The sequence below is a fragment of the Ostrea edulis genome, chromosome 5, assembly GCF_947568905.1.
Source record: "Ostrea edulis chromosome 5, xbOstEdul1.1, whole genome shotgun sequence".
NCBI lineage: Eukaryota > Metazoa > Mollusca > Bivalvia > Ostreida > Ostreidae > Ostrea > Ostrea edulis.
Genome location: NC_079168.1, coordinates 8,294,050 through 8,348,721, shown reverse-complemented (window position 1 = coordinate 8,348,721; position 54,672 = coordinate 8,294,050). Strand labels below are relative to the sequence as shown.

Sequence of the window (54,672 nt, the reverse complement as noted above, 5' to 3'; positions counted from 1 at the left end):
GCTAATTATAAGCAGCGTCAAGTCAAAAGTATCTCGCTAGTGAACTTACAGCAAGCTATATTAGTAATGCATATAAAATGTTGATTTTAAAATTATAAGTATGTTAATCTAAAGCAGTAAGTTGTGATGGGTAAAACTGCACATATAAAATAAAGTGTTTAATAACAAACAAACCGTAACACCTTTTGTTTCACTAGGCAGCAGTATTGGACCATGATTATTTGGAAAGACCCTTCACAGAGTATTGGGTTCAACGAGCTGTTGAGGTAGGCCTTTTGTTAATTGGCTCAAACTGCATTTCAACAAAATTAAATTTTATGACATTTGTGCAAATGTTGTACATGTGTTAAAATAAGATATTTGCAAGCTCACAGATTAATGTGTTTTACTAATAGTTAACTCTTTAAGAATGTAAATTGCAATTGAATTTTAAGCAATATAGCTGTGTTGCTTTTGGTAGAGAATATTTTTTACAATCAATGTAAATTGATTGCAAGGATTTTTTTTCCTCATGTTCATATGTATTACTAATACCATGCAATTTTATACTACAAAACACAGTACAAGATATATAGTTTTTGTTAATATACAAATTTTAAAGATTACAGCAGATAAAGTAGTTGCCATTGAGGAGCAGACACGTGGACAAGCCAGCTCAAATAATTGGCTCAAGGAGAGATCATGGTGGATCACAGCCTCAAAATTTTGAGATATCTGTTTAGCTACAGACAGGCGTAATAGGCAGAAACTCGGTGAATCTCTTTACCAGCCTTCTGCTGCTGTAGTTCGCAGTGAAGCTCTAGTCCATGGACGTACCTACGAGACACGTGCTATTAGGTATGTTTTAGTGTGAGCTAGTCAGACAATCACATGTACAGCAGAGACCTGGTTTGTAAATATCCACGCTCTATCTGCGGATAACTCCGTTTACCTGATCAGGATATAGGGCTCACGGCAGGTGTGACCGGTCAATAGGGGATGCTTACTCCTCCTAGGCACCTGATCCCACCTCTGGTGTGTCCAGGGGTCCGTGTTTGCCCAACTATCTATTTTGTATTGCTTGTAGGAGTTATGAGATTGATCACTGTTCGTTATCTTCACCTTGCATACATACCACATGTCAGTCGCTGCACCTGAAAAAGAGTATTAAAAAAACCCACAAAGCGACGCATTCAAGAATTCAAAAACGGAAAACGGAAATATTCATATCTAGTGATCAGTCATTCAAAAACTTACTTTGTTATACACCACTCTGATTCCACGCACAAGTACTCTGAAGTTGAAATAAAAAATATGCTAGAGTTCCTCGTTGACAATATCTTCGTGGTCTCTGGCGATCAGGTCTTCCAACAGTCTGTTAGAATTCCCATGGGCACGAATTGTGCTCCTTTGTTACCTGACCTGTTTCTATATTCATATGAAGCAGAATTTATTCAAAAAGAAAAAATCTCTCGCTGTGGCCTTCAATTCGACATTTAGATATATCGATGACGTTTTGTCTATTAACAATAATATCTTTCATTCATATGTCGATTTGATATATCCCTGTGAGCTCGAAATAAAGGACACCACAGAGTCGTCCATTTCTGCTTCATACTTAGATATTTTATTGAAAGTAGACATTAACGGCAAACTGACAACTCAACTGTATGACAAACGGGATTATTTCAGTTTCTCCATCGTCAACTCCCCATATTTATGTAGTAATATTCCATTATCACCTGCATATGGTGTTTATATATCTCAACTGATTCGATATGCAAGAGCTTGTTCTGCGTATAGTCAGTTTTTAAATCGAGGTAAGCTACTGACAAACAAGTTGATGGTACAGGAGTTTTAACAGTCTCGATTGAAGTCAGCATTTCGCAAATTCTATGGTCGTTATAACAATCTAGTTTGTCAATACAACCTCACATTGGGTCAAATGCTGTCTGACGTGTTTCATACCGACACAGCGGGGTGAAGGTGTCCTGAGTAAAATAACAAGTAATAACAGCATATTCATATAAAAGTAAATTTCTTTCAAGCGTCGCATATATTTAGTAAAAATCGTTTGTCAATACATTAACAAACATCGTATCACGTGGGGAAATCCTTTGCTTACCTATTACGTCGTCATACAGTGACGTAGAGCTATTTTTATCCGCTAGACTTTTAGTTGTTTATCACCTCGTTACAGGTGAAAGATGCACTCAAATCATTTGCAGCTTGGGCTTGATATGTCGACATTAATATGGTAAATGTAAAGAGTGATACGGATCGGTACAATATCCTCTCATATATAGCAATTTCCATAATCTCAACTCAAATGTTGGGCAATTTCCACATTCACATCCAAATCGTATCTAAACGAGGCAAATATTGTACCTTTCGTATCAAAATCCTAAATCTGCAACTAGTTACCTTTCTGAATATGCCTAGGTCGAAATAAAATATCGTCATCTTTCACCTGTAACGAGTCGATGTGTGCATGCGTTGGTTTTCTTTATTCCAAATGATTATACACATCGGGGGCGATATCAAGGTCACAAAGTGATGTAAAGATTACTTTACAGTCTTTGGTGCACATATTATATATAAATATATGAGACATATATTATCGAAGAAATTTGGGGGTGAGGAGATCATCTGACAAACAGATTAAAACACATACAGCTTGAACACTAGATAACGGCAATAAATAGCGAGAAAATATTATGACATTTTCCCCGCGATACAACTATAGACCTGTATGTTGTGACGTACTTTTATATTGTGACGTCATATAGTATGAAGTGCACCGAGGTACATTTTATGATGTTTGTTTTAACTTTACTCGGGACACCTTAACCCTGCTGCGGATTGTTAAGCCGTTCTTGGCACACTGATTTTGACTGCGGATAACTCCATTTACCTGATCAGAATATAGGGCTCACGGCGGGTGTGACCGGTCAACAGGGGATGCTTACTCCTCCTAGGCACCTGATCTCACCTCTGGTGTGTCCAGGGGTTCGTGTAGGCCCACCTATCTATTTTGTATTGCTTATAGGAGTTATGAGATTGATCACTGTTCGTTATCTTCACCTTGTATGTAGTTAATATTGCACATGTATATATGTTCAGTCCAAAGAATATTTCTACCTACGTAGCTATTAATAGCTACCTAGATATTTAAACCTGCTTAAAGTAGCGACTTCTACCTACTTTTACTTGTTTTTCAAAATATCAATAAATGATGATTGAGGCGCATCTTCTAAACAGGTCAGTCATTTTATGTATCATGTTGTGCATGTGCACGGCATTTGGGGTGTAAATTTGAATACTTTATGAGGGTGGAGAATGCAGAGGAAATGCATGAAAATTTGCCCCAAAAACCTTTAATGTCAAAATACAGATTTGTAAGACATTCTAGACTTTTTATCACGTAGCTTTGATCCTAAGCTCCTGGATGCAGTTATTGATGCAAATTTAAAAGGTTAGAAAGTAATCATTTTTTGTCCAATATTTTTATGGTATTCATCGTTAGTGTAACTGAATAAAGAAATTTGGTACACACTGTATTGCGCCGTTCCTGTGTTTGGCCACGAAATGCAAGTAAAGGAAAAAGTAGGTAAAAATAGCTACCTGGAGTAGGTTTAAATACCTATGTAGCTATAAGTAGCTACTTAGGTAGATATAGTCTTTGTACTGGACCTGGTATAAGGATGATCCATATTGTATCTTACAACAAGTCTAATATTATAGTGTACCACAAAACTTAGATCGAAATTCCTCAAATTCAGTGTTTAAATTTCATTTCAGATCTGACATGGAAAAGGTATTGAAAAACAAATTGTCTCTGGCTTCTTTCAACAAAGACTTAAAGAAAAACTATGCCTTTTTGAAACCTAAACAAATTGACTGTATTTATATTAATTGTGTAACCAAATCTGACATTGTTGCAATATTACAAACAGGGTATGGCAAATCTCTTATTTTTGAAATTCTTCAATATTTTTCGTACTATGCCTGTAACAAAAAAGCACTTGTGATTCTCATTGCTCCTCTAAATGTTATCATTTAACAAGAACTGTCCAAACCTGGACTGGCTGCTTGTCGGGTGGCTAGAAATGATCAGTCAGTGGCTTTTTCGACCAAGACCAAATACATAATTGGTCATCCTGAGGATGTAATGCATCATGGTGAGGAAATAAGTTCATTTGTCAAAACATTTGACACATCTTATGTTGTAATTGATGAGGCTCATTGTGTGTAAGATTGGGGAGAAGACTTTAGACCACATTTCAAAAGTATTTGTAATCTACGTTATCTCCCTAGCAGTATGCACATGCTTGCAATAACTGCAACAGCAAGCAGGAAATCTCAAAGAGAAATTTCAGTAAACTTAGGAATGAGGAATGCAGTGTTCTTAAATTCTATCCCTGTCTTCAATGACAATGTCATATCTTTGAAACAGAGAATTCCATCTGTTGGAGGAACCAACACTGCGCAGGAGGCTTGCAACTTTGTGTTTAAGTCTCTTTTACTCCAGCTTATTTCATGGAGGAGGATTTTCCATTGACAGTTGTATACTGCAAGTTACAGTGATGTGGTTATGGTGTGGAACTTGCACATAAACTTATGGGAGCTTCTCAGTTGTCAAAAGTAGTCCAATATCTTTGGCCCAATATCCTGCAAATCCGCATCGGAAGCAAGTGTCCGGCTTTTTATTGGACTCTGTCACGCTCGGCCTGGTTGATGTCTCCGAACAACATGCTAACTCGTGGATGGGTGGATGTGGTGTGCTCCGCCTGCTGCTTCTTGCTTTCTTTTCTTCTTTCATTCTTTTTTCCGCTCTGAACTCTGCTTTCATTATTCTTTTTTCGTCCTCTTCATCGGGCGCTAATTCGTGTTGAGTGTATTCTTGCACCTTGCGCCAACCTGCCTTGGAAGAGTCAGCTAACTTTATGAGTTTTTGTCGATTGTTTAATAGTTCTATACCTTCTGTAATAGAGCCAAATGCTGCTTATGCTTCCCCTTCTGTAATGCTGTTTCTTGCACTCGTCATTTTGTCTTCCCTTTTTTATCTTGAAAACAAAAGAACTCTCATTCGCTGTTAGTAGTTTGGAAAGCTGCTGCTCGTGTTGAACTTTTTGCTATTCTTCTCTTCGAAAGATTGAAATTTGGAGTCTATAATTTCAGACATTTGTCTAACCAATTCTTCAGGAGATAAAGCCATGCTGTCCGAAAATAAGGTGTGTCTGACACCGTGAAAGCCCTGACTTAGAATGACTATTGTTAACCTTCTCTACCTTGATATCTCAATAACTCTATCTGATTGGTCGTCCTATGACCACCCTGCGTATCATTACGCCAATACATTCGAACACGCTTCTATCATATAATGTTTCCCGCCATTCTGCGAAACGCGGGAAAACTTTATTATTGTACATGTACATATCGTATATTTATTATCTTGCACAGACCAAAAGTCGGTTGTGTTATTATTTTTTTCCATGTAATATTTCATAACGTTGTATCATGACGTCATAATGATCTTTGTAAAAGCGTCAATACGTCATAGTTAAAGACCCATCTCATGACCATACGGTCAGTGAAAATGTAGGCGGAGCCTAATCTAAACAGATGTTATTTTCCTGGAGTCGCCAGGGTCTACCAAGGTGTTAATTCTATATCCCATGGCACTCAAAGAAATACACAGAGACAGAACATGGTAGAAATCTACCTGTCCGTCCTTTTTTATAGTACTATATCCCATACAATATGGCCAGATGTATATGCACCATAATTCCAAATTCAACACGATTAGATGAATTAAAGATACATTTGATACGACAGCATTACCCAGAAAACCTTATTCATGTTGGAATCCAACAAGCACAAAAATACCGATTTCAGAACTTCGGAAAACCTGCCAATAGGATACCAAAAAGAACAACAATGTGCCTTTCGTCGTCACACACAATCCAAGGAATCACAATATCTTAAATACAGCTAAACGATTTTTTTCAAATTTTGGAACAATCCAACAACATTTTGCAGAATGTTGAGGTGGTAAATTTAAAGTGTTCCCGTTCTTTAAAATGTGGACTGAAAATGAAATAACTCGTAAAGCCAAAGAGGATCATTTTATTAAACTCTTTAATCCAAGCCTTAATAGAAAATAATTATTTCAACAATTGAACTACAATTTAGCATAATATTTTTACAAAAATTGTGGGAATTATAGACAATTACCAAACGCTTCCGGTTAACGTTATTGTGACGTCATAAAGGACTCGTTTAATTGACGTCATAACAAAGACGTTGCTAAACAATTTTTGATTATTTGAACTGCCTGATGAACCATGTAGACATGGAGAAAGCGCTAGCAGTAAATGATTGCTTTTTATGGAATGTGTCATTCTGATTATATATATATACATGATTACTAGAATTTACATTGACTAATGTTTTATCGGTAGTCACTACAATAAACACGTGATAGCGAGCGAAGAAAGCGACGCGAAAAGCTCGCTCCAATTATTACACATGAGTCACGTGATTTGCTCTTCCTCGGCAAACTTCCACCAGAGTTCGTTTGCTCACAAACCAAACTCTTCCACTTAGGCATTATGGGATAGCGATTTCTTAGGCCGCGTATACTGTGACGTCACTGTAGAATGACGAAAAAACATAACGTCAAACGTAAACAACTTTCAAAACAAGAACGTAAACATCAAGTTCACTACTTTACACAATAATTTGAACACAGTCTCCCTACTTTTTAATGATCTTTTGATCATTTTATGTTTAAAATAAAGTCCATAATTTTATATTAATGCTATTAATATCAATATCTTCAAACTTTTAACTGCGAACTACTTCTTTAGTGTTATTTGCCTGCGTGATAATCACGGACTCACAATATACAATTCTGTATATTGTGCTGCGTCACATAGGAGAGGTCTATTCGTAGGTGACGTAATGAGGCCTCGACGGGGAGTTTGCTTCCTCGGCTGAAAAAAGATGTTAAGCCGTTCTTGGCACACTGATTTTGACTGCGGATAACTCCGTTTACCTGATCAGGATAAAGGGCTCACGGCGGGTGTGACCGGTCAACAGGTGATGCTTACTCCTCCTAGGCACCTGATCCCACCTCTGGTGTGTCCAGGGGTCCGTGTGTTTGCCGAACTATTTATTTTGTATTGCTTCTGGTGCATCAAAATTGGTACCGTATAAGTTTTACATTATGACCCCTGGGTCGAGGCCTCTGCTGGTGGACCGTTAGTCCCCGAGGGTCTCTACAGCCCAGTAGCTAAGTACTTCGTTACTAGCTTGAAAATACGGATGTACCGGTATATTTAATTGCTGTTATAAAACTTAGAAATTCATTTCAAAATTAAGGATTATCTCCCTCATGCATAGCTCTTATCCTTGGACGAATTTGGCTGCACTTTTTTGGCAAGCTGTTTTTGGCTATATTTAGCTCCAAAACTTCATAGTTATTTCGGATTTCAAACATTTCGGTTGAGCATCACTGAAGAGACATTATTTGTCGAAATGCGCATCTGGTGCATCAAAATTGGTACCGTATAAGTTTTACATTATAGGAGTTATGAGATTGATCACTGTTCGATATCTTCACCTTTATAGGAGTTATGGGATTGATAACTGTTCGATGGATACAAAAACATAACCTATTCATTTATGATCTGAATGAAATTTTAAATGCATTTTTCTTTTAAAACATATTTTTATGAACAACCACAGAGACATATTTTGATGTTTTCATTTTGTTCTAATTTATTGAGTGTATAACATTAAACATGCACTAAAACTTTGTCATGAAAATATATCATATATTCCTTCAGTAAAAAATACTATAAAATACATTTTCCGTCAACAGATTTTTTTATATTTTGTATAGAATAGATTGGTTAACTATAAGTAAAATATTTTTTAAGTTTAATACTTCACTATGACTGTAAGGGCATTTTGAAAGCTTAGAAAATTTGCACATTTTTCAAAATGTGACAATATTTCATTTTAATGACCGTTTTGCACTTACATAGGATGGGTGTCAGCCATGTTGGATGTAATTGCAAGAAGTGCTTATCTGATTTATTAACTTTCAAAATTGAATATGTCAACAGTTATTTGAAATTTAATTTAATTTATCCCCAAACCTGTAAAATTTGAATTAAAATTTTGTTACAGAAGATCTATTATTAGAAACAGGTCTATCAGCTTGTACCAGTAGAATGATCTGGATAATTTTTTCTTCAGAAGTTTAATTCATTCATACTAGATATTACTGGCAAAGTTTGAATCCAAACATAGATATTTGCTACTTGACCATTTTATATGTTTTTCATTGAGACATCCTCTTAAATAGATTCGGAACAATTTTAGGTAGGACTATCAGATTTTGTAAATAGATTCTTTATGATAAGACCTTGAACATAATAGTGTTTGGAGTTTGACCTACTTTTAAAAAAATTCTCAGATGTATTCAAAATCTCCTGAACTATTCAAAATAGGGTTTTCATGTTGTTTATGTAGTTCTTTATGCCAATACCTTATCGTTTCGTGAAGCAGCGTTACCTGGAAATTTAATCTATTTTTGATAAAAATCTTACCTATATGATATTTCCTGAATAGATAGAGCCTTAACATTATGTATATAGATTTATAATGACAAGGTCTTCATATCATACCATGATCAATGACCCCGGTCTTAACAGTCCATTAACCATACATCACATTCTGTTAGAATGTAGTGATTTTACACCCATACGAAATAGACGTTTTAATACTGTGCAATCAACAAAAGAACTTTTTACTAATATCGATAATCATTATATCATACAATATTTACAAGAATGCGAGTTTTACGAGAAAAAAAGAAAACTTTTACAATACAACTGTTTATATTCACGAACTGATTTTTTCTACCTGTTTATGTATTTTTAATTTTTATTTCCGTCGGGTGTCAAAGATCACAACCCCCTTGGTACGACAAAGATGGGCTCCCTGATTTTCAAAAAAGAGTAGGCTGACTGGGGACCGTCAGGGAAACTCAAACACTCACAACCAAACATATTTCATTTAGTTAAACGCCGTAAAATGGCTGAACTATTCCCAAACCGGCGTAAAACCATAACCAATCAATCAATCAATCAATTAATCAATCTTATCCAGAACAGCGCGATCATGCCAGTGATATAGGAGTTGAGGCATCTCTGTGTTATGTGAATTCATTGTAAGTTATGTTGTGATCCTTTAGAGCTAACTTGGGGCAACAATATGGTGTTAAACTTTTTCATGGGAATAAAGATTGATAAAAAAATCTTTTAAAATCAGAACAGCTGAACAATGGCAGGGTCAACGTCACTCGCGTGAGGGGTGTGACCCATGAGCGTCTTGTATATCAGTTGTCTGTGCTAGTAAGTGATGATTTTCTGGTGACAGATACAAGTATTAATGTTAAAGTTGGGGAAATAACTTGTCTGTTTCGTAAATCCAGGCATATTTAAGTTGAAATGTCAATCGAATTCTGAAGCGCCATCGGTTCCCGCATTTACACGCTTTCCAACATGGAAACATGAAGGTTTGCAGAGAGAGGTGGATGTTGGCTAAAGAGAATAGTTACGACCCTGAAAGCTACATGTAGGCATAGGTCTATCAGCGGTACTTCACTTACAGCTTATGACTTATCATGAGTGATAATTCTCTTAGTGACGTAAAATATACCAACAACTAATGAAAACAAGCCAAACTTTTATTGATAAATGACATATTAGAATTGTCCCTGGTCACTCCACCATATCTAATTGCATATTGGACTTGAGGAAGTGCGATTTTAAACCTTAAAAGCCAGGTTTGATATATCCAGATAAACATAATATCGGCAAATTTAGAAAATATATCTTATTTCTCTAACTGGATGAATTAGTTATATCATGCAAGTTTACTTTGGCTGAATTTTCACTATATAAACGTAAATCGATATTTACAACACAATGTGCTCCATTATTAACTCACAGATGAGGCATACGTTATTCAAAAGCTTCTAGACAAGAAGATAAATAATTTGTGGGTTTTGTTTATTACCAATATTCATTTTTATTCATATGTCAATTCGATATATCCCACGAAACTCGAAATTAAAGACCATAGAGTACTCTATTTTTCTTTCATATTTGGATATCTTTTAGAACATAGCTGTGAAAGGGAAATCACAACTTTACGACAGACCAGATGACTTGAGGTTCTCCATTGTCAACGTCCCATATTTCTATAGCAATATTCCATTACTGAGTTTTAATTAGTTTTGCTATACTTCACGGGCAGGGACGGGTCACAATAGGGTATCAAGTTTTGCATGATATGCCTAAGAAAACTCTTTAAAACTCTTCTTCGCAAGAACCACTTGGCCAGAATTGTTGAATAAGAAAGCTTTTGACATAGAGTCGATTCAAGTTTGTTCAAATCATGCACCCTGGAGGTGGAGTGGTGCCAGGATAGGGGATCAAAGTTTTGCTTGCAAGTATATAAGAAGAATCATTAAAGATCTTATTCACAAGAACCAAAATGCTATGATTAGGCATATTGGTATATGCAAACATCCCCAGGTATTGGAGATTCAGTTTGTTCAGACTGCAGCCCCCGGAATTAGGGTGCGGCCACAGTAAACAATCAAAGTTTTACATGGGAATATATAGGAATATTCTCGTCGAGAACAGCATTGCGACGATTTGTCGTAATTAATATGCAATCATCCTTAGGCAGTTCAGGTTCTAGTTTATTCAAATCATGACCCCTGGGGTAGATTGTGCCACTTTCGGGATCAAAGTTTTGCATAGGAAATCATAGGGAAAACATCCTTCAAAATATCATCATCACAACAACAGGGTCATGATTAGTCATATTAATATGCAAGTATCAAAATCTGCAGGTAGTTCAAATTCAAGATTGTTCAATTCAGGGGACTTAGGAGATCAAAATTCTATTTGGGAATATTCAGAAAATGAATGACAAATTCTTTTCAACAGTAACAGGGCCACAATAAAGCATATCCAAATTCTAATTTTCCGAAGTTGTGTAAATTTAAGGTTTTTAAATCCCCTGTGACTAAAGTTGGGAGGGGAGGGGGTATTGTTTTAATTCTGAATGTCTGTCTGGAATTCTAGCCTTGTTCATACTTTTAAATAATGCGCGATAAAACTCTTAAATTTCATATGTGCATTCTTTGTGACATGACATTTTTATGGCAATGAAGTTTTTTACCTTGTGAATTGATGTTAGAGTTTGAAATACTTTTTAGAAAACATTATATATTCAGTATCTCTATAAATATTCAAAATAGAGTTTTCATATTTTGTATATCGATATGTTATTGCAAAATCTTACATTTCGTACTATGACATTGTGACCTTGACCTTCTTCAGAACAACAAGGTGATATGAGTAATATTGGTGTTGAAACATTCCCATGTTATGTGAATTCAAGTTTGGTTATATCGTGATGACCCTTTTGGGGGCTAATTTGGGGCCACAATATCGGCTCTTAATTCTATGGGAATAAATGTTTTGAAAAAAATCTTTGAAACAACATATCAAGAGGGCCAAGGTGACTTAGTTGAGCGATGTTGTCCATGGGCCTCCTGTTTCCCTTTGAAATCCTTAATAAGCTTTATCATTGAGATTAAGGAATATTGTAAAGGAGCACCATCAACGTTTTGATTTACATGTATAATATAATACAAAGTGTAATACAGTTTACTTTACACTCAAACTTTGTAGGAAATTCTGCCGAGAGAGACAGTTGTTAAAGATGTGGTGGAGGCGATTTGTATCAAAGAGAACAATATTGAAAGTGCTGAGCACGGGACATACCAACAATATCAACATTTCAAAGGACAGGCTTTGCTCTGGAATGCAGGGATGTTTTGTCAGTCATTGGAAATAAGTTAATTTAAGCTTTTATGGGTTATCCTAGGTTATTATATCATCATTTGTCATGTTATTCATACAGTTACTCATTCTTTAATTGCTATAACTGCATAGTGTTATTGATTATGCCTGGTTTCAATTTGTTATTTTAAATTTACAATCATGACATTCTGTGATATTGTATGCCTGAATGAAATGAAAATTTTTACTCAAACTTTATAGAAGTTTCTGCCGAAAGAGACAGTTTTTAAAGATGGTGGACGCAATTTGTATCAAAGAGAACACTATTGAGAGTGCTGTTGCCACACACGGGACATACCAACAATATCAACATTTCAAAGGACACGATTTGCTCAGAAATGTTTTGACAGTCTGGAAGACATTCTCCGAAGGAAGATTCCTTTCGCTGTGGATATTCTCACTCAAGCTTCTACTACCTTTGCAATATACACAAACTGGATAAAGATTTTGTACTAAGTGTCAACACAAATGTATTAACATTGCGCTTCATGATGGTCATATGATCACAGACATCCAGTATTAATGCTTATGTGGTAACTCTTTTCCCGATGTCCTGTTGCATTTTGTTTGCATGTATTGTTCTCTTGATACATTTGACATTTTTATGTAAAACTTATGGCTGTTATATTAATGTTGATTTGTCTACGATTGTTAAATTCGTAGACTATGTTCTGTGTTTTAGGTAAGTGTAGTCTTTGTATATTTGTAGTAATTTAATAACTAGATAAACTGTGTGAAAATGCATTTACTATTAATGTGTAGCATTGTTGTATATATTTATTGCTATGCTCAACATGCAGATTATACTGACTACCTCTCTATATTTACATAACCAATGTTAGCTTCACCTACTGTCATTTCCTCCTGAATGTTAATTATGCAGATGCAAATAATGTGAAAATAACTTGAGATAAATATAGTAAGGGTTTAGCGGCAAGAATCCCGAAAGAAATGAAAGTATAAAGTAATTATCAAAAATTAATTTCAATTTTGAAATACATATATGAAGGTATGAACTTCGCGCTATACGAAAGCATACTTTTCATGAGGCACTAAAGCTAAGGATTGTAAAGCTTTGCTTGCTCAAATGTCGTACAATTTTGTTTACATTGAAATTTGCAGATATCAAGTAAACAAGGAAATATTTTTTTAATGTACAGGAATTTGAAAAAAAGTTCATCACGAATTAGTTTGCATATCACTTGTTCAATAAATGCAAAACATAAACCTAATAAAACCCTCATCCATTAGCAGTAATCCAACTTCTGCTGTTTTGGTGCAATTCAGTTGATACAAGTCTTGCTTTTTACTTGATGGTGTTACATTTATATACTTTTAACATCTTCAGGTAAAACTTGCTTGTGGCTTCTATTTTTGCCCCCTTTAAAAAACAAAGGACATTGTCTTGGCCCTGTCTGTAATTAATATATAACGAACCTCTTGCTTGGTAGTTAATATCAAAGCTACTATGAAACCTTAAAGTTCAAATTGCAAATCCACAATTGTATTTGTGTTGATGTAAAAATGTAGGAAATTTAAATCATTTCATTTTGCATTCCTTACATCCGTCCTTCCGTTGTTCTACATGAACGATCGTCAAAACCGATGTTCACGCCATAGTATTAGAATTTAATCGATAAATTCTTCATCAAGTGATGATTTTTAAATTAGATTAAATAATGTAGTCATACACAGAAACATCGCCCGGATTCTAATATTTTCTCAAAGAAAGGAGCATTAAAAAGGAAATGGTAATGCTAGGGAGGTCAGGATGTACAGGTCACGAACAAATATAGTAACATGAAAATTTTGCACATTTTTGGTTTTAGAGGAGTATCGGCACCAAAAAAAAAAAAATAATGAAAAACCTACTAACCCCCCCCCCCCCCCCAAAAAAAAAAAAACAACCCGCACGTCATATTAACGTACAGTGTTCTATGATGAAATTGGATTAGAATTTCGTATCAGCGTGATTGCAGGATGTCTATATACCCAGATAATTGGAATACTGGAAAAGGGCTTATGATATCCCAACATCTTCAACTTCAGAGAGCTATATGAAACCATAGCAACCCATGGCTCTTTAAATTATGAAATTTAACTTCCTAACGAACAATGTTGGTAAAGAGCATTAAAAATCTAAAATTGGGCAATGTGTTTTGCTTATTTGGTCAAGCTCTTTGTTGCTAAAAAATCCCCAAAAAGTAACAAATAGACATTAGAATAACAACAAAAATGTCACGCACTGCATACATTTTCTATGATACTTGCGTTTGCGCAGGTTTTGTTGAGCTATATTTGATAAATGAATATCAATAAAAGCTCATTTGATTATTGGCTTCAGAGCTGATCAGCAGAGAGATGATGAGAATGCCTGGTAAATGCAACTTTGTCTTAATTCTTGCCCTTTTATTTCGCCATGTTATGACGAACAATATGTGCATAAAACCCAGCAATGATGAAATTGACAAGAAATTAGCAGTTTCCCAGTTCATGGTGTTATTTGAAATCGGTCTCAAAATGTGTTTCAAAGAATGTGAAGCCTACGCCATGTGTTTGTCGATCAACTTCAACCGAAAAATGTTGATGTGTGAGTTGAACAGTCAGAAGAAAAATGAGAGTTTGTTATTAGTGGATGATAGCGATTTTATCTATAAGGATTTACCGGGCATTGTAAGTATTTTATTTTTATAGAAATGTACGTATTTTAGTGAAAGGGATTAGCTGTCAACTAAGTAGGAAGAGGTTTTCAAATTATTTTTTTAACTAAGGAGGTAGAAATGTTTTTATTTATGTTTATTTTTTGAATTATGAAGCATGGATAAAATGTTGGAATACTTCTGAAAGGTGAAGATAACGAACAGTGATTAATTTCGTAACTCCTATAAGCAATACAAAATAGATAGTTGGGCAAACACGGACCCCTGGACACACCAGAGGTTGGATATGATCTGAAGAAAAATAATCTCAGAGTGGATTTCCTAATAAATTTTGTGGAGATGATGTAACATTTTTCATATTGAAATATTTGCTTCCTTACAAAAATTTTGCAGCTATTGTTTCCACAGAAACAAGGTAAACCTTTGTGTCAAAATGACAATCATAGTTTGCAGAATGTAAAACGTTTCTTAAAGTCTATATTATCAGAAGTGTTTGCATATGTAGGGGAGATATACATCAGGAATTGCGATTTTTACAAGGATTATGAATTCCTCATGTAAAACGTTAGTAATACTTGCATCATTTGCAATATTTACCAAAATTCTCCTTTATTCTACATGATTGTTTGTTGTGTGGAGAAATGATTTTAATGTATTTTAGTCATAACTGACAAACATTGATTTTATGCCACTTGAAATGTCTATACTACATCCGACAACATTTTGGCATATATATATATATATATATATATATATATATATATATATATATATTATATATATTTATCACGCCTCAGACAAAATTGTTGAAATCTAATTGGTCAGATCTTGGTCACATGACGCCGTGAAAAAAACCGTATCATGCGAGTAAAATCCGTATTGGGCGAGTAATTTTATTTATCGTCGGGTTCGACTTGCAGCCGTGTCAAAAGGAAAGACATTTGACTAAGTTGTATGATATAGACCCCCCCACATACACAGTTAGAGGTCTTCGACGTGATAAATTCGTTACACAGTTAGTTAGTGACCTGATACGGAAAAATACATGGTGTGAAAAGAAAACCCGTATCGGGCTACCATGTATTTTTCCGTATCAGGTCACTAACTAACTGTGTAACTAATAATATATATATATATATATATATATATATATATATATATATATATATATATATATATAATATTGAACAAAATTGTAGAAATGAATTTGAGGGTACTTTGTATTTTTTGTTTATTTTCAGTTTGACTACAGAGACAAAAAATGTGGAAACGGATCATGCAACCAGCACTCTAAATGTGTTCAGACGAGGTCCAACAATTCCGTGTGTATCGCAATAGGTAACACATACTTTCAAATGTAACGATCAGTGTAATGATTTTGAAAGCCAACTATTCTCTATTTAAAGTTTGTTTTCTTCTTTTATTGAAATACGTATTTCATAACGCAAACATATATCATAACTAGAGCAAAGCTCGTTGCAAAGCAACGAGAGGTCTTCCGTCGGAGCTGTGTGACATAAAAACCTTGAACTTGACCATATGCCCTTGGGTCAGGTCCTAATGCAGCCTCAGTTAACATGAAAATTTGTTGTAAGTATGAAATCTAAATGTTTCTTCATTATTTGATATGGCCAGGACAGGGTTTGTAGTCTCCCAACAGTGTTTAAATATACTTTTTTTCTATAACGTGGGAAATGATTCCACGATACCAGACTAAGTTCACAAAATCGAGTGGTGTTGATTGACAGGTGCTCATATGCATGTAGCACCGTGCATGCATGGATTTCGTGTTTCACAGTTTGTGATAATTAAGACCAGAGAAATTGTGATTGATATTGTAAATAAAACATAGAAAATTAATGACATTTGATACAGCAACCGTACATGAGTATGTGTGTGTTGGATCTAACTTTCGCCTTCTTTCCCTCTTGATATGTTATACGTAACATCACCCCGGGAAAAATTATTTGAAATACTTATCCAATGATTTTACAAAAGACGAATACAAGTTAAGTTTTTAGAAAGAAAATAATCAACTATGACAGGAAGATAAGTACTGTAACGATATAAGTAGTTTGGCTATGGTGGCGATTCTGACTTCTCGTATGTAATTATGAAATAGTTTGAGAATTTAATATATATAATTGAAATGAAGCTATAAAGGTGTACTATAAATTTTTATCGTAAGGTGTTTAATAAATTTATACTACTCAAGTACATGCGTGTATGATATCATTCAACGAATCAGTCTTTTGAGGCGCGCGTGTATGGGGGATTAAATTCTTTCAGCATTTAACTTTTCAGTCCCAATAATGAAGAAAATATTACTATTTAAAGTAGTTATGAAATTTATGGCTCAGGACATACAATAATGGTTTATAGCTGTTACCAATATTTTATCATACAACAAAATTATGATAGCATAATATTCAGACTGAAGAGAAGATGAATTATTTCTACACACAAATCAAATAAATTGCTCTCAAATCTTGAATATTTTATTAAACTTTAATATCTATCTGCGTAAATACATGTAGGTATATTATGTACACAGTGCACATAGAAGTCGCGAATGAATTTCACACCAGGGACACGTGCCGAAGTTACATAATTTTGACCAGGAGTTCTGAATCAATGTTTAATCAAAGTCATTGTTTTTAAACAATAAAACAACAAATCATTTGAAATGAGACTGGTCGGCCATGGGTTTCTGAATATTCTATACGCATGTTTAGATTTGGTTTAATCATGATTATAAACTATTGATTTCAAAACATGTTCAGAAATAATTCGTTATGTTTGTAAAATGTATCCATTTTCTTTTTCATCACGAAGAATTTGAGTAAAGCTTGTGTGTTCAGTGAAAGTAGTGTGAAATCACAGATCGCTAGTCCAGCAGCGATGAATCTCCGATATTAAACACACATTCAATTAGACATGATTGAGAAACGAACTGTATATTAAATTGCAGCTTTTAAAATTGATGCCTGACTCAATGTTCTAGAGTTTTGAATTTAAAACAAATCGAACGTAAGACCAGGGACGTATAAACAAGTATATACATCCCCGGAAAGACTGAATTATTCGAAAAATCCAATATGATCAAAAACATAACATTCTGTGTTATATTTAGGACGACCATGTTTACTTTGTGTACATGCCCTGGTTCACACGCGATGGTTCCTCGAGGCGGTTACGTAATTGTAAACAAAAACAAACCCCGCGGTGTATGTAAGATGCGTGTAGTTAATGACTGAGTTATTATATGCTTGAAGGTTTGTTTCTTCAATTAAATATATCGTTGTTTTAATAACAAACGTAGACGAGATAACCTTTTCCTCTTTTTTTTCTTTGGAACGATTGTTTATATTAAAGCTACTAAATAATAATAAAAAAAGAAAGTTGTCGATAGATGATTTTTAAAGGAACCATAGATCACGTTAAAACCTTATTTTAAAAGAATATTAGCATTTCATGAAGTCAGATTTATCAATTAAAGCAAGTTTATTTAAGTTATACGCATATTTTTCCCCCTTCACCTACCTAATGATACGGTTACCTGTTTGCGGGTCAAGCTTTTTACTCATATATAACACAATACTCGAGCAAAATATTATGTTTATGAGATCAATAAGATGTTAAAGAACAACTTTTCCAGCAAAAGCCATATCGAAATATTTACCGTTTTTGAGTTATAAAGCGAAAACTTTGAAGATCCCCAGATCCCTCATTGAAGGGGCCAGCCCCTTTTTAGGGATATCAAAAGAAAGCTCTTAACATTTTGCACAACGTTTGTTCTACACGTCTTAACAAAATATTTTTAGTTTAAAAGGTACAAAGGAAAATATGTGTAATTGTTTGCTCGTTTAGGCGTCCTAATTTTTGAACCCTGTCAACCACCATTTCGAACGCTGTAATAAAAAAAACACCAAAAAACGATGTGCACAACTACAATGCTCCTACTTTTCATTTTCAGTGCATTTTCTGCTCAAGCTTATACAGTCTCGGATCCTTTGTCTGGAAACCAAAGCCCCTAAAATTTAAAACAAAGGGGAATAACTCGTGAACAGAAAGGAATTTCTGAAATGTAGTACATGATTTTAAAATTGGTCTGTAAAGTTTATAAACCCTGAAAATTTGAGCAAAATCCATGCAGAAATGAGCGAGATATGAAGCTTCAAAGTTAGCGTCTAGGAAAAAGAGGGGAAAAAAAAGAATAATAAGAATAATCTTAACCAGCACAATCAGTAGAAGGTCTTCCGTTGTTACGGAAGACCTTAATAATCGTAATGCATTTCATAATGTATGTCATGAATCAGCAAAAAGGATAGATACATAATAATAATCATAAATGTTTTCATACATAAACTAAAGAAAAAAAATGTATCAGAAAAATCAAAATAGAGATTGATCATTATTTGTTATCCTCACCTTTCATACAATGGTTTTTGAAATTTGATACCGGTCGACAGGGGATGCTTACTCCTTCTAGGCACCTAATTCCACCTCTGGTGTGTCCAGGGGTCCGTGTTTGCCCAACTATCTATTTTGTATTGCTTATAGGAGTAAAAATTGCTTTTAACATTTTAGCTGATTTTACAAAAAAAAAAAAAAAAAATGTACATCTTGTTTTATATTAATGTTTTTTGAATAATTACAGTAAAATAATCTTTATGAATTTTGATTGCCCTTTTCAGCAGACTATATGCACGGCCATGTTATTTTTCTTTCTCAATTTATCTATAAAGTACATTGAAGTATGCATTTACCTATGTCCATCAAAAATATCTTTAATATATGAAAGGTAAAGATAACGAACAGAGATATATCTCATATCTTCTGTATAAAATTCGACTCTGTATTCAGTTTTCAAAAGTATGTTGAAAGAGTTTGTTGTACCAGTGGTTTTTTGGATCTATTTGAAGTTAATTTTTTGATTACTGTAATCAATTTCATGCATGAGTTTGATAATGAATTTCGCATCACTGGGTCATATAACTAGATTTCATGCCTTGTTTTCGAGGTTGCGCTGAGCCAGTTCCAGACTTGAAAAATGGACAGATTGCAGAAAAGTCTTTTTCACCGCCATCAGTCACATTCGAATGTAATCCTGGTCATAAAGGTGTAAGTACCAATACAATCACGTGTCCACCCGGTGGGAAGTGGTCATCATTGCCATACCGATGTGAACCAGGTACAGTCACAGTTATAATGGTAACAAAGCGTTCTCATTGAAACGTTTGATAATTTATGTAACTTGCCTTATTTCTAGCTCACCTGACAGATAATGTAGCCGATATAACATTTCCCAATTGCATCACTTGATATATGTCACAAACACATGTCCAAAAATATGATATATAGATCATATATCTTATGGCCGTAGTTTCAAAGATTAAGAGGCACTCCTTTTGCGTAGTCCCGTTTTTACGCGCCACCGGTCAAATTGACCGGTACGGTAAAGAAGGGATTAAGACAGTTTCATGATCCCGGAGCCTGGAAATTATCACCATAGTTTTAATTTCACAATGTTCATGATTTCTAATTGTACCCGCGAAATAAAACCCACAGTGAATGATATATCAAAAATATTTCAGTGCTTTTGTCGAAATTTCCTATAAAGTGAAATTAAAACCATGTATAGCAATTGTGCTTTTGTAAAACAATTGAAAACAACAAGCAAAAATACAATCGCGGAATTTTAGCACTGTGGAATTAAAGCAACTTACAGCTGTAGCAGGTCTGGCGTTCGTATAGTCTGTACTTCGCGTTGTGTTTGTTTTATTTTAATTTGATAGTGGCGACTTCGAAACGACCCAACTACACTGTGAATTTAAACTTGAAAATAAATTCAAATAGAAATGAAAATAAGATAAATAACACTTTACGAATTTATTACCAGTATGAATGTGACAATACACACTCCTAAAGCCTAGAATTTAGCCTAGAATATATCAAGAAATCTCCCAACCCAAAGGTAAAATAATAATTTAGTAAGTAAAAAGGTGCAAAGTAGACGAACAAAACGTAATTCCAATATAGGAAGAATGAAAGGAGAAGTGTAGCTTGCAAGGCCAGCTGCCTCGCTTTGACGAATAGTAAGCTGCATGACTTTATATAGCAAATTAAACAATAGAAACTGTCATTAAAGTTATTGGCTAAAAGATAAAGTGGGCGTGGTCAAATACAACGGGTGAATAATTTACATCGGGATCGAAATTCAGAAGTAAAAGTAAAAGTAAAACCCAAACTACCATACAGCATTATGTTTTATCTAACGGAAATAAAACCCATTATGTATGTTTTAGTGGACTGTGAAGCTATAGTTAATGATGATGCAAACATGACGAGTAGAGATGCAGTCTATAGGATATACCACGATCCTTTAACATCGAGGGACGTCTACTGCGACATGACGACGGACGGCGGAGGGTGGACGGTAATAACCCACTTAAAACATTAATAATGCACACGTAATTAATATGCCACCGTTTTCAGGTATTGAATTTTGTAAATATCCCTGCAAAAAAATCATTATAAATTCCAAGTCTTTCATGAAAGCTTCCTCCTCTGTCTATTTTTGTTGTTGAAGAAGATAGTATGCTTTTAAAATATTTATTACTGAGTTTATACGGTAACTGTCATTTTAAAGCTGTATGGTCCGATGCTCACTTGTACAATTACGCAGAGCCAAGGAAAACTATTTCATAAAACTGTTTAAGCCGAAACCAGTCTGTTAATATTTTTATTTCATGTTATTTAACATGTACATTTTACATAGAATGTTTCCTTTAATGTACAGGAATTCAGAGGCGCTTAAACTTATATACTGAACTATTTTAAATATGTCTGTATTTTTAAAAGTGCCTAACATTGACATTGTATAATGTTCTGACGTCACAATCATGACTGTATTATGTTTAACGTTGCCCACATAACATCACGAGGATGACGTCATAATGGAACTTGTTTACAGTGTTTAAAAATCTACTGACGAGCCCGCAGGGCGAAAGCGCTATAGATAAAAGTTTGAGTACTGGATTTTATTTTTTGACTTTATATATATATATAATTCCAATGTTATTTATTACAAGTGTTTTGATTGGACAAAAATAAAGCTGAACAAGAGTTTATACATCAATAAATCCGAAAACGTGATGTATTCATACACGCCTGAAAACAAATAACATAGTGTGGGGAAACTATTCAAATTTTTGCAATTGTTAATGAAGTGAATGAATTGGAATTATAAGAATCAAACATTCTTTTTGAAGAATTTATCGATGTGTAAACTCCGACCATTTTACTCACAAACTTAACATAAAAGTTCTTCGCACTTTTATTCAGTTTGTGAGTAAAACGTTCGGAGTTTACACATCGATAAATTCTTCAAAAAGAATGTTTAATCCTATAATATATATATATATATATATATATATATATATATATATATATATATATAATCCAAAATATAAGTAAATATCCACACATGTAATAGTATAATGAATAAAAATTAGAACACCGAAAATAACTCAACCGGCTTCATTTTCAAGAGTTATGACATTATTGCTCAGTTACACATTATAGATTTAACTATGACGTCAAACGTGACGGATTGTATTGACGCTGTAACAAAGATCATTATGACGTTATGATACAACGTTATGAAATATTACTTGAGAAGAAATATATTATAGGATTAAACATTCTTTTTGAAGAATTTATCGATGTGTAAACTCCGGACATTTTACTCACAAACTGAATAAAAGTGTGAAGCACTTTTATGTTAAGTTTGTGAGTAAAATGTCCGGAGTTTACACATCGATAAATTCTTCAAAAAGAATGTTTAATTCTTATAATTCCAATACATTCACTTTTTTAACAATTGCAAAACTTTGAATAGTTTCCCCGCACTATGTTATTTGTTTTCAGGCGTGTATGAATACTTCGTATTTTCGGATTTATTGATGTAAAACTCTTGTTCAGCTTTATTTTTGTCCAATCAAAACAATTGTAATAAATAACAATGGAATTATATATATATATATATAAATCCTCTTCACTCTTGTTTCAGAAGATAAAACAGTCGTCAAGATAACGTTTCCAATTAGCTCAAATATACATGTAGTCCCTAAAGTTATTACCAAAAACTTCCGATATTTGGTTATACATTTGATCTTCTAAATATTTTATTACTAAAGTTGCATATGCTTCTGAACCAAGAGTGAAGAGGATTTAGATAAATTCCATTCCTTCCTAAACACTATACACGATTCAATGCAATTTACAATGGAGAAAAGTCACAAGGAACTCCCATTTTTAGATTTACTGATTATAAAGAAAGGACCCAGTATAACCACAGATTTATATTGTAAACTCACGGACACACATCAATACCTGGAATTTAGATCGTGCCACCCCTGGCACACTAAACGCAAAATTCCTTTTAAGGTGGAATGATACACCTGGTGATTTTTCCTGTACCAATTCCTCATATATCTATAGAAACATCGGTGATAATCCCAGATCACAAGTATTTGTCGTTTATTTTTCGCAATTTTTTATTTATTTTTTAAAGAAAATTGAATTTCATCAATTTTCAATTGCATAACCCGAACTCTTCATTTTGTCTTTTGAGATATTCATGTTTACGGTGTTTGAATTAAAATACAACAAAACAGTATTTTTAGTCATCATATTTTTCATTACTTCAGGAAAAGGTTGTTTTTTTTTCAACATCAAAATTCAATTTCTTGAAAACTTGTGGTTAAATCTGTACCAACTTCTGTAAATAGAAAATACACATGTATACTAATGATATGAAAAGGTGAAATTGAAAAAAGTTTCTATACAGCCATATATATATAAAAAACTTTTTAAAAAATGTTGGTTTTGAAATTCCGGGTGAAAGAGTTATTTTTCCTAAAATAGCAAGATCCAAACAACCTGGTACCTTTTGTAAGCAAATTATACAATTTGCAAATATTTGCGTCCAAAAGCTGTAAATTCTTTCTCAGATAAGTGAGAAACGATACAGGAAGAAAATATACAGCGTCATTGTAAGAATAAACTTTTTTGTACAGAATTTTAGTGCACACCTGGATTAATTTATGCATGCATTTGCATATGAGTAAAGCAGTAAAATAAAATGCATGTGCTGTTAAGGAGTACAATAGTGTCACCATAACAGGCTACAACAGTAGGATAAATATTTTAAAAAGAATTTAAGGAAATAGAAAAATATAAGCAGACAACAAATATTTAAAACAAAATAAGCAAAGATTAAATGGAAACGTTTAGTGACTGCAGTATTCTATTTTAAAGTATTGCTATTTACCTGATTTAGATGTTATGCCATTAACTTGAATAAAAATGGTCAGGACCAATGAAACAGGATGTATTTACATTAAGCACCCTGATCTGTCATGGTATTCTCTCTTTCCTTTTAAAACATAAGCATAATTGAAATTCGTATACATGCATGTACAAAATATATCTTTCAAAATCAAAAAGACCATTTCATATGCAAGTACTTTCAATAATAAGGATAAGGTGACGGACATACATGTAGCATTGTAATTATGTAATCCTTTCCTTGCACGTGATACATGTATGTATATTTTAAAAATCCAAATAATTCACCAAACCATTCGTGTACTGAGTATTCTATATATACAATATAAGGTTTACAAATCTACTTGAAATACACGGCATTATAAAATCATGTGAACTTACCTTCGTTTCTTGAACGGTCGCGGTAGCTCAGTGGTAGCGCACTCACTTCGTAACTTAGACGTCGTGTGTTCGAGTCCAGCTGATGTCATGGCCTCGTCAAACATAAGATGTAAACTTTTGGTAATTCGATCTATTACTCCTTCACCAAATACTCGGCATTTAGAAGCGAGAGTCACGGGTCTTTAGGATATGACCTTAGAAGCGGAGGTCCCGTGTCACGGCAGACGTTGGCATGATAAATTCATTTCTTTACGTTTTACATTTCGTCATTTTTCGTTATTTTCCGTGAATACATTTCGCGGGTTTCTGAGCTTATGCACGAGCGCTTTTGCGCTTAGTTTATATACTGCTACTGGTCAGTGTTTGGGCAGTGCGAGGTTCGTTACAAGCAACAAAGGTCGCTTTTGTATTTCTGTGCCTTACCCTTCCCTCCCACCCACCCCATTTTCAGTTTTGAATTCATATGTTTTCATTAGTGATTTTTCAGCTTTGTCGATTTGATGTTTGTATATTAAAAGCGATCTTGTAACGAACACAACCAACTTAATCACTTTTTCTGTTTTGTTTTATAATCAAATAGTCAAGAAAATATTTATTTTCGGACGAGGGCACTGAGGGAGAAATTAAAGAAACTTAGCACTAAGCCTATGGTACTTGACGTTTTCACTGCGCTTCTAACGGTATCGCTTTGTTTATAAACAAGTTATTTTAGCGCTCGTATTTCCGTCAGATATCTCCCCTTCAATAAAGCGTTGAAAAGAACTCAACTAAATTTACCTTCATGAACAGAACAGTTCTGTTTGCGGGTTCCTAAGCTATTTGTTACACGAGTTAATCAGTTTTTTACCGGAAGACAATGGAGTTTCGCCATTATGACGATGACTTATTCCCCCTTAATTTAGGACGCAGAATCTATACCATTATCACCGACAAAACTCTACGTTCTAGACATTTAGAAGAATTACAAGGGTATCTACTACGGCAAAATTACCTGTTGAACCTAATCAAAGCTGGAATAGAAAACGCAACTAAAATTCCAATACAGGATCTCCGTAATCCAAGCCGAACCACCATTTCCAAAGACAACGGGAAAATTTCTTTTGTAGTTACACCTAATCCCAGTAACAGAAATATACTTTTTGATGCTAAACGTTTCTTTTCTATTTTGGAACAATCTGACAATATGAAGAAAATTATACAACCCAGAGAAACGACGACAGGCCCCCGATCTAAAAAAAAAAATATGTTAACCAAAGCCCGTTTTACAACCCGGGAGAATATTCCATCTGTTCAGAAATGCGGAGACACTAAATGCGGGGTCTGTACCTTTATCATGGAAGGAAACAAAATCCAGCATAAATCGGGAATGAAAATCCGGTCCAATTTCTCAATGAACTGCAAATCGGAAAATTTAATCTACTGTGCCATTTGCCCGAGTTGCAAAGAATTTTACATTGAACAGACCAGTACATTAAATGCGCGGGTTCACGTCCACAAGCAACAAATCAAAGATCAAAGTGTCCGTAATACGCCATGTTGTGAACATTTTTCCGAATGCAGAAATGGAAAATTATTTTGATTCCCTTTTTATAAATTTCTGAATAACAATGAAAATCTTCGTTTAGCAAAGGAAGATTACATGTATTTCATCAAACTTTTTAAACCTAAACTTAATCGTAAATAGTTTTAAATGCATTTATTCTATGTACATCAATATTATCATTTTGTTATATAATAAAGGATTTCTCATGCCTGATATGAACACAGGCACGCGCCCTTTATCACACACCCTATATCAGCACCCTTTATTTTATGCCTCGTTCACACGGATGCGCATTAAATTTGATGCGAAGTAAAATAATGCGCATTAAATTAATTCGAATTAAATAGCGTTCACACGGCGGTAATATTTAATGCGAAGTAAACTAATGCGCATTAAAATTTCCGTGTTAACGCGGTTCAGATTTAATTCGCATTAACTTACGTTTAATGCGAATTAAATTCTTCGTGTGAACGAGGCATTACCCTTTATTTCATCCCTCATCATACGTTTCTGGAACACCTCTGTAGTTTTCATTCGGAGTACTTCAGAATTTTTCCGCTTGGAAGCAGACGATATAATTTTGAAAACAAATGGAGAAAGGTAGAAAGAAAAAATATCTCCAATTCACCTCGCTAACAATTCCAACGTTCTCTCCGAGAACGTTGGAATTGTTAGCGAGGTGAATTGGAGAACTTGACTGAGGAATAAATATAGTTTGCCAAAACGTAACCATAATGTTTAGCAGATAGTAATATTAAACTATAAAGAATTAAAAAACGAATTTATTTAAATTGCTATCTTATGTCATACATGTATATACCGATACATGTATCGTAAATCATTCAAAAACAGTAATCGGTTTTTTTTTAACTGTTATCTGTTTATGAGACTTTAGAATTCACTATTTTCAAATATACAGTGAAAACAACGATACATGGCAAAATTTGTATCACACTCCATATCAACCCTCGACCAATAGGTGCCCTTGGGCCTACGGCCCTTAGAATGATATTGGAGTCTCGGGGTCTCTATATATGTTATACTGTAATTGTTTTGACGCAATTAGTGCATGATTATGACTTTAAATCATCAACACCGTTACCTGACGTTATGACGTCACAATGAACGTTTACTTTTCAATGTTACTATGAAACTGAAACATTCAAGACAAACCGCCTGAAGAGCAGTAAGGCGAAAGTACTAGCAGGAACTGATCGTTGAGTGTTATGTGTTTTGGATTTTATTCTTTTAAATTATCTAACAACTGTGCCGATTTCTTCATTTTTTTTTTGGACATTACATATATATATATATATATATATATATATATATATATATATATATATATATATATCTCCAAGAGAATTCTCACTAGTAAGAAAACAGGAAGTTTCAAGGACGGTCAGACATCTTGATCAGAAACCTATATGAATTTAATACAGAACAGAACAAGTTCTTGATTTGGGTAAATGTCATGGCTTTAATGAATCAATTAAACATACAACAGATGCGCCGAGCTTTCCATAAGCTTTTTGGCTGCATATCAAAATTGAGTAGTAAGCCACACCACCGAAGGACCTGGAAATGACAGTATCCAACAGTGAATGGGTCTCTAGATAGCAAAATTCCGCCACCTGGATTTCAAATAAAATCTGATATACATTAATAATATCTAATATACATTAAGTTTGATTTTTCTTTAATAATGTGTCAAACAAGTCATGACAGCAATATTATTCACATTTGAAATCCAACCGCCACAAAAGCGGCCGAATTTTGCCAACTCAATCAAACACAAAATTCTGCCACCAAAGCAGTTGTTACCACCATAGCAACACAATATAACTGCTACCAAAGCAGTTTTTGTTTGCCACCATAGCAAACCAATATTTTTATTTTTTTTATATAAACTGCCACCATAGCAGTTGTTGCCACCAAAACAACACAATACAAACTGCCACCAAAGCAGTGTTTGCCACCACAGCAAACCAATTTGAACACAAACTGTAATAAATCAGAACCATGACATTACCCCAATTAATACATTATCATATCAGCTGCTGTAATTTAGTTTGCAATGTTCCAAGAAATTGTCTATTACCTTCAACAGAAAGGTGAACACCATCTTTAAGAAACAAATGAGTATGTGAAGCAGTAATTTCAGGGTACTTAACAGAGACACCACCATTTTTGATGACAAATGTAGCAATGGAGCTATTGATGCGCTTTCGAGACTTTTGAGCCTCATTGTTTGAAATAGTGTATCTCCAGTATAATCTGGGAAGAATGTGAGACCAGATGATACAGGTATTTTGCATGATATTTACCAGTTCCTTTATGGAATTTTTCATGAACATTTGTTGCCTTTTGAGAGGGATATTAGGAACACAAATATCATTACCACCACAATGCAAAACCAACATTTTTGGTTGTCCAAGAACTAACAATAAATTGTCTAAAGTCTGACGTAAATCCTTCCAACGCATACCAGAAATTCCTTTCCATATAACTTGCAAATCCCCCAAAGAAGAGGCCATTTCTAAATCACATCTTATGGCATATTGTTCTGCCCTCTTTATGATTGACGAGCCCACAATCCAAACTGTACCTGTAAAATCGACAAGTAAATACATGTGCAACTTAACTATGAGGTAGCCATTTCTGGTCTTAGATATGTCTTGTAAGCATTTGATCGAATCTTAGTGGATAACTTTGTTTATCTTGAATGGATAATCTTTAATATATATATATATATATATATATATATATATATATATATACATGTATACATCATTTTATATAAGCCGTCATTAGAACGAGTTAACATAATTTTGTTGAAAAATTAAAACGTTTAGAAGCATGCGATATGTCCTTTAAGGATACTGATTAGATAACTCGTTCTTTGTTTTTGACATGATCCAGCGTAGGACTGAATAGTTCAGTTCAGTTAACCTCAATTAGAACAGACTTATCTATTGTCACACATTGCACTCGATACTGTCATTTGATTTGTCTTCTGAATAAGCAAATAACGGACCGAGTGACTGTTGTTTGTAAATACCGATTTAAAACCAAATAATTGTGTTTAAAACAGGTGAAATATTGTATGGCATGTCGTACAGCCACAGAAATACGTACGTGCGATAACTTAGCAGTGTTTTTACAAGATAGACTAAATTTGTTGAAAGTCAGACCATACACGCGATTTCCTAATGCTAGATCATTAAATTTCTGTTGTAATTGCATATGCTAGTTAATCTTATCATTACGAATGTGCACAGATTTTGATTAAGAATTTGTAAACGTAGTGGCTCTTACCTGCATGTGAAAGTTGTTAACCACAAATTGACTTAGAAAATGGAGACAATTTGTTTTAGTGACAAATTCTAGTCGATTATTAAAACAAAACTCTCCTTAGTTGTGATAGTGTTGATTTTAAAAACTTACACCCTACCTCAAAGGGGAAGATAACGAATAGTAATCAATCTCATAACACCTTTAAGAAATACAAAATAGAAAGTTGGGCAAAATCGGACCACTGGATATACCAGAGGTGGGATCAGGTGCCTACGAGAAGTAAGCATCCGCTTTTGACCGGTCACACCCGCCGCGAGCCCTATATCTCGATCAGGTAAACGGATTTATCCGTAGTCAAAATCAGTGTCCCAAGAACAATCATACAATCTGGATGAAACACGTCAAACAACATTTGACCCAAGGATAGGTCGTATTAGCAAACTAGACCATTGTAACGACCATAGAATTTACGAAATTTACTTTAAACGAGACTGGTGAAACTCATGCACCATGAACTTGTTTGTCAATAGCCTGCCTCAATTTAAAAACTGACAATTCATAGAACAAGCTCCTGCGTATCGAATCAGTTGAGATATAAACACCATATGCAGGTGAGAATGGAATATTGCTACATAAATATGGGAAGTTGACGATAGAGAAGCTGAATTCATTCCGTTTTTCATGAATTTGATGTGGTAGATGTAGGGGGCTCTGTGATGTCTTTCAATTCCATTTCATAGGGATATATCGAATCTACAGATGAATAAAAATGATTATTGTTAATAAATAAAACATCGTAAATATATCTTAAAGTCGAGTTAATGACTACAGGAGCCGATTTTGGCTTCTTGTGTAGCTTTTGAATAAACTCTGCTTCATAATAATGTAAAACAGGTAAGGTAACAAAGGAGCACAATTCTTGCCCATGGGAAATCCAACAGACTGTTGGAAGATCCCATCACCAAAGACCATGGAAATATTGTCAATGGGGAACTCCAGCATAGTTCTTTATTTCAAATTAAGAATACTTGTACGTGGAAGCAGAGTGGAGTTTAACAAAGTAATTTTTTGGCTGACTGATCACTAGATATAAATATAAATATATAGATATAAACTAGATATAAATGTTTACTTTATCCATTTCTGTTGAACGTTTTGATGTTGTTGATTTGAAAATAGTTTTCCAATTTCAAGTTTCCTAAAAGTTCTTGAGATTTTTTTTAGAATCCACATTTGATTGTAGTGGCACAGTACATTTAAAGTTTCTCTTTTATAGTTGTTAATATTCCTTGATGGGCAAATATAGGGACTTGGTAGAAGATTTGCTGTATCCAGTAGTGTATCTTTGTAAGGGTGTTTGTGAAGTTTAGGAATCCAGTATTTCCATCCCATTGACTGGAACATTAAATGTGTCTCAAAGTGAAGCATGATTTTGAAAACTTTAATCTTCTGAAAGAGCAGTTGGAGTACAAGTACGATTACCAAATGTGGAATTAATGCCAAGTTTGTTTTAGAATACAGCTGTAATAATGAGCCTTTCAAACAAACATAATGTTGTTACAAGCTTTGTCAGCTGGAACCAAAACATATTTCTCGTGTAACCTATCTAATTCTTTTAACACTTCTGGTTTACTAAACACAGGATAGATGGAACGTACTTTTGTTTTGATGTGTCTAATGCGGGATTGTAATACCTAAAATATTATTTGGTTATTAACATTCTTATAGTTAAACGACATTCGGGATTTATATTTTCTGGATTGATAGTCATGAATTGCTTAAAAAGGTAATATAACTTTCCCATTTTATGTAGTATATACATTGCACGGTTTTACTGGTTTACTTACATTGCAAGAGTGGCGGAATATTTCCTTTGATCTATATCACGGGGTGCGAATCCCGACTCCACCGATTGGTTATCATGTAGATAATGCATGGCTTCTTAAAAGGAGATAATCCTTCGCAATGATAATTTGACCGATACATTCCTATGTTTTCAGGTTATACAGAGAAGGTTTGATGGGTCACTAAATTTTCAGGAAGACTGGGAAGCTTACAAAAATGGCTTTGGAACTCCGTATCAAGAGTACTGGCTAGGTAAGATGTAATATTCATTTCAGTATCACATGTACAACAGGGAAGGAGGCAAATTTAATAGACATTCTATTTACGCGTGCATGGGTCAGAGATTTTGACACAATACAATGTTTACGTGATTTTCGTTTGCATAAGAAAATGAGGTGATCCACAATTAAAAAAGAATGAACCACTTTTTACTCAGGGAAATATGATAACTCTACTGTGGCAGGAAATTACTATTGAAATAAATCACGTGACGCTTTTCATCACACCCATATGACCGTTGCTGACATAAGTAAACAGTATCTTATTGCTGACCGGCGTAAATAAGTGTATCCTACTAATCAAATCTCTTTTCAGTTTATCACCTGGGGAAAATTATCTTTAGCCTTCACTCACGCTAATTTCCAGAGATGTTGTTTTATGGTTAAGCATACATGTATATATCAGTTTGGTTGTGGGAGATGCATATGCTCTATATTATTTGTCTAGATAATGTGTGACTGCTCCAAGTTTCATAAATGGGAAAATCAACCCGTTGATAGATTTATTTCGCTGTTCATAAACACATGCGTTTTTAAAACTGAAATTTATTTCTTAAATACGTCTTACTGCTAGAGCTGTAATGACATTAAATATTAATTGACAAGAAATGAGATATTTGTAGCTTTGACCTTTTAACCTCAGAATTAAGAGTCATACTTGTTTTTGATCTGGACCTTAATGTTCAAATTGAACAGGGGGCATAATCTGGTCTAGATAATACGTTCGCGTTTCATACCTTAGATCAATCGTATAACTCGGGCAACATAATATCGATGCTCACAAGATTGAATGTCGTTTTTTCGTTTCAAAAGCGCAATACAACATTACAATGTAAGGTGAAGATAATGCAGTGATCAATCTAATAAGAATTATAAGGAATAATGAATAAAATGTCCATTTTAAGATATGAACGACAAAATATTACTTCCTAGGACGAGTGTTACTGAGGTAAATATGTTGTCATGTAACTGAGTGTAAATGAATAAATTAGACTCCATATATAAGAACATTAACAAACCATAAACACATTTTTGATTATCTTGATATATGTTAATTCCGATAAATATATCAACTCGTCTAACTTGGTTTCGTCCTTGCGTTTTCACATCATACTATCATTGCATTGTCCCGCATTCTTTCACGTAGTTCCGTCTTCCAAAACCATACCCGGGACCTCCGTGGCCGAGTGGTTAGAGCATCGCGCTCAAATCCACACAGCCTCTAACCTCTGTCGACGCGGGTTCGAATCCCGCTCGCGCCGGTAAGTGAGAAAGTTTCCCAGTTTACTTTCGGAAGTTCGGTGGTCTCTTCCCAGATACATTGTATCTGGCTTCCCAGATACATTGTATCTGGGTTCTCTCTTCCACCAATAAAAACTGGGCGCCACCATATAACTGAAAAATTGTTGAGTGTGGCGGAAAACATCAATGAATCAAAACGGTCTCTTCCCAGGTACATTCTATCTGAGTTCTCTCTTCCACCAATAAAAACTGGGAGCCACCATATAACTGAAAAATTGATGAGTGTGGCGGAAAACATCAATCAATCAAAACCATAGGCGCTCGGGTCATGGATAATGTAAATAAAGACTACAGAAGTATAAAGGACATTCGAATGGTATCGATTCTGATGTTTGGAGAGTATATGTAATGTTTCCTTAATGAAATGTTGTGACAATTTAAGGTAGGTCCATCCTCATATGAGTTATCAATAGTAATGGTTGAAAGTCGAAAAACTATTAATTTCCACTCAATGTAGTTTAATTTGATCAATAACCAAACAAATGTGTATGTTGCCACCTTTTGAAAGCCGTCAGATATACAAAAACAGAAGTATATGTTAAGATAAGAAAATCACATATTTCAGTTATACAGAATAATAAAAATGATAAATTTCTGGCAATGACACAAATTTTGAATATCAACAATTTTAAAAAACACTGTTAATTCATAGATATGAATAAACTGATTGTTGAGTGTGGCGGAAAACATCAATGAATCAAAATAGTCTCTTCCCAGGTACATTCTATCTGATCTAGTTCGTCAATACAACCTCGCATTGGGTCAAATGCTGTCTGACGTGTTTCATACCGATTGTTAAGCCGTTCTTGGCACACTGATTTTGACTGCGGATAACTCCGTTTACCTGATCAGGATATGGGGCTCACGGCGGGTGTGACCGGTCGACAGGGGATGCTTACTCCTCCTAGGCACCTGATCCCACCTCTGGTGTGTCCAGGGGTCCGTGTTTGCCCAACTATCTATTTTGTATTGCTTGTAGGAGTTATGAGATTGATCACTGTTCGTTATCTTCACCTTGCATGTAGGCATACTCCTCCTAGGCATCGGATCCCACCTCTGGTGTCCGTGTTTGCCCAACTATCTATTTTGTATTGCTTATAGGAGTTATGAGCTTGATCACTGTTCGTTATCTTCCATAGGGCTCACAGCGGGTAATCATTATTAATAGACGTGTAGTAGAACCCATACCATGATAGGAGTTATTGCCCTTGACAACATTTTTTATTATAAATGATTATCTCTGGAAAATATAAACTTTTTCAGTATCAATAGTTAACCAATTTTTTTTCATGCATTGAATAAAACTCCCATGAAAGATATATTTTTATTACGCACAAAGATTAATTCAATAAAGATTTTTGCAAAAACCTATATCACATGAGGATCATTCTACCTTAAAGAACTTTGAAGCATTAATTAAATACTAGTGGTAGAATATTTGCCAAAATTTTGTCATGTATTACTCAATCATGAACCTAATGATACTAATAACTTAACACTAGTATACATTATATATAAAATATATATATATATATATATATATATATAAAGCACAAACTTGCTAGGCGGTGGGTGCCGTACGTCGCTGGTTCGACCCCGGGCTGGGGCGAAAATTTTCAGTACCTAGTTGTGATTATTTAGTGCTTTATATATTAATTAATTGATTTTCACATGTATCGTTTAGATCCTAGGAGTAAACGTAAGGTTGGGTGTTATAATTGTTTGTTTGTGCTTTATATTAAATATTCTATACAATTGCATCTCGAGATCCACTCTCCTTATAAAATATCTTAAACACTGAATGACACAGCGACTGTGTGGGATTGTATCAGTGTGTATAAGTAGCGCTTTAGGAGCATAACAAAGCTTCCTTTCTAGGGAAGTCGTTGTGGCCGAGTGGACTTGCGCACTGGTTTGACAATCTTGCTAGGCGGTGGGTGCCGTACGTCGCTGGTTCGACCCCGGGCTGGGGCGAAAATTTTCAGTACCTAGTTGTGATTATTTAGTGCTTTATATATATATATATATATATATATATATATATATATATAACGTAAGGCAGATACGAAAATAGATTAGTGTGTGACATATTAGTGTCACACCGGGTGTGACCGGTCAACAGGGGATGCTTACTCCTCCTAGGCACCTGATCCCACCTCTGGTGTGTCCAGGGGTCCATGTTTGCCCAACTATCTATTTTGTATTGCTTATAGGAGTGATGAGATTGATCACTGTTCGTTATCTTCACCTTGCGTTAGTACTTTTAATTATCAATCATATTCATTCATAAAGGAAATGACAAAATTCATGCCTTGACCAGTGGAAGAAACCAGGAACTGCGTATTGACATGGGGAAATTCACTGGATCCATGGTGTATGCTCGGTACTCACATTTCTCTGTTGAGAGTGAATCATCTAAATATAGACTGTCCATCAGTGACTACAGCGGAAATGCAGGTAAAGTTTTCATTCACTTTGCTCCTGATGGGAAATTGTTAGGGTGATTTTGCAAGATTCAAACTCAATACATTGATAGCGATGAACATCGAGTGTTTAGTCTTACTACGCGGTGTTCATATCAAGACATTTTCAGAAAATGGTCATTCAGCTTTTGTAATATTTTAAAGTGACCTCGGCTATGTAACAACTTTGATTGTTTTGTTTGAATATAACATCCTTGATTGTTTTCTTTGAATGGGGTTGGTTACTTTGGCACTGTGGTGTCACAGGACAGTTAAATGTGCCACCAGCATCTATAAAAGATTTACGAAAATATGGTGATAGGATGTAATCTTCATTATTGAAATTAAAATTATCGTTTCATTCTGATGTGATATTTACTATCTATGTCAACCATCACTCTTCCAACAGTCTGTTAGAATTCCCATGGGCACGAATTTCGATCCTTGTTAGCTGACCTGTTTTTATATTCCTACGAAGCAGAAATTCTTCAAAAACTTCTACGTGAGAAGAAAACAAAATCACTTGTTGTGGCCTTCAATTCGACATTTAGTTATATCGACGACGCTTTATCTATTAATAATGATAATTTTCATTCATATTTCGATTCAATATATTCCTGTGAACTCGAAGTAAAAGACACCACAGAGTCTCCACTTCTGCTTCATTCTTAAATATTTTATTGAAAGTAGATACTAACGGCAAACTAACAACTCAACTTTATGACAAACGGGATGATTTCAGCTTCTCCATCGTCAACTTCCCATATTCATGTAGCAATATTCCATTATCATCTGCTTACGGTATTTATATCTATCAACTGATTCGATATGCAAGAGGATGTTCTGCGTATGGCAGTGGTTTGTTTTGTTTTTCAAATTACCACCCTCCTTTTAAATTGGGAAAAATTAGCGACATTTTCCTAAAATTGGGAAAAATCATTCATAGTAAATTAAAATTGAAAAGATGCGTAAAATAATCAAATAACTTTTTTTAAAAGTATATTTCAGATCTGATTTAAAATCATAAAATAAATCATTATTTAGCATTGAATATGTATGGGAATTCACACCTTGTACAGTATAAATATTATTTACTTTTTCTAAGAAATACTTATTGTCTAATTTCATAAAGAAAAATAATGTATTATCAAATCACCAGCATTTGTACCGATAATCTTGTAAATATTATATTAATAATCAAGTTTCCAGAATGTCTCTCCTGTTTGTATTTTTCGGATTTTAGTAAAACCCTATACTGTTAGCCTGACCCTACATATAATGGCGATCAAACTGAAAATGTCAACAATATGGCTTAATGTTTATCTGGAAACTATATACCACGCTGCATATCTGCTTATATGGACGCCTCCATTGTTTTTGAGAATAAAACTGAAGAAAAAAAAAACACCGTATTTACTCTTTGCCAGCAATATACGGTAACTTTTTGTTTAAAATGGCCCATTTACCCTTGATTTGAAATTGGGAAAAACATAAATAATTTTTGTGAGGGGAAAAAGCCGAATATCGGTGGCATTTTGGCCCCCCAAAATCACTGGTATGGTCAGTTTTTAAATCGAGGCAGTCCACTGACAAATAAGTTGATGGTGCAGAGGTTTCAACAGCCTTGTTTAAAGTCAGTATTTCGCATATTCTATGGTCGTTATAACAATCTAGTTTGTCAATACAACCTATCATTTGGTCAAATGGTCTCTGACGTATTTTATACCGATTGTAAGACCGTTATTGGTACACTGGTTTTGACTACGGATAACTCCGTTTACCTGATAAAGATATTGGACTCACGGCAAGTGTGACCAGTCAAAAGGGGATGCTTACTCCTCCTAGGCACCTGATCCCGCCTCTGGTGTGTCCAGGGGCCGTGTTTGCCCAACTCTCTATTTTGTATTGCCTAAAGAAGCTATGAGATTGATCATTATTCGTTATCTTCACCTTTCATGGAAGTAGTATTCTATTATTTTTTAGAGAACAAGATTGAATATTTTCAGTCTGATTAAAATAAAATCTTTGATCCCCTCTGGTAATACCGGAGCGGATCAAAGATATGATTTTAATCAGATTGGAATAGTATTGCATGTGTAGCGATATTAATGCTTTCTGACTTTGAAGACCTTTTTTCCTTCCCCGTTGCATGATAGAGAGACAAGTTGTTTTTTCAATTATTGGGAGGTTACATTCCGTTTCCCATGTAGTATTTGGAATATCCTTACTTAAGGTATGCAGATTGATCTTAATGTTGGATGTATCTTGAATATTTCAGGAGACATGATGATAAACGCTCATAACCTGAATGGCATGTACTTCACAACAAAGGATAGAGACAATGAAAATGACAACTCTCAAAATTGTGCAATCAACCCTCTCAGTGGCGGGTGGTGGTACAATCACTGCGCATACTCAGCTCTCAATGGCGTTTTTCAAACGTCCAACACGAATAACCATCATGGTATCTTCTGGGGAACCAATCATGAAAACATGAAGTCTACTAAAATGATGATCAGATCCAAGAAATCAGAAAAGACTGTAACTTCTTTGAAATAAATGAACATTAATTAGAAATTATGACATGGAGCATTGCTATTATTATAATTTTCGTAAAGTTTGATACTACTTGCAAGGGGTGGTATTTAAATGATGCATTAATGACCAAAAATTGTAGGCAACTTCCCATATTCATGTAGCAATATTCCATTATCACCTGCATATATATGGTGTTTGTATCTCTCAAATGATTCGATACGCAAGAACTTGTTCTGCGTATGTTTTTAAATCGAAGCAGTCTACTAACAAACAAATTGATGTTGCAGGGGTTTCAACAGTCCCCTTTAAAGTCAGCATTTGTCAAATGCTATGGTCGTTATAACAATCTAATTTGCCAATACTACTTTTCATTGGGTCAAATCTGTCTGACGTGTTTCATACAGATTGTTAGACCGTTCTTGGCACACTGATTTTGACTACGGATAACTCCGTTTACCTGGTGAAGATATAGGGCTCACGGCGGGTGTGACCAGTCGACAGGGGATACTTACTCCTCCTAGGAACCTGATCCCACCTCTGGAGTGTCCAGGGGTCCGTGTTTGCTCAACCCTCTATTTTGTATTGCTTATATGAGTTATGAGACTGATCACTGTTCGTTATCTTCACCTTTCATATCGTATATAGTCTTTTGGCCTGTTCCGAATCACTTTGTAATAATTATTCAAAAATACGTACATGTGTAATTATTAAAATGATTTCTACTTAGAAAGTAAATCACGTTATACATGATTACTGCATATTTTCCCAAATCAATAACATTAAAATGTATGACTTTTCAACACTATACACGACCATTCCTCACGATAAATTAAAGACTATACTTTTTGATATCATAGACAGTTGCTTCTTCAACAAAAATGGAAAACGGAAATATTCATATCAAAAACTTACTTTGTTAAACACCACTCTGATTCCACGCACAAGTACTCTGAAGTTGAAATAAAAAATATGCTCGAGTTCCTCATTGATAATATCTTCGTGGTCTTTGGTGATCAGGTCTTCCAACAATCTGTTGGAATTCCCATGGGTACGAATTGTGCTCCTTTGTTAGCTGACCTGTTTCTATATTCATATGAAGCAGAATTTATTCATAAACTTCTACGTGAGAAGAAAAAAGCTCTCGCTGTGGCCTTCAATTCGATATTTCGATATATCAATGACGTTTTGTCTATTACCAATAATAACTTTCATTCATATGTCGATTTGATATATCCCTGTGAGCTCGAAATAAAGGACACTACAGAGTTGTCCACTTCTGGTTCATACTTAGATATTTTATTGAAAGTAGACATTAACGGCAAACTGACAACTCAACTGTATGACAAACGGGATGATTTCAGCTTCTCCATTGTCAACTTTCCATATTTATGTAGCAATAATCCATTATCACCTGCATATGGTGTTTATATATCTCAGCTGATTCGATATGCAAGAGCTTGTTCTGCGTATAGTCAGTTTTTAAATCGAGGCAGTCCACTGACAAATAAGTTGATGGTGCAGAGGTTTCAACAGCCTTGTTTAAAGTCAGCATTTCGCAAATTCTATGGTCGTTTTAACGATCTAGTTCGTCAATACAACCTATCATTGGGTCAAATGCTGTCTGACGTGTTTCATACCGTTTGTTAAGCCGTTTTTGGCACACTGATTTTGACTACGGATAACTCCGTTTGCCTGATCAGGAAATAGGGCTCACGGCGGGTGTGACCGGTCAACAGGGGATGCTTACTCCTCCTAGGCATCGGATCCCACCTCTGGTGTCCGTGTTTGCCCAACTATCTATTTTGTATTGCTTTTAGGAGTTATGAGATTGATAACTGTTCGTTATCTTCACCTTGCATAAGGGACACAAAATCATTGTAATTGTTATCTAACCCTTCGATGTCTTGGTCATTTGCAAACTTAAAAAAAAATCGTGATGGATGGTAAAGTTATTTCTGCAGTGAGTGTATTATTGTAGTCAAGACGCCTTACCAAAAAAAACCCAACCCATATGTTGCTCCAATTCCGGATCAATCTTGTCAACTGCTTTCATTCGTGCTCTTCATGTTGAACTTTGAGCAATATTTAATATGAAAAATACTCTTGGATCTATAGAGGTAGTGTCAGATATAATAAGCACGCAACAAAGGATTACCAAAGTGGACAATGCCCCTGTAAATGCATTTGTTTTAAATTAGAAAACTTGGACAGTAAATATACAACGCGAAACTAGATGTACTTCTTGCAATTAATATTTTAAAAGTTTGCTGTACTTAAGTTATCGTCGGAATCCCACGGTTGATTACGCTTCGTTCGTCTCTTCATCGCCCGTGGGTCCATTCCTTCCCACTCGCTCGTTCTCATGAATAAATACTTAAGAATATCGTCCAATCAAACTAATCGTTATAGTAACGGAACTCCTCTGTTTTAAAGGTAACATTAACTTAACTTTGCTATCACAACAATTGTACACCAAAATTGGGCTGAAAGTGTCTTGTTGATTGGACAAATTCGCTCAGGGTGTACCATGAACGCCCAGTCAAATTGCCGCATTAATTCACGAGAACGAGCGAGTATGAATGAACCCATTAGTGACGGAGAGAGGAACGAAGCGTAATCAACCGTGGGTTTTCGACGATGTACTTAATTCAACTTTTAGCATATTCAATTTTATGCATTTAATTTTGTTATTCCAAGAATTCCACCCGCGTCAATAGCACAAGAAAATGGCGAGGGATTATTAGCCCGTGTGGATATAACGTTATCATAAACAGACTGGGAGAAAGATAAGTATCCAAAATGCCTGATAGATAAACGCAATGTACATACTTGTCAAGATGTTTATTATCTATATGGCTACCTCATTACAAAACCAATTCACAAAAGAACTTTTGACCACCCATCAGTAGGCTGATTATGCAATGGGTAAGTGCAAATGCACAAACGTCACAACATCATGAAATCATGCAATTTGTACAAAGTCTAAGCGATAATGGTTGGACATATAACTCAACATGTCAAACATATTAAGAGTTCGTGCAACGAGTATGCGGGAATGCAATGGCATCACAAAATAACATTTTAAATTCATATAATAGCAATGCACACGGTACATATTAGTCAGGTACCATATAACCAGTTCATGGTTGACATGGCTGTGTAATATAGAGAAATAGATATAATTAACAGTTCAGAAATCAATGCAAAATTATTCCAGAATAGTTGCACTCTTCTATTGGAGTTGGGGTGCGACGAAAGCGCCACTTGCAAGGGCCATACACATGTCACTGAAACCACCACCAATGGAATGCTCAACGTTGGTGACGGCGTTAGGACCTCGACTGCAAAGGGACATGGTACGTCGTTAGATGTCTGAATGAGGAGTTTTGTTCTACCGCCCAATTGGTCTGTCTTAGAACGTTTGATTTCAAGTTGTATTTTGGTCTGATGTAACGAAATGTCATGGAACTTTTGACAGTGTAAGTTCACCTAAACGTTAGAGAAAGCATGAAACGCGCGTGTAAAGGCAACTGTAAATAGCTTGGTTTCATATATGGTATGACTTGTTTATGAGGTGTAAAATTATGGGTAGTCGTAGTAGCCAGTAGAAGCCATGAGTTCAAGGCCCGTTCGTGTCATTGTTGCGTCATACCTAATTGTAGGAAGTTATAGCTTCACAGGTCTTTCGATTATGACCATAAAAATGGAGGCTGCAGAGGTTGGCAAGTTGAGGAGCCCTCGCTGCTACGGATCTGAGCGCTAAACATATGTCTAAATTTGTGGTACTTTACCTACAATGCGTCACGTCTCAATAGTGAACAATACCCGATGGGATGTCAAAAAATCAATCAATTCATTGCAACGCAAATGCTTTAAATAACTACATTTCAAGGTTGTGTGTTACAAGCCACTTTGCGGGTATGCCCCTGACAACTGATATTTTATTCACTGGATAAAAATTAAAAAAGGTTGACTATTGAGACTGAAAAAGTTTATATATTTCTTTTTTTATACAGATAATCAATTATTCATAATGTTAAAAAATGTAATCAAGGACAATGACTTCTATGTTGGTGTTTCCTCTACTGTGTGTCTATCATACAATGTTTTCTCTGATATCCACAGTTTATTTATACATAGATATAAATTAGCATTTAAAAAAAAACACCTGTTGACATTAAAATTTGGTGATTCTAACAAGGTTTCATGCATTCGTTTTCATTATTCTTTATAATGAAAATCTGATTTTCTGATGTTGACATATACGTATGTTTATGTGTGTTTGACATCTTTAAAAAAAGGTGGCAACATATACACTTTTTTGGTTATTGATTAAATTAAACTATATTTAGTAGAAATTAATACAATTGAACTATTAAAAGTGATAATTCACATGAGGGTGGAGCTAACTTCAATAAAATCTTTAGTGCTATTGATACTAAATTCAAATAAATGGATATTTAGAAAGAACTGGTAGTACAGTCCTTTACCAAAATATCATGATCCCAGAGGTAGGGCAGGATCAAAATGGTCAGGTATTAAATGTGTTAACACATTGAGCATTATTAACTTCTTAATTCTTGATAGCTACATGTAGCATTCTAATTCTTTTCAAATTTGAGACAGGGGGTATATGAATTGTAAACACCTTGTAAAGAACACAATTTAGTTTATTGGAACCTTGAGAATCATCTCATTGGTATGGTACAGTTATATAATAATCAAGTAACAATATATACTATAGTGAGTATAACCATGTGAAAAGAATCACGTGACCAAATATGGAAAGTACATATTCAGCTGTCATCTAATGCTTCTCCCTTGTGTTGCCCCGTTTCAATTCCAATTGGAAGTATATCTGGGTCGAGGCCTCTGCTGGTGGACTGTTAGTCCCCGAGGGTCTCTACAGCCCAGTAGCTTAGTACTTCGTTACTAGCTTGAAAGTACGGATGTATATTTAATTGCTGTTATAAAATTTAGAAATTCATTTCAAAATTAAGGATTATCTCCCTCATGCACAGCTCTTATCCTTAGACGAATTTGGTTCCACTTTTTTGGCACGCTGTTTTTGGCTATAATAGCTCTAAAACTTCATTGTTATTTCGGATTTCAAACATTTCGGTTGAGCATCACTGAAGAGACATTATTTGTCGAAATGCGCATCTGGTGCATCAAAATTGGTACCATATACGTTTTACATACTACATCTTGATTGTGCAAGTAGAAATCTTTGATATTTTGGAATGCCCTTGGAAACATAATTTTCAGCTCTTAAAGTTGTTTTTATCTCTTTATATCAACGTAAACGCAGGGAGCTGATTTACTTTTACTGGCCACCCATTCTCGTAATTATGAAGTACTCACCAGTGTCATACAACAGTAACCTATTGCATACGAATATACATATTCTCAAAATTTCAAGATTCAAATAATAACTAAATGAAAGGTGAAGATATCGAACAGTCACCAATCTCATATAAACAATACAAAATAAAAGGTTGGACAAACACGGGTCCCTGGACATGCCAGAGGTGGGATAGATGCCTAGGAGGAGTAAGCATCCCCTGTCAACCGGCCACACCCGCCGTGAACCCTATACCATGATAAGGTAAACTGGGTTATCCGTAGTCAAAATCAATGTGCCAAGAACGGCCTAACAATCGGTATGAAACATGTCAGGCAGGATTTGAACCAATGAAAGGTTATATTGGCAAACTAGATCGTCCAGTTAGTCTTATTATACTGATTCATGTTCCATAAAAACAAATGTTTGGTAATTCTGTTGTTATCCATTGATCGTTTCAAAGTCCCAGTATCGTATAATTTATACAGTGTCTGTGGTAAAGAAGCTCCCATCCGAATTCACCATGTAGTGCCGGTAAAGGAATAATCTATAAACACCCCAAGAATAACGAAATGTGCGATTCCGAACCATCTCAATGCTGCTGTTGTTTAGGAGACCCTATACTTCACTTCCTTATAGGAGTTACGAGATTTATCACTGTTCGTTATCTTCAACTTTCACTGCAATAGTCCAAAACTGAAGCTACACGAACCAAGAAATGTTTTTCGGAAGTTGTATGTCTTTGCAATTTAAACGATTTTTTCAATATCTTTTTCGTACAATATTTTGACCATCATCGAGAAATGAATTGCAAAAACACAAAGTCCCATCACTACTTAAGAATTCTACAATTAGAAACTGAATTCAGGTCCTAATATTTCTCTGCTGCGTTCAGTGTCTGTTGATATTGCATTACATAAACGTTTGGAAGCATATTTATTAATAAGAAATATGTTATTGTTGTCCTTGTGTTTTTGCGATATTTAAGGCTAAACATTCCTAACTACTGTTAAGTTTTGTTCTTAGTTACAGCTTACGTATTGATATGATTTAGATTTTGTTATTGATAACTTAGACTAAACATTTAATAATTTTCAAATTGCATTTAATGTTCTTTGATAATAAAATCTCAAAAAGATATATTTTTGGTTTTTTTATTATTTAGATTTAGATGCTTTGAAACAGATGCCCAATGCGGCTATGTGGTATAGTAGAAGCGTCGAACTTCATTGTCTTTTATACAAGTGTTGTTGCAACCAGTACTACACAAAACATCTGAATACCTTAAGTTATCTCCTGTGTTTATGGAAGCCATACCGTATCATACTCTGTTATGAAAATGTGCAAATTTTTCTTCGCAAATCAACAACTTCTTCTGTTTCGATTTTTCATATGATCTTTACATGCATATTTCAGAACAACTTTCACAAAAATCTTTCTTTTTGTTACAATCAGTGTGAGGCAAATCAGAAGAATGACTGGATTTATGTACGATGTTGGGTGTCTGGGGTTAGATATATTGTAGATAATAACTATTTATATTTCACTTATTCTCATCAGCGAATTTACTTTGAAAATTGTCATATATTTATGAGGTCAGTATTATTTGATTGATTGCTTGATTTAAGATTGTTTAACGTCCCTCTCGAGAATATTTCACTCATATGGAGACGTCACCACTGCCGATGAAGGGCTGCAAAATTTATGGCCTTTGAGCAGGCCTTTGAGCAGGGAGGGATCTTTATCGTGCCACACCTGCTGTGACACGGGACCTCGGTTTTTGCGGTCTCATCCGAAGGACCGCCCCATTTATTCGCCTTCTACGACAAGCAAGGGGTACTGAGGACCTATTCCAACCCGGATCCCCACGGGATCAGTATTATTTGAACCTATTCGGAATGTCATATATTTATCCTTAACCCGTCAGTATTATTTGAACCGATTCAGAATGTCATATATTTATCCTTAACCGGTCAGTATTATTTGAACCGATTCGGAATGTCATATATTTATCCTTAACCTGTCAGTATTATTGAACCGATTCGGAATGTCATATATTTATCCTTAACCGGTCAGTATTATTCGAATCGATTCGGAATGTCATATATTTATCCTTAACCGGTCAGTATTATTTGAACCGATTCGGAATGTCATATATTTATCCTTAACCAGTCAGTATTATTTGAACCGATTCGGAATAAATAGGATAGTGATCGATATTCTTTTTCCTCCTCAGATGAAAAATCGTCGATGTGATCTGCATTAATTATGGACTGGAAGTGATACCCTTGTACAACAAACTCTGGTCTCTCATAAAATAAAAAAAAAACCCTCCTCTCGTTGCATAATGAATCGTCTATGAGCTTCCTTTTGCCAACACTCATAATGATGAAAAGAAGTAAAAAAAAAAAAAAAATAAACATACGGATATTCCAAACGTAAATATCCAAAGACGTTTGGACTCGCTCTGGACATACTAAAATAGGACAAAATATACTTAAATTGTATAGTACTGCCACAAGCAACTCTCAGTGACAAAAACATGATGATGTCCTACAAATTTGACCAGAGATACGATGCCCCACTCTGGACAAACAAAACATATCACCATATCTAGAATATATGGTGCCATTTTAAGTAACTTGCAGTGAGAAGACTCATGCATGTGGTATATGCAACAGTTTAGAGGCGTATGGTCCCATTCTGGACATACAAATTAGGACCTTATAACCGACACAAGTTCCGGTTCTACTCAATGACAAGGAAACATAGGTGGTACCAAGTAAATAATTCAGTGGCTCTGATATGGGAACTTGTTGAACTGCTATGCATACAAGATAAAACATGAAATTTGCAAGCAATGTAAATTGAGGTTGAAATATATATTGAAAACCCTTCACAAGTACTCAAGACCAGTTTGAATTGTCTAGAAAAGCTTGTCCTTCTGATGTCAATTACAATGTAAAATGACTCACAATGCAGAAGCTAAATATTAGGAGGAGAGTTTTGCACTCTGATATAAAGATGTTAACGATTCTACAATACTTCAATGCATATAGGCATTTAACTCACAATGAAAGCTAAATCCAAAATTAAAAAAGCAGTCTGATTTTATATGGCTCATTGGATCCACAATTGATGGTATATACATGAAAGGTGAAGGATTGATTTCGTACCTGGAGGGGTTATTGTTTTTTTTTTTTATTAGAGACCGAAGTTTGCTATATAAGGATATCACTTTCAACCTCATTTCACAAATCCTATGGTTGTTATAATGATCTAGTTTGCCAATACAATCATCTATGGGTCAAATGCTATCTGACGCGTTTCATATCGATTATAAGGCCGTTCTTGGCACACTGATTTTGACTACGGATTATTCCCTTTACCTGATCAAGATATAGGGCTCATAGCGGGTGTGACCGGTCGGCATGGGATCCTTACTCCTCTTAGGCACCTGAACCCACCTCTGGTGGAATTCTAGTCAACTCGGCCCCTGGTGAACTCGGCACTTGGTGAATTTGACACGTGGTTAATTCGGCACTTGTTTTATAAATAGAAGAATAATGTGTATACTGACAGTATGAGTGTAATGTTTCTAGATTTTTTAAACGTACTTGTAGATGATCTGTCTTCAACATTTATTTAGAAAATATTGTCAGTTTAAATTTTTTCAAATGCTACGAAGGTTTTAAATAACACCGGCACTCGGCTAAATATCGGCACTTTGAATGACTAAAATTGCTGTTCATAATTGGCAATCACACCTTGACAATATGTAATACAAATAACTTTCTCTTGGGCATGTAAATAATTACAATTTGCGAAAATACACCCTATGCAAATGAATCGGAGGAAGATCTTGTGTTTCCTCGAAGTTCTCCCATTCTCGTGGAAACGTTTATAAAGATATATTCCTGCGTTATTTGAATATGACAAATCTTAGATAATTGTGAAATTCATTGTCATATTTCTAAAAATTAATCTTATTTCAGGGGTTCTATAGTATAGTTGTAATACAAAATATTTAGACTGGCTGGTCTCTGTCGTCTGGTTACGAATTCTTTGCAAATTGGATTTGGTTACATTTGATAAATTATATAATGCCGTAGACAATTGTCATATGTTGAATAACAAACTCGTGCAATAATATTATCCTTGTATCTAATTATGACAATACAATATTTAACCTTTTTCTCTTGTTATAATGATACTGATGTCATGATTAAGTATTTTATGACGCATTATGCCAATATAATTTGTATCTTATATATATATTTAATTAATTTACATTTGTAAGCGGGGATTTAATTTCATACACTTCCCAACTCTTGGGACTTAGGAGAGGAAAAAAAGAAGCCTCATGGTTATTCAAACACCAACATTTTCATTGATTTAAATTGCATCAAAAAAGGATTTTGCCCAATAAAATATGTACATTAGTAAAAGTTGTTCATCAGAGAGTTCAACTTCTGGGTTATATTGCATGTGCGCATTACATTTGTAATGCGCACTGCATTTGTTTTTAATATGTCTAAATCATATCTTCTCCATACACTGTATTTATCAATACAGGTCAATGATACATTTTCAGATTCCAATGACACAACTCCTGAAGGATATAATTCATGAAATAAAACCATAACACCGTAGTGAGTTTCTGCTGAATTTTATGTGCATCCATCACGTATTCCACAATTGATAATAGATATATACACCATACACAGTCCATATAAATAATAGTTTAACCCAACATGCAATAAATAACACATTGATACAACATGCAACATGTATTCCACATGAACATTTATTAATCACACATTTATAACACATGAATCCCACATAAACCACATAGATAATATATAACGGGTATATTTTCTGCGGTTAATTTGTCCAATTATTATGGGAAGAAAGACGTCTGCATCACTGTGCAGGAGGACCGTAGATGTTGGCACATCCCTGCAGTAGACGTCTGCATCACTGTGCAGGAGGACCGTAGATGTTGGCACATCCCTGCAGTAGCTGGCATGATACTGTATAACGAGTAGATGTTGGCACATCCCTGCAGTAGACGTCTGCATCACTGTGCAGGAGGACCGTAGATGTTGGCACATCCCTGCAGTAGACGTCTGCATCACTGTGCAGGAGGACCGTAGATGCCATGATATCCCTGTCGTAGTACTGGTGCCACAATTAAAAAACACGTCCCTCTACTTGACGGGTCCTCTTCCGTTGGTCCCGCTGCATCTTGCCTTCGGACACCATCTTCATCTGAAGGCTAATATCCGTTGCTTCCAAATACAGCATGGATACTAGATGGTAAAAGGGAACGGGCCCCCTGCTTGCCACACTGGTGTTTAATCGGTTATGCCACCCTCCACGTCATTATTGGTGCGGATGGTTGTCATAAAGACACTCCAGTGATGGATTTCAAATATGGGCCTACGAATCCATGTTCTGAAGATATAATCCATAACTGGAGCCAATACCTCTGGAGCACGGCCATCCAGATGGTGGATCGCGTCTTCGATGTGCTCTGGCGGGATGAATGGCAAGGCAAGGAGTTGTCTAACAAGTTTGAATACTTTGTCCTTCTGGTTGTAAGCTGTCTGTAAAAGCATTATACATGAAAGTATTATACACAAAAGTATTATACATATTTACAATATGTTTACTCTTTAAAATATGTCTTTGTTAGGCCACACCAATTTGTAAAATAGTTCTTCGGATTTTCAAACAAAAAAGTGAGGCGAGAAGGCGAAATTATTTTACAAATATTATTTTTCATTTTGGAGATAAAAATTATGAGGCGAGCGAATACAAGAAATATAAATATTTTTAATTGAATAAAGTGTGATTTGAAAACGCGAGCGATTAAAAATAAAGAACCAAAATTATCAAATATCATTTGTTTTCCACATAAACTTAATATTTGTCAACTTTGTTGATATAGTTTACCATAAATAAAAAGTATTTCAGGTTTCAAAGACTTTATTCTATTCATAGCTAATACTTTACAACATAAGTTGTTCAGGTCTTTTTGAAGAATTTCTTTCCCCAAGTTCCTGCCTCATGCCCAGAGGACCTATATTGCCTACAAATGGGCCTAACAATTGAATAATTCTGGTAACAATGGACAATATAGTCATCATTGTCATCCAACAGATTATCCTCTGTACCACAATAGAGACAAACAGTAGGCAAGAAATTCCTAAGGTTTACTGAATAATATGTCTCTATGTTTGAATTGCAAGAGACTGATCTACGGACGACAAGTCCTTCGCGGTTGATATCATCACCACATGTGTACGCAGCTTCCTCCTTCGCTCTTCGTAAGGACACTTCCTGCATGACAATTAATGTTTTAATGTATGATAAATATTAAAATCATGCTATCTTACAATTCATTTTCAATATTCCTTCTAACTTTGTAATCAATTAACTTTGTGAAGAACAAAGGGACAGACAGAGAACATATGAATTGTTCTTTGAACTTTCAAATATCTACACAAAGTACCTGTTCATGAGTTAGTTTGGATTGGGAATACACTAGTCTGGGTTTTCCACATTCACCACAGCTGATGATATCTCTTGCCCTCCGAGTTTTCAATGTATCACGATTGTTTATCTGCATTCTGAGCATCCTCACTGAAGTCGGAATTCTTTTTGGATGATGGACGGTGACTGTCATCCACCTTCTTTTCATAGACCTGAACAATTTATTGTCAACTCGAATCACATACTTAATAGAAAAGTAATATAAACCATATTAGAAATTAAATTAATCATAAACTCACATGCATGTATTTGTCTACTTAAATATTTTTTAAAATGGTAACGATATCAAATAGACTTTATACCTCTTTAAAAGTTTTAAAATGAACACCATTGTCATCTGGTACTGGACATGAAAGAAATGAGAAACCATTAAGCACATCATCAGGTAGCCTGCCTGGATTCATGGTGCAGTATGAACAAGGATCCTCTCCAACACACTTCATAATCTGGAAACAGTAGTGGGTGCTGACACAATGCAACCGAAGGAAATCCTGTAGAAATAAAATTGGGTATTATAACTAGTAGTACATGTACTATTTATCATTTTCACTATTCAGAAGATCATTTGATGAATCATGGTAAAATTACCTGAAGGTCTTTGCTTTCACAAAGTTCCTTTGTTGATGCAGAGGTGTTGACTTTAGAATTTGGTGCATGCGTAACTTCATTTACAATCTGCATTTGTCTCTGTATAACAAATTCTTTGATTCCAGTAAAGACTTTAATTGGTTCCCCTTTGAGTTTCATTCTTTCAAATCGCTTTCCCACTGTCTGAATAACTGGAGTCATACTCTTGAGGAATGCCTCTGTAAGGCCTGGTTTACAGTTGGCAATATTTCTAACAGCATTTAAAGAACTACTATGTTTCACCATTTTCTCAAACTCTGGAGTCATTTCATCACGAGCAAGAGCACTATGTTGTAAAGCTAAATTAAGAACGGACATGCAGCGTTCCGCTGGATTTACCCAACTGTTGTTTGGTGCAGTTCTAATAGCCACCAACATATCAGTGTTCAGTTGCAGGAACAGAAGAAGCAAAAAAGATTTCACTGTTTCATGTCAATCTATGATCCGGCCCTCCGTCTGTCATTAAACACAAAATAGAGACATTCAAATTCACGTCATTATCAGAGTGGTAATTCCTTAGTATGTTAAACTTATACGGCACCAATTTTGATGCACCAGATGCGCATTTCGACAAATAATGTATCTTCAGTGATGCTCAACCGAAATGTTTGAAATCCGAAATAACTATGAAGTTTTAGATCTAAATATGGCCAAAAACAGCGTGCCAAACAAGTGGAGCCAAATTCGTCCAAGGATAAGAGCTATGCATGAGGGAGATAATCCTTAAAGCTGTATGGTCCGAATTACAATATTTTTTTCCATCTCGTAAAAACGCTATTAAATCATCGCACGTATGTAGTTATGAGACTGTACGACCTATCATAAATTGGTTCACCTGTTTTAACCCAGAGAATTTGATTTTAAATCGATGTTTACAAATAACCGCGTCACTCTGCCATTTCAAGTGACAGTCACGTGACCAGTTCAAACTTCCAGATCATCGGTGGTCTTATCTGTGTAAAGAAGCTGTGTATTTTGTTATAACAGTACCGTACCATAAGTTTAATAGAAATAAAAATATCAAATACCTCTTAGTAATTCGTTGTTTTACGCTCTTTCAGCCTTAAAACTAGACAGTTGCGTATGAGTTAATTCATCATGTTGGGATTCCCCTGACGCGCGTGGGTCTATTTATAGACGTCTATTATGGGATGATTTATATATGTAGCCACTATATTTACTTTCTAAATAATATTCGCACTGTTTTCTTTTACATGCAGATGTTTTCAAGCATGTAATTAAGGGAAAGTTAATAACTTTATAAAGTAATTAATCTGCTTTAAAGTAATTATGTACAACAATAATACATGAACATCGGGTAATACAGCTTTAATTTTGAAATGAATTTCTAAATTTTATAACAGCAATTAAATATACATCCGTATTTTCAAGCTAGTAACGAAGTACTTAGCTACTGGGCTGTAGAGACCCTCGGGGACTAACAGTCCACCAGTAGAGACCTCGACCCAGGGGTCATAATGTAAAACTTATACGGTACCAATTTTGATGCACCAGATGCGCATTTCGACAAATAATGTCTCTTCAGTGATGCTCAACCGAAATGTTTGAAATCCGAAATAACTATGAAGTTTTAGATCTAAATATAGCCAAAAACAGCGTGCCAAACAAGTGGAGCCACATTCGTCCAAGGATAAGAGCTATGCATGAGGGAGATAATCCTTAATTTTGAAATGAATTTCTAAATTTTATAACAGCAATTCAATATACATCCGTATTTTCAAGCTAGTAACGAAGTACTTAGCTACTGGGCTGTAGAGACCCTCGGGGACTAACAGTCCACCAGCAGAGGCCTCGACCCAGGGGTCATAATGTAAAACTTATACGGTACCAATTTTGATGCACCAGATGCGCATTTCGACAAATAATGTCTCTTCAGTGATGCTCAACCGAAATGTTTGAAATCCGAAATAACTATGAAGTTTTAGATCTAAATATAGCCAAAAACAGCGTGCCAAACAAGTGGAACCAAATTCGTCCAAGGATAAGAGCTATGCATGAGGGAGATAATCCTTAATTTTGAAATGAATTTCTAAATTTTATAACAGCAATTCAATATACATACGTATTTTCAAGCTAGTAACGAAGTACTTAGCTACTGGGTTGTAGAGACCCTCGGGGACTAACAGTCCACCAGCAGAGGCCTCGACGCAGGGGTCATAATGTAAAACTTATACGGTACCAATTTTGATGCACCAGATGCGCATTTCAACAAATAATGTCTCTTCAGTGATGCTCAACCGAAATCTTGGAAATCCGAAATAACTATGAAGTTTTAGAGCTAAATATAGCCAAAAGCAGCGTGCCAGCATGCCTGTAGGGAGTGGAATGCTAAAAAAAATTGTCTTTAATGGTAACAAACATCTTTCCTTGGAAAACGCTATCCTCAGGATGTTCAGGCGTCTCACACACTAAGACAACAGACGGAATCAGGCCAGCAATATGAAAGTCATGGTCTGTGCAGGTAAGAGCTGGTCCATCTGCTGGAGTCATCACTTTGTTGTGGCCTCTAACACCGGTAGATATTGGAATCCCTTGTTCTCCTATTGACACAATTGCTGTATCATCCATCCAGACAAAAAGGGCATGCTGTTTGTACTGAACAAGAAATTCCTTCAGGTACCTAAACGTCATAGCAACATATTTTGCATCAATGTGGTCCACTCTTGATTGTCGTGTTTGAACTCGGAACTTGATGTTAAAACGACGTGTATTTCAAAGCAGTCTGCCTAAGGCCAACGATAAAAATTGTTGTGTTTCCGCTAACGTTGAAGAAAAAATTAGGGTAGGTAGGTAGGAAATAAATTCTATTTTTTTTTTAATTTTATTTTTCAAATGCAAGCAAATTGTAAACTCAAACACAATTTAATACCATTTCTAAGTTAATTGAACAGCAGTTTTATTCTTGTGTCCATAAGGCCTCTGAACAAATGCGGATTTGCCCATATTTTTGCATTGATTACAAATAGGTAGAACAGTTCTATATTTAGTTTTCAGAGATTGATCGATAACTCCTTCATCACATGCACAAAAGCAACAATTTGTTGATGTTTGCACTTGTAAGTTCCCTCCAGCACTGTAAAATGACACCTCTATGGGATGAGAGCAGGAAATGTTCCTACGGATTTCAACTTTTTTCAATACTTCAATACTTGGGTCTGCCAAAGGTGCTCCACATGTGAAGTCATATTCAGAAACACTGAGTGCAATTGCCATCTGTTGACGACTAGATAACTTCAGCTTTAAATAGTACACGCGTGGTTTCTGGCACTCAACACAATATACAATGCCACGGGCATTTTGTCCAGTGCGGTCGCATGACTTCTACAATTAAAGAACAGCGTACATGAATATAATATATTAAATAAGAAATTGATCTCTAAATTATGCTTGATCTTGATACTTTTGATATGCATTAAAGATGCAAGTACATTTTAAAAATGTATTAAAGTAGATACATATCATCAAAGTCATTTGTAGTTCTAAATACAAAATACTGAACCTTTTCCATTTCAGTTACAGGCAGTTCAGTACTCTCGTCAACTGTCTCAGGATGGTGTATCATTTGTTCTTCCTCCACTGCTGCAACACTATGTGCTCTCTTCCGAGACTGCCTTGGAATCAGCCTCTCTTCTCTACACGTTGGCCTGGCAGACTCGTCAGTCTCTATTCCTTTCACTTCTTGATATTTTTTGTAGTGTTCTCCATCTTCAGCTAATGCAAGATCTGGTAACCATTCCAATCTAACATCCATGGGAGTTTGTCGTGGTAGGCAGCATCCTGGGTCATCACATCTTTTGATCTGAAATGTGTAATGATGATCTCTACAGTGACGTTCTGTCCATTCCATATATGCCTTTACTTTGCTTACATGGTTTTTCTGCAATTTCTGAAGATCCATTTCAGGGAATAAATCTCTTAAATGTCTTTTGAATACGTCGATATCTAAGTCTGACACTGGGTCGAGAGGCTGCACTGGTTCATCTTTCAGTTTCAATCTCGAAAATCTGTTTTGAATGGTACTTCGAACAGATTCAATCGATTCCTTGTATCCTTGCTTGAGTTCTGGGTGCTTGGAAGTTGCAGTTTTTTTTTTAATATCCTTCATACTGCCACACTTTTTCATCACTTTTTGAAGTTCCTCATTACACTGACTTCGTTCTAAGGCACAATTCTGAAGACCAAGATTTAACAAAGACATAATACGCTCAGCAGGATTGCGCCAACTATGGCCTGGTGCACAACGTGCAAGAATGAGCATATCAAGATTAATCTCCTTGAAAAGACAGATAGCTGAGCACTTTACACTTTCTAAAGTGTTTCGATGATCTGTTCCGCCATCACTATACTTGAACAGCACATGAGGTAATTCATTTTTACTGCACAGAAACTTGCTCAAAGAGGTGGCATGACGAAATGGACTTGACTGTTCAAACACAGAGTCATTGACAGTAACAGCTACTTTTCCCTTGACAAATGAACTGTCTACACTGTCAGGTATAGCAACGTGTAAAATAATAGATGGTGTT

At 35.1% G+C, this 54,672-nt stretch overlaps 1 protein-coding gene and 1 pseudogene across 1 annotated transcript; both read left to right on the top strand.

Moving 5' to 3' along the window:
• Nucleotides 1-3,787: 3,787 nt before the first annotated feature.
• On the top strand, nucleotides 3,788-4,818 carry LOC130054515 (ATP-dependent DNA helicase Q5-like; annotated as a pseudogene).
• Nucleotides 4,819-13,873: 9,055 nt separating this feature from the next.
• On the top strand, nucleotides 13,874-38,729 carry LOC125650003 (ficolin-1-like). The gene is made up of 7 exons (XM_048877933.2): nucleotides 13,874-14,609; nucleotides 15,838-15,934; nucleotides 19,620-19,790; nucleotides 20,905-21,035; nucleotides 31,172-31,268; nucleotides 34,889-35,053; nucleotides 37,337-38,729. The coding sequence occupies exons 1-7, from the start codon at nucleotides 14,298-14,300 to the stop codon at nucleotides 37,615-37,617; spliced, it is 1,254 nt and encodes a 417-aa protein (XP_048733890.2). The 5' UTR covers nucleotides 13,874-14,297; the 3' UTR covers nucleotides 37,618-38,729.
• The last annotated feature ends 15,943 nt before the right edge of the window (nucleotides 38,730-54,672 follow it).

Coding starts and splice junctions, on each gene's coding strand:
- LOC125650003 (XM_048877933.2), top strand. CDS start 14,298: ATGATGAGAATGCCTGGTAAATGCAACTTTGTCTTAATTCTTGCCCTT. Junction 15,935..19,619: donor TTCCGTGTGTATCGCAATAG/GTAACACATACT, acceptor CTTGTTTTCGAG/GTTGCGCTGAGCCAGTTCCA. Junction 35,054..37,336: donor TGACTACAGCGGAAATGCAG/GTAAAGTTTTCA, acceptor TGAATATTTCAG/GAGACATGATGATAAACGCT.